Source organism: Daphnia pulicaria, chromosome 1 (genome assembly GCF_021234035.1).
Source record: "Daphnia pulicaria isolate SC F1-1A chromosome 1, SC_F0-13Bv2, whole genome shotgun sequence".
NCBI classification, from domain to species: domain Eukaryota; kingdom Metazoa; phylum Arthropoda; class Branchiopoda; order Diplostraca; family Daphniidae; genus Daphnia; species Daphnia pulicaria.
This window is the reverse complement of record NC_060913.1, coordinates 2,205,603-2,276,718: the sequence shown is the minus strand read 5'-3', so window position 1 is coordinate 2,276,718 and position 71,116 is coordinate 2,205,603. Positions and strand designations below refer to the sequence as shown.

At 38.6% G+C, this 71,116-nt stretch overlaps 3 protein-coding genes and 2 long non-coding RNA genes across 6 annotated transcripts; 3 read left to right on the top strand and 2 right to left on the bottom strand.

The window, feature by feature from the left end:
- Positions 1–15,805: 15,805 nt before the first annotated feature.
- Positions 15,806–18,008, bottom strand: LOC124321233 (tetratricopeptide repeat protein 5-like). The gene is made up of 10 exons (XM_046784146.1): positions 17,828–18,008; positions 17,608–17,752; positions 17,395–17,544; positions 17,226–17,293; positions 16,948–17,149; positions 16,767–16,870; positions 16,508–16,693; positions 16,295–16,443; positions 16,087–16,231; positions 15,806–16,015 (listed from the first exon to the last, which is right to left on the bottom strand). Exons 1-10 carry the CDS (start codon positions 17,852–17,854, stop codon positions 15,902–15,904), a joined length of 1,290 nt encoding a protein of 429 aa, XP_046640102.1. The 5' UTR covers positions 17,855–18,008; the 3' UTR covers positions 15,806–15,901.
- A 95-nt stretch (positions 18,009–18,103) lies between these two features.
- LOC124321231 (circadian locomoter output cycles protein kaput-like) lies at positions 18,104–23,607 on the top strand. The gene is made up of 19 exons (XM_046784143.1): positions 18,104–18,189; positions 18,271–18,501; positions 18,565–18,609; positions 18,696–18,844; positions 18,917–19,011; positions 19,076–19,165; positions 19,228–19,348; positions 19,408–19,530; positions 19,599–19,686; positions 19,761–19,892; positions 19,962–20,068; positions 20,777–20,924; positions 20,983–21,196; positions 21,258–21,334; positions 21,408–21,706; positions 21,797–21,932; positions 21,992–22,292; positions 22,361–22,522; positions 22,603–23,607. The coding sequence occupies exons 2-19, from the start codon at positions 18,428–18,430 to the stop codon at positions 22,912–22,914; spliced, it is 2,673 nt and encodes an 890-aa protein (XP_046640099.1). The 5' UTR covers positions 18,104–18,189; positions 18,271–18,427; the 3' UTR covers positions 22,915–23,607.
- A 564-nt stretch (positions 23,608–24,171) lies between these two features.
- On the top strand, positions 24,172–44,222 carry LOC124321230 (ribosomal protein S6 kinase alpha-5-like). Of its 2 annotated transcripts, none has more exons than XM_046784142.1 (18): positions 24,172–25,171; positions 32,503–32,571; positions 33,503–33,721; positions 37,239–37,354; positions 38,719–38,829; positions 38,916–38,999; positions 39,068–39,171; positions 39,338–39,488; positions 39,598–39,759; positions 39,834–39,953; positions 40,040–40,261; positions 40,758–40,928; positions 41,007–41,228; positions 41,307–41,457; positions 41,584–41,801; positions 41,883–41,985; positions 42,057–42,283; positions 42,371–44,222. In XM_046784142.1, the coding sequence occupies exons 1-18, from the start codon at positions 25,126–25,128 to the stop codon at positions 42,773–42,775; spliced, it is 2,901 nt and encodes a 966-aa protein (XP_046640098.1). In that variant the 5' UTR covers positions 24,172–25,125; the 3' UTR covers positions 42,776–44,222. The 2 variants fall into 2 exon arrangements, with proteins under 2 accessions (XP_046640098.1, XP_046640097.1); XM_046784141.1 differs by lacking the exon at positions 24,172–25,171 and adding an exon at positions 27,947–29,098.
- Positions 44,223–46,364: 2,142 nt separating this feature from the next.
- Positions 46,365–46,719, top strand: LOC124321238. The gene is made up of 2 exons (XR_006914220.1): positions 46,365–46,496; positions 46,547–46,719. It is a non-coding gene; the product is annotated as an uncharacterized LOC124321238 (long non-coding RNA).
- A 12,272-nt stretch (positions 46,720–58,991) lies between these two features.
- LOC124321239 lies at positions 58,992–59,509 on the bottom strand. Its single transcript, XR_006914221.1, has 3 exons — positions 59,337–59,509; positions 59,213–59,280; positions 58,992–59,147 (listed from the first exon to the last, which is right to left on the bottom strand). It is a non-coding gene; the product is annotated as an uncharacterized LOC124321239 (long non-coding RNA).
- Between the last annotated feature and the right edge of the window lie 11,607 nt (positions 59,510–71,116).

The window sequence follows — 71,116 nt, the reverse complement described above, 5'->3', positions numbered from 1 at the left end:
TGGGTGTCTATTTTGGCTAAAATATCCCAAAGGATATCAAATAAGTAGCAACAAAATGTGGATCAAATTTGTTTCAGATAATTCTGTTCAAAAGGCTGGATTTTTCGCTATTTTCATTAACGGTAATATTTTTTCCCTGCCATTTTTTTTAAACCAATATTTTTATATTGATTAACTTGTGCTTGTAAAACAACAGTTTTCTGTTGAAGTTTATCTTTTACTCTTCAACTGTCTTTCCTCCATGAGTAAATACTGCATTGTTATTAAATTAAAGTCATCTACCTCACCAACAATTGTTTTTCAAATTCGTGCAACACCAACTGTGTGTGTGACCTTGTGTAATGAGCGCTTTCATAGTAAACAATGACTTGATATGGCTGACAAAGTCTAATGAAAGGGAAAGGTAAAAAATAGTGGGGTGTTAGCGTCTAACGTGTATCTAGTAGAACAGAGCATCCTCAGATCTTTTTTTTTTTGCTCTCTCGTAGTGAACAGGGCTTAACATCGTTCCCGTAAATCGACAAGACCCAGTTCGAGTTCCGACATTGATTCCCCTTAAAGTACAGGTATCTCTGGCTCTAACTCCGATTGAATCAATTTTTCTGAAATTCAGAAGCCCAAACATAAGAAATTTGAACTCAAAGACGAAAAATCGGCAATCCATTTCAAGTGGATCATCAAAGGCCTTAGTGAAAAGTACTTCAAAGCAGCAAGAGAAGCTTTCAAACCTTCTCTTAAACACGACAAGAAATACGACGGTTCAGACCTTTAAACTAATCCAAAACTAAACGAAATTTTGTATTCCACCCTTAAAAAAGCTAGAAATTCTGCAGCTTCTGTCGTTAAATTGATCCTCAAGAGAAAATGTATAGGAAGAAGACCGATCTCGTCTTTGATTTAGCCAACCTTTCCTGTTTATGGCTTGTCGGGCCAAGAACAAAAAAATCTAGATCAGACCTACTGCTCTAAAATCTGCATTTATGCTCTGGTCCCACGCTATTTAACATCTTATCACAGGTCCACCCAGATCACACCGGGCTACTTAGACGTGCAGAGGAGATGCTCCCTATAGGAAGCGATGACCTGTTTGGTGAAAAATTTATAGGGAGCTTTCATCACAAGTGAAGGTGTCCAGTAAATTCAGCACCTCAGTCTCCACCACACCAGTATCTACATCGACTCTTATCAAGTCTATTACAACTAGAACACCAGAATCTTTACCCAATCAACTCACGCTATAGGCTCGTCTTGCCGCCACGATAATCGGTATGTCCAACCTTCGATATCCCCGTTGACTATTCTCCCTGATGACTGATGTAGCGGTTCGTGTTGCTGGGCGTACGCCACTTTTTGTGGAAGCTCGGACTCAACTCAACAAAGTCCCATGGGTCTTATTCACTGTCGCAAACGGCTTCATATTAGAATTTTCTTCCCACCCACTTTTTCAACAAAGTGCTCCTTTCAAACGCATCAATGGATGCCAGCAAGCTCGCTCGCTCTGTGTTAAGCCAAAGTAGAAGCCGTTACAGAAAAGGGCACAATAGTAGAAGCGAGTAGAAGATGGTTATATCAGCATATATTTCTTAATTCCCGAAAAGGGTGTTCAAGTGGTGACGAATTATAAACTTAAAACCGATTAATCCGTTTCTTCTTTGTCGAAACTTCAAAATGGAAGGTATCAACACCATTCGCCACACGGTAAGACAGGGTGATTTTTTAGCCAAGGGGGACCTCACAGATGCATACTTTATCATCCCAATTTACAAGGACCATAGAAAATATTTACGTTTTCGATGGAACCAAAAAACATTTCAGTATACTTGTCTACCCTTCTGCTTCAACGCTTTTCCATGGGTCTTTACGAAGCTCTTGAGAGTAGCAGTCACCTTCCTTCGCCGCTCCGGCATTAGGCTAGTGATATGCCTTGACGATTAACTGATCGAAGGATAATCTACAGAAGAATGTTTAACTTCAGTAGTTCTAGTCATAAAAACCCTTCAGTCCCTCGGTTTTCTAATTAATTTTCAAAAATCTGAGACGACTCATCATAGAATATATTGGCCTAATCACCAACTCACTTTCGATGTTCTTTCATCTCACGAAGAAGAAAGTTGAAGACATCAAACGGCTGAGTCGGGAGGCTCTTAAGAAGACGAAATGAGAATTGGTAATCATTGGTAAAATAAATGGTACTACAAAATAATTGGGCCACCTACTAATAAGTGAAATATGCTCCCCACTTGAGAGCACTTCAGACTTTGTACACTCACTTCCATAATTGACGATAAAGGCGAAGGCTCAAAAAAACGCACATGTGTTGGCCACAGTGTTGTAAAGCCTTTGTTGTTTGTAATCGAAAGGAAGGGGTTGCATTTTTCTCAATGTAAGAAAAGAAAATTTTGGTTAAAGCCAAAAGAGGTGCGTTGCTTGAGAATACAAATTGAGTGTGAAGTGTAGTGTAATTTGAGTATGGAGTGAGTGTACAAAAACCATTTTAATAGATCGCGTCATCACTATCAACCAAGAGGCCAGACAAGATATGCTGTGGTGGCTATCCAAAAAAGACATTCCTTTCGGTAAACCCATACTCACCCGCCGACGAAATCTACATTTGGCCTCAAATGCTTCATGGACAGGCTGGGGCGCAGTCTATCTAGATGTTCAAACCGGTGGCCCATGAACTAAGAAGGAACTTCACATAAACGGATTAGAATTACTAGCAGCACTTGAATCCCTTAAATGTTTCACAGCTGTAATCAGCAGAGACTGATTACTGTCAAATACAGTTTGATAACATGACGCAGTTGTTAGTTATATTAACAAGCTATGAGGTCTTTAATATAACATTATGTGTAAAATCGCCCCACAGATCGCAAACTGGTATGAAAAGAAAAATATTTATCTTAATGCTATTTTTGTTCCTGGAAAACTTAATGGCCGACAAAGAATCCAGACGCCCAATATCTACAGGACTGGAAACGTTCTTCACGGATTTTCAGGATTATTTTCTAAATCTGGAAGATCCGCAAAGATCTATTCGCCAGCGATTGGAACAACGACCTTAGTTTGTTAGCTGGTTTTCCCAACCCGGTGCTTGGAAAGTGGACGCATTTAACCTCAACTGGAAAGAGCTTGACGGATACTGTTTCCCGTCGTTCAACCTCATCCGGTTTTTCCTGTCAAAACTGTTGGTGGAAGAAGCATAGGTGACCCTCATCACTCCATACTGGCCCAGCAGGCCCTGGTTCCCAAAGGCGATGGATCTCACGATTTACGTTCCCCACCTACTTCACCCAGAGCCGGATATTTTCACCTCACCACACGGAGAGGCACCCACCGGTTCGGAGTGATTCGATCAGATTAATAGAATGGAGACTATCAAGTGAAACGTCAAAACGCAAGGCCTTTCAGGCGAAGCTATCAACCTCGTCATACCAGCAATTCTGCTATCGCATCTTACGTGCTGAGCTTTCTCGTAGATGTGCACAAGAAAGGGAAAAGTTATAGAACCATCAATGTGGCTCGTTCTATGCTTTCCTCCACTCTAAATTTAAAGCCGGTTGGTAGTCCGGGAGCCGAGGAGGTTTCCCTTACATATCGTTTCTACTATTTTTTAAGTAGCTATTCTTACTCAGTTTAATACGCTGAGTACGAAATATCCAGTCTGCTAGCAGTGGCTATCATGAGAAATGCTATAGAAGATTCACATCAGTTTGAACAGAGGAAATTAAAGTTGCATCAGCAAAGTTATCCGAGCTACAATCAAGTACCACAATCACAAGTCCAGTTCCAGTCCAACAAGATATGCAACCAACACCACTCGACTCATGTAATGTAAAATTACAACAATTTATTGGATTTCTATGTAAACTTAACATGTTTTTGTACTTAATATAGATAACGTAATTGCTGACTTTCGTAATTTGCGTTCTGGAAGTCCACCAGGATCAAAAACTGTTTTTGATCACAACTGTTAATTTTTTCAAACAAAAATAAGAAAGTTGAAAAAAAAACAAAGTTAGGGTATCCATGGTGAAATGTCAAACGATCGGGATGAAAGAAAATATTGAAGCAAATGCCAAATTTCTGAATGACACAGTTTTTTTAGGAAAAATTTCTTCCGTCGGGGACATCATCGCAAAAGAAGTGAAGTACCACCGTCCCTGCCTAATCGCATATCGTGATAGAGCTAATATTGAAAAACAAAAGAATATAAATGCCAGAAAGCTTTGGAATGTACAACTGCGTTCATGGAAACAAAACTATTCGTTTTCAGCAATGTTCTTCGTTTACAAGACATCTTACTACTTATGTAAATAAAATTAAATGTAAATGTAATAAAACATACTAATGTAAAATAATGCATGTTTAAAATCTCACTTTCCTTAAAAACTATATTGTAACTTATTCGTTTCTTTCACCACAGGAGTGGCTGCAATAACTAACTCTGCGTCCGCCAGAGCCAAATGGTACAAGAGTCACCATACCCGCATTGTTTCTAATCTCTAGAACTAATTGAGGCTTAACCGGAAACAGGATGCATCTAGAAAGACTCACTCCCACAGGATTAAAAAGGACACTAAGCTGTTGCACAAAATCATTGACTTACCCAGTCCTTCAGGAACCCTTTTACCGGTAACGTCAACCACTTAGTTAATATTAGTTCTGGGAAGGTTGCGTCACATGCAACACGTTCCTGCTAACAACAAGGGAAAAGGGGGAATCCATGCGAAAGACTTTCATTCAATGGTGCATAAGCGATCCTTCTGTGTTTCTGCACCCTATACCCAGACAGAAGTTATTAACTTTTTCATCTGAAAGGGTAAAAATTAACAAAAATGACCTGATAACAAAATTCTGCAAACACGGATGGAACGCGACTTGATGGGTAGACTATTGGCAATTGCCTTGGAAAAAAATTTATATAAATACCGTCCTTTCATACCCATTAACCCCAATCCCGCTGTGTTTTAGGCATGTTGATGGCACAATTAATTCTAGAGCTGGAAGTTTGTTCATTCCACAGAATTTGAGGTTTCTCTACGGTGGATTTGCGCAAATGTTGAAAGCCCGGATCTTGAATCTTCAAAATATCAGCCTTTGCTATCAGCCTTAAGAAATAGCATGCACATCTCCGATGTTGGGGAAGAGTTGGATCATGATTGTTGGAGCAATTACGTTCCGTAATTTGAGCGTTAATTATTTCACCCATTACGAAATAAGCCATTTCATATTCTTCTTTTTCTTCTTCTGCTTCTTCTTGATAATCCTCGCAATTAGGCACAGAAGACGCCTCATTACTCTCGCGAAATGCCTTAAGGAAATTGGAACATCATCCATCATCACGACATCATATTAAAGTATGAAGATCTTCTATTCAAGTTGTAAGTACATCATATGTATATCGTCCTTTGATGCGGGGAAAACCAAAACAAGCACTTTTTCGCTTTAGAAAAAAGAAAAAAATCAAACCAATGTATGGTTTCCCCCAGATAAGATCTTCGTCTACATATCCTACAGCATCAATCGTAGTTGCTGCATCTGTACATTTTCCTATAGCATGATATAACTGTTGTCTTCGTTTCTTATATTCTTTCTCTAATTTGTTGGTAAAACAAGTTCTTCAATGTAAAATTAAGATAGGTGCCAGACTAGACACTAGTTTCTTAAATCCATCCACACATCGACGATTATAAAATCCTGTAAATATAAGAAATATATAAAAAATTAGAAATAATGAAAAGAAGATCAACCATAATAGCTGATGAAGGAAAATATGTTGCTTACCAAGACCCAGTTGTCAAGATCTTCTTGAGTTATTATTTGATGTCTTTTTGTTGAAATAAAGCTGGATCGAGAAGATGATGATTTATTGTCAGCTTTTAATTTCTTTGTTGCATCGTTCCACAATTTCTCATGTCCTGGTTCATTGTTGGGATAATGACAAGGGGTCCAGCAGTGCAGAATTGGAACTCTTTTTTGAACTTTCCCCGGCAGAAAAGGGAAAAGGGGAAGATCTTTGTTGTTTCTGGAAAATTATTGTAAGAGGGGTAAAAAAAGAAAGGAAACGAAAAAGGAAAATTATTAGGGGGAGGAAAACAAAAGGAAGGGAGGGAATGTTACCTTTATGGCCATAAGCAAATTTGTGCTAAGAAATGCCACGATATAAGCGCCCTTAATCAAAACAAAACAGTCTGTCGGAACCGTCTGTATCTCTGCGTAACAGTTTTGCGTGAAGGTACAACAACTGCAAGATGGTGCACGAAAATCCTTTTGAAACTTTGTGTTAAGTCGGTGCTAGCTTACCATCACATGTGCTTCATATTTTGAAACAAGTGGTTTACACATCTTTTCGTGGAATATCGCAAATTGATTCTACAAAAATCAGACGCATTGAGTCATACGTTCAAAATACTATGGCTTCACATAGCAACTTAGTTGATATGACGGATGAAGAAAAGAAAAAAAAACGTTCGGTTTAGTGCACTGGAGAAATCCCCAAAAATTTGTGTTCTTAGTCGGGGAAGAGGACAAGATTTCTGCAGCAGCTAATATAGCTGCCACGTACGTCAAGGAATTTGACAAAACCATTCATGTCTCATACCCAATGGGTGGAAAAAGAAGAATGCGAGCCAACCAGTTTCTTCATCAACTAGTGGCAGCATTGATCAGACAATAGCGGGAAGCAGTACCACAAATGACAGCTCAGGTTCAATACAAACCCCAAAGAAAAATCTCACGCAATATCTTAGTTCGTGGTTGGCTAATACGCGGTTGGCAACTAATAATTACACTACCGAAGACTATGAAGTTGACGAACGACGTAACCAAGTGAAATGTAAGCGCAATGCCCATCAGTCAAAATGCAAATATATATTCGCTTAGAAAACTGGAAGGCAAATTCTTTCCAAAATCATGTTAAAATTGTGCATGAAGTTCAAGGTATTTACGCACAATAGATTTATTCAACGCATATAGTAATTTAATTATTATCCTGGATTTCTTATAGCTGCTCAAGGTGAGCCTAATTCTTCTGCATCCGAGGCTGAACCGCAGTAATATTCGTTTTTGTCGATTTATTTGTAAAAATTGATTTAATCAGCAAGTAAGTTTGACAATACATTTATCCTGTACAGAATCTTACCTACCAGAATTAACCAAGTTTCTGGAACGCTGATTTTCCATCAGCTCTTTAACCTTTCAGTAGCCCACCAAGTACATTTTATTTAACTAAAAACATCTTTCCCACAAAAGTAACAAAATGTATGTATTTGCAGTCTTCCACCAAACCTAATGGGTACCGGTTTAAGGATCCTTCTGTAGTCGAGTTTAGGTGGAAGTAAATATTACGACTTCTTTCATGCAAATGCCAACGGTGCCATGCCGTCATTTCGTACAGTGAACCGGCGCATCGTAGAATTATATCCTGCTGTTCGCGAGGGAGAAATTAATTTAAAAAATCTTGTCTACTATCTAGAGAAAAACAGTATTGAAAAAATCGTTTCTTTGTCTGAAGACCAGACCAGCATAGTCAGTAAAGTTGAATACTAAAATCAATCTAATTCATTTGTGGGTTACAGCTACCTATTGAAAGAAAATGGGCTGCCTGATTCTGAACTTGGTGTTGTAAAAACTCTCGGTGATATTGTTAGAGTGAAGGGGGCAAATACAAACGGGCGCAAACTGTTATGGTGGTAATGGCACAACCTATTGCAGCTAATGCCCCAGCATTTAGAATCTTGATGTATTCGAGTGACGGTTCGTTTACGGCGGAAGATGTGAAACACCGACTAGAAACAGTATGCAATCATCTTAAAAGAAATGGTATTGAAGTGCTTATTTATGCTTCCGACTGAGATGAAAGGGAACTTAAATTCGAGCGGCTATTATCTCATCTTGTATGGACTTCTCCGCCAATTGGTATTTCTGACAAATATTTGTTGCCATGTTGCGGCTTAGTATACTAATTCTACCATTTGTTTCTGCGTGAAAAGGAATATCGCTCTTCTTTGACCTTAGATTGGAAGAAGGCTGGGCTTTTATTTTCTTTGCATACTATCCCCTTGGGTGTCCTTTTTTCATTCAAGATACCCAACATTTAGGAGCAAAACAAAGAACTGGATTTTTGAAGACGGCTAGTTTAGGCAAATTCTACCCATTAGGAAACTACTTCGCGACTAGAGTTCACTTAGACGAATTGCGAAATAAAGTTGGAAAAGACAAACATGGTTTGCGCGATTGCGATGTAGACCTTACAGACAAAATGAACTATCCATCGGTTGAAAGGCTGTGCAAACAAAATCTCATAGATCTATTGGAGCAGCACGTACCTGGTATGAAAGAATGTTAGATTATTTTTTGGAAATTTTAGTGCTTAAATTACACATTTGTTATTTCTGTCGTAGGATCAGACGCAACACGCTTCTTCCTTAAGCTAATGCTATATTCCACCTCGAGTTTTTTGGATCCAAAGTTATCCCCACTAAGCCGCGTTTATCGGATTTGGTTCCTCGCTTTAGGTCTTCGGTGTTAGAGGTCTTGGATTGTTGCACATCCTTCTTACACACTCGATCATAATTTTGTGTCGTCGAATGTTTATCTCTGTGTGTAAATTAACGCACACAGCCTAGTTATGATTCTCATTAGACTGAAGAGAGAAAACAAAGCTCATCTGCTTTTACTGTGGCTTTTTGGAAGAAGTCAACCTGCTGAAAATTTCTTTCGACTCCTTCCATCGCTTAATCCAATGGAGAGCACGCAAGTAAATTTTACATCAGTGGAATGCAGCGAGTGGAGGTTCCGGAAGGTGGATGCTGCTCTTTTTTTATCTAGTCGTGGTAAAGAATTAGGCCTATCATTTCCAGAAGGCAGACGGCTTTGGACGGTGGATGCAAAGGAATCACCTTCTTTGGAGATGTCGTCAATTGACGAAATATTGACTGAAATATTGAAAGCCAAATCTGATGTTGAGTCAGCCTTCCTCGCATTTGGTATATAAAATTTCATTTATTTCAAGAGGGATATTGCTATATTTAAAACACGTTGATTATTTAGGGTTGATCAAACCTGGAGAAACTTCAGAAAAAATCTCGAAAATTTTCATGTTTGACCCACAGTTGGGAGAGAGCCTACAAGAGAAACTGCTGTCAGAACCCATAAGCAGCCAGCCAGGATCGAGAACTAGCACTGATTTTATATTGAAAGAGACCAATGACGATGAACTGTTAAACAATCCGCTAGAAGAGGGATTAATGGATGATGCACAACTGCCACAGATGTTTGATCAGTCAGAAATCGAAGCGTTCGTTACTACTTTGTGGACCGTCGGCGAAGCAGATCTGAAAGACTTTTCTCACTTGCGAAACTGCAATTTAGAAAACTCTAGATACGTCGAGGTCTTTGACAAAATTGGAAACAGAAAAGTAGTCAAAAAAAGAACAGTTGTTTGGTTGTAACAGGACAGATTACGCAAATTCAGCTCCGATCGTGTTTTGCGATTTCGTCAAACATCTGAGTATTTGAATAGTAAAAAGATTCAAGGTTGAGAAGCGAACCATTCGTCTGACTAACTGGTGCCTATTTGAAACAGAAAATGGAGACGGCAGACTCCTTGTGCAGGTGATGATGTTTTCACTTCTGAATGGTTCAAAGGAAACAAGAAACAGCATCTAAATATGGGAGTGGGAGGTGTGCGGGAATGAAAAAGAAGAAGAAGCTATTGGTGTCCTCTGCGTTTGGTATGAAATCGAGCGCAACGGCGAAACCTTAACTGGAGAGCTCACCCGGTCGAAGATGGCAACACACGGTTTTTTTTCCCTGTTCCAAATATATTGTCACAATTCCTTCTCCCATTCTAAAAAAAGAAAATGGCGTTTCTGCTCTGATGTTGACAGTGGAGACAATTAAAGAATTATCTCCATATTTTTCTCCTTTTGTAGTGCCGCTAGCCCCGGTACGAAGATCAAAACCACGTCAACAACGTAAATCCTGTGTTTTGTAACGTGTATGATCTATATTCCAATAAAGAATTGCTGCAAATCAAACAATCCTTCTCCATTGACTTTTAATTATTACACTAAAAACAAAAACAAAAATAGAAACACGTAGCGTAGGGGAGACTGGAGTATGCCGGGACACCGGGTCAAGAGGGACAGTAGGGGGAAAAATAGTAGATTTGAATAAAATTAAAATTTTTTTTAGTATGTTATTCAGATACCTACAATCTACTTTGGCATGAAATTTGGTTGAGTTTTGTCAATAACTGTATGAGTTACAGTCCCCTCCATAAGTATGGGATCACCCCGCGCCATTCCATAAGGTGGCGTGTATTTTTCTAGTTGGTTTTTCGGGTGGAAAAAGTGAAAAAATGACATAAATTCACAGATCTTGGAATTTATGTCATTTTACCTCTTTTGTTTCGTCTGAATTTTTTTCAGATTTTTTCGTACTTGCGATAGGCCTCTAAAAGTGGCTCCAAAAGTATCGGATCACTCCGACGCCAACCGTGTTATCTTATGGCCCAAACTTGTTTTTCACACTGATTTTTATATATTTAATTTTCAAGAAGGAATTTTTATTTTCAAACCGTGTATACACTACCCTTTCATAAACTAACTGTGAGTTTTTCATGATGATGCGAATCATTTTCGAATTTTACCACATTTATTCATTTCCCGAGTTTCTGAAATCAGAGACTGCAGAAGACTTCATTTACGGTTTACAACCTCTATCAGCTGGCGTAGGCAGGAAAATTAGTGTCGTTTCTATACACCACTGGCGCTCTGCTACCTTTTTTACTTAAGGGGCGTATAAAAACGACACTAATTTTCCTGCCTACGCCAGCTGATTTTTTTTTTCAAATAGCTTAATTAAATGTTAATTATTTTTTTTTAACTTCCAAAATTTTACATAATGTGTAGAATTGATTATACTTTACAAATTCATGGTTTAAAATTAAGCATAAATTGCCAAAATATTTTTTAAAAATAAAAAAAAGTGACGGAAGCATTCGGATTTTTATGAAAGATACTGTACATCACCTTAACCGATCGGTCAACTCGTTAACATTATATTTCTTAACGTTTTTCATCGACTTTTACCCCAGGAAAACGAAAAGATTATTTTAAAAAACCCGTGCATTGTTATAGGACAACTTTCTTTTAAAAATTCTCCCTGCGCGTGATTTTATTTTTGTCCGATATGGTTTGAAAAAGCACAGCATATAGATAATAAAGATGCCTAAAAAATGTGAAGAGAGCAATAAAAAAATACCCCAGGGAACTGGTTCTATGAATTAAAATCACGAAAAATTTACGATTTTTTGTGTTTTTTAATGCGCGTGATCTAAATATTTGAAACTTTCAGAATATTTTTTAAAGACGAAATCGCACCCCAATCTCAAAGAGCAACCCAATAAAAAAAGCTGAAAACGGAACAGACTAATATACCCGCAATTTCCATGTAGCCCCTATGGACACATTTACAGCGACCGATTCTACGCCAACTAATTGCGTGGATTTCCCAATTTCTCTACCACCGAGTCGTACCCACTCAGCCACCGGTCCTCCCTTTTCAGAGGCCAGCGCTACGCCACCACCTGGTGGTTAGGAGTAGCATTAGTTTGGTTCCTCCGTGGAATCGCACTCGGGACCTTTTGTGCTCTCCTCATAAAGCGATCCCTTAATATTTGTCAAAATTTGTCGAAATTTGTAATGCCTCTAGTAGCGACAGTGCAATTTTGTAGTTCAAAGTACAAATTTTGAAGTGGAAAACTTTGAGGTATAGGGAATGGTTCTCTGAGTTGGTTTTATTGTAAATCATTCTTTACATTCGTATAGAGTGAAGAATTGTGCATCTTTTGGCACAAAGAAAAATATTTTAGCTTGATTATTAGTATTTTTTGTATATGTTTGAAAACACCGTATTTAACACGGAGCATATGAGGGAAAACGGGGTGTACCTAATAAAGTGAACGATACCGTAGCGCCATGGGGGTTAATCCTACGACAACTTCATGTGTATAAAAAATGTAGATCATTATTAGATCTACTCAGGAAAAAAAAGAAAAAAAATCCAGCCAAAACCTTTCGAGAGTTATTGCACTTTTTTTAAGATATGTATTGCCATAAGAATGCACTGAAAAAAGAGGGGGTTTACCTTATAGCTTGGTGGGTACTGTAATCAGTTATCGTCTCCAGTGATTCGACATTTTCTTTCTTCGCGCAAGTTTTCCCGGCGGCACACCGCAGCGTCATTATGGAGGAGATGAGTTCGGCGGCCACCAGCCGATGGAATAACATGAACGTGAACAACGACTCGTCGTTAATAACGGCGGATGTTTATATCGAGAGCGTCATATCCGCTCATCATCTAATCCGCTACCCGCGTGTAGCTTCTTACTTTACGGCCGCCTGCCATACTCTTCGACTTCATCGGTATCGGAGGTAAAAAAATAAATTCATTTTCTTTATTCACCTTCCATTAAATTTTTTTTTTTAACCAGAAAGGCCGGGTCTAAGGGTAATTTTATGTAAGATGCGAATTTTATTTTGTAATTTTTTTTTTCCTTCTCGATCGTGACGGGAATGACTAGTCTAAAAAAATTTGAATTCGATATTTAAACTCGAGCTCAAGGCGTTCATCCATAATTTGTCTATTTTTTTCGGATTGATCATTTCTCGCGCAATAGTTCGAAATGGGCGGCACCCCAGTTTGGTGTGTTACTGTCTCGTCGAGAGAAGTCAATTTACCTTTACAATCCCCCGACATGCGTTAAACGGAAATACAAATTTAGAAAAAGATATAAAAAAAAAACTTTTTTGGGAGTGATTTTTTATACATTCATCGAATTGGCCATGATTGATGATTTTCTCACCCGTGGGGCAACCAATCAAAGATCCGTTTCCATCCGTTTCCATCCGCTGCGGATGTGGAAGTGGCTTTCCTCGACATCGAATAAAAGAAATTGAAATTTTCGACTTCCTCATTTTGTCCAGGAGCCCCGAAAATAATAACCCGTCAATTTTAAAAATTATTTTGAATTTCCTTTAGGGTAATTCGCTGACAGTGGCGGCGTTGGTGCGTAGCCGTAAATTGCGGTCGCACGCCACGACGGCGTTCGTCCTGAATCTGGCGGGCTCCGACCTCCTCTTCTGCGCCACTGCGCCTTCAATCTGCCGCTGACAGCCTCGCGCTACATCTACGAGTCGTGGATCCTGGGCTACACGCTCTGCCGTCTCGTTCCATTCTTGTTCAACGGAAATGTGGCATCCTCTCTCTCCAGCATTGTTCTCATCACCATCAATCGGTATGCACCTAATTGTCCTGTCTGTCCAGCAGCAGCCGGCTGTTGGTCTCTATAATATCCCAGAGGATTTAATTTTTATTAAAGGCCGGCCATTCATTTGTTCCCATAGGTATATTCTGATAGCTTCGCCGTCTTGGTACGACAAGATCTACCTGCGCCCGCTGATCGTCTTGATGATCCTTGGCTCGTGGCTCTTCAGCTTCCTGATGATGATGCCTCCGCTGCTGGGCATCTAGGGCGACCTGGGCCTCAATCCCGCCACTTTCTCCTGCACCATCCTGCCCGGCGAGAACGGCAAGTCGCCGAAAAAGTTCTTCGCTTTCGGATTCCTCATCACCTGTGTGACCGTCATCGTCTCCTACACTTGCATCTTCATCAAAGTAAAACAGTCCAGATGCAACGTCATGGCCCACAGGTAATTGGTTTTTGCCAGGGTTTTTTTAATTTCGGCGGGATTTTAAAAATTGGTTAAATTGAATTTAGCCCCGGAACGAGAATTGGCAACAACAGATTGGAAGAGCATCGCATCAGGCCAATGTTCCGGTGATGAAATCGGTGAAAAAGCCGGGCAAGAAGAGCACGTCGGAGAAGCACCTGAAACGGGATTACCTGCGACTAAGCCCGCATGATGCTCATCATCCTTTGCTGCTGCCTTTTCTGCTTCATGCCACTCATGTGGTCAACGTGGCCGACGACGAGGTTCGTGTGAACAAATAATCAAGGGATTTTATTTCATTTCAGTTCTTCCATATAGAAAAAGACAAAATTGCCCGTCATTCACGTGATGTCCTTTCGTGTTTTCCAACGTTGTTCCAAACGGCAGAACCGGTCGGCCTACACCGAATTCGAACCCAGTGTACATATGCGTTGTTCTCCCTTTAATTTTTTAGATGTAGAACATAATGGGAATTTTTGTTTTTTAAATATTTTTGCCGATTTTTGCACGATTTTTGGACTCGACTTTTTTTTAACAATTTTTTTTTGCTCGCACTAAAAACGTGCCATAGTGGGAGGAAGAAAGAAAGAGAAAGGCGTATTTCTTTTTTGAAAAAATATTAAAAAATAATTACGGCTTGTGCCGGTAACGCTCACCGAACAGAGGGCGAGCGAGGAATTTTTAACAATACGAGGATTCCGAAACCCCTGCTTTGTTGAACTGGAAAGCGTCGTTATACTTATACATTTAAGGGCAAAATAACGAGACTTATTGCAATTCCCATGTTTTCACGGATAAATTATAATTTATCCAAATTCATCCGTCAAAAAATCTATAGAAAATATTCCGCCGCGCTAGACCGGCCTTCATTAAGTCAAAGTTTCATAGCTCAATCGTGTGCACTATTTGGACTGTGTATAGTTGTATACTTTAGTCGTTCGTACCTCGTACCCAGAGGGGTACATATTGACGTTAGATTTATTGCATATATTTTTCCTATACTTTTTGCAGGAAATTGCCAACTGTGTCGTTGAGTATTAAACTTTCTCAATGCGTCTTTTTCTGAGTCATAGAAATATACATTTCTGCTTCAGTTTCTTTTAAAACAGTTATGCATTTATTCATGCCCTTCCCGTATCCTGAAATGGTCTAATCAGACTTTTTTCTATCCTATGCAAAAAAAAGAGACATAAAAGATGAAATATGTTGTTCATGTTCTAAAAAAAATTTTGTGAATCAACTCGAATTTTATCAACTAGGAAAAGACTAGAAAATGCTCAAATGTTTTTAATTAGTTGTAATAATTAAAATCCAGAGGAACACTGTGTACTTCCTCATCAATTAAGGGACGCAATATACTCCACCCGTGTTTCCTCGTAACAGTGATAGAATAGAAATCGTCGAATAATAACTTGTACGGGTCTTCTTAAAATGTATCCATTTTTCATTGGAAACTAAAAATAAGAAAACTTAAACGAATGTTCGGTTGCTAAAAGAGATTGTGGGTGGTAACCGCGGTGGTAACAGGCACGTTTACGTCGTTAGCAATTAATTTGAAACAACATTTTAAAAATAATGCATTACGGAAATTTTAAACAGCAAAAATTCTAAAAAAGAGATATTTTGAAAAATTCAGTTCTTTGCGAAATGAAACAAAACGTTATTTTATCTGTCATTTCATGCATAGGCCGAAATTCATTGGTTATTTTCCTTCCTAAACCAATTGGTTTTAGTGACTTATGCATTTTACCGAATGGTGCCTGCCATTTGATTGAAACGACGTTTCTCGTCGAACATCATTACAAATCAATAACTACTGAGAATCCCTCCCTATTTACTTTCCTTTATAATCATCCGTAGTCGTGGATTGCTGAAAGGCTTAATTATATCAATCTCATAATATAATGGAATATTCATATATCCCGACCGGTTTCTCATTGGTGTTCAGAAGGATATCTTGTGAATTACGGAGCTTAATTTTATGGATTTCAGTAGGAAAAAAAAGTACTACAATGAACACTCTCACAGTGATCTCACTGGAAAATTAGAAAATTACTGTGAAATTCCTGGAGTGATTTTATGTATGCAGAATCTGTTGTGACAAGAAATCTTGGAATTGAGAGTACAGATTACAAAACAAACAGCGAGAAAACATGAAATTATGCTGATGAAAATTTTATAAACATTGATGCCATTTGAGTAGGTTGCAAATTGTGTCCATTCACCAAAATCGTTTGAGGCGAGTCAACTCGTACGCAAGGAAAGTCGATAACCTAAGACAACAAGAATGTGTCAAAACACGAATCCATAGGTAAAGAAAAGCATGTTATATATTGCAACTTACTTCGCCCTTAAAGGAAATGTGTATAGTATGCATTTGAGGGTCTGGAATTAGGAGAGAGTCTCCGATTGTCAAGCCATAATCTTGTGATAATCTATAAATCGTCGCAATAGCAGCAAAATCTTGCTTATCGGATATACAACACGCCCTAGGAAATTACAATAAAAATTATTCTACTAATAATTATAACTAAAAATATAAGTAATTTTACAAAGGACTTCCTCCGTCATAGGACACCGATGCGATAACTTTAGCCACAATATATTTCCCTTTATTAGCGCCATCCACCAAGTCCTGAAGGCAAGCGCGTTTAAAAGTAGAATTTGTTCTATAGAGACCAAAATCTTTGGAACTGATACTCTGTTTTTAAGCAATCAATAATAAGCATTACATAAAAATTAATTTAAATCGCGTAATGAAAAACCTTCAATAAGCTATTCAATTTTCTTGGCTTTAATTTTCCTTTTAAAGTCACCATTTCCTTCACATTTAACAGAAATTGCAACGTGAGTTCATATTTCGACTTGGAGAGTTCCCAGTCAGGTTCAAATTTCTGAGAGCGTTCTAGATTTTCCAAAGCTTCTTGATATTTTTCATCATGAAATAAGGCCTTTAAATAAATAGAAAACTCAACAGATAAAGTACAGTACTTAAAGAACTTTTTTTAAATTTAAAATTCCCACCATAGCTTTATTAAAACAAAGATCAGCAGTATTGAAGTTTCTTTGTTTAACTTCATATTTTTCTGCTTGACCATAGGCAGCTAGTGCTTTGTGGATGTACCCATCTATATTTAATTTTAATTTAAGATGATTAAAATGTAATTAGATAATTAAGATTAATATTATTTAGCTTTCAACATACCACTGTGGGTGCTGTAAAAAGCTACAGAAAAAAATGCATTTCCTAGAATGAGCCAGCTTTTCCCATCAGTTGGATCTAACTGTACAGCTTCTTTAGCCAAACTAAGTCCTTCAAACAACAGTTTTTTTCTCTCTTCTGAATCGGTAACTTTCAGTTGTCGTAAAACTATCGATAAATTCCGTAACGAAACTTTATTGCGGAGCTTTAAAAGATTTTCAGAAAAAGAATTTAATTAACATTGTAGAAGGTAGGCTATATCTGATAACATGTTAGCTTACCTTTTCTAGAGCACATGAAAAACAGTTTTTAGCTGATAATGTGTCACCACCTTTCCAGAAGCATTCACCTTTAATTTGAAACATAATTATGTAATTACACAATTATATCTAATCCAAAATGTAGTATCATCTGAGGAAGTTATTCATAAATATAGTTAAAACAACCCACCCAACTCATTCCAAGCCTCAACATAGGATGGATTAAGTTTCACTGCTGAACTCAAATAGTTTTGAGCTTCTAAATCATAATGGGGCATAACATTGTGAGCCCTTCCTAACAAATACTGGAAGACTGATGGGTGAGTGCTGGATGGCACATCTAGAATTTGTTAGTAAATCTACTATTAAATATGTAAATTTAATTTGTACAGCAATATTTCACCATTAACAAGACAAGTAGATTTTATTTTTTCAACCATTGCCAGCATTTCCTTTTTTACAAGATCCCATTTTTGATCTTGGGAGGATTCCGATGATGATGAATCGTAATAATGATCCCTCAAATAATAAAGCTTTTCAACTTCCTCCTGTATGTTAAAAGATAACTAATTTATTACACAAAAACAGAAAATATACGAACCGATTGCAGACAAGGGACCTACATGCAACGAAGTAATAATCTCAGGCATCTCTGGAATTTCACTAATACTGCTATGTTTCTTTAGATCTCCGAACTTTCATTGTTTTACAATGCCTCTTTCACAAATATTGCTTGTTTAGTGTTTACTAGATAGAATTACTCTTTCATATTGTGTATGGCCTGGTAACTAAAGCTAGTTTCGCAGACTACTCGCGTCGGTCGTCGGTGTGGTGGACGGTGGTGTGGTCTTTAGTGATGGCTGGCACCGCTAGGTGTAATGCTCTACTCTACTGGACTACTGCACTACAAACGCTACTGGTATACGGGCTAGTTACGCTACGTTATTTATCTGGCCTTGCCTTTTCATTTGTCCTTGAGCGATAGGTAAAGCCAATTTACGGAACTTCGTCTACCTAATAACCAACTCCACAAGTAATCACTGATGGAGTTAATTTGTTTTGTTAGTCAAATTTGATTTTAGAAAAACATCGATGGCATTTCAATGTCAATTGTCCGACACTTTCACAGAGGATTTACGTTCTTCTAATGTTCCTCGTAGGGCAGACTTCAGACCTTAGTTCATGATCTGTTTGTTTGTTCTCAACATCATAAGATAGTCAACATGAGTGTAAAATCCCAGTCTTGTGGGTTAACGAGTTCTAAACTCAAAAAAGCAACCGCCTCAAAAATTTCTGAGTAATATAATTTCACATTTGTGCCTATTGTATTTCTTACATGTGTTATTTTTAATGTTTGTAGTGATGGACTAGAAGAGGAGGTGGATGAGAAAGGAGTCATAAAAAGGTAAATGTTGTAATTTGCTCAAGCTATTCATCGAGTTGTGAAAAAACCTGTTACATTAAATTAATTCAATTTTTAACAATTGATAGGAAATCAAGGAATTTAAGTGAGAAGAAACGAAGAGACCAGTTCAACATACTTATCAATGAGCTATGTTCTATGGTTTGCACTGGGAAAAGGAAAATGGATAAATCAACTATTTTAAAATCTGCAATATCATTTATTCGGAATCATAATCGTAAGTACAACTTTTATTGTTAGTAAATTTTGAAATACATGTAGAAATTTTATTAATGGTTGGTTTACATAGAAGTTACAATGCAGTCACATTGCCAAGAATCTGTTCAAGAAGATTGGAAACCATCTTTCTTGTCCAATGAAGAATTTACACATTTAATGCTAGAAGTACATCCATAAATTAATAACTCCTTCATTTCTATCTATATTGTAAAAGTTTTCATATAATTAGGCACTTGATGAATTTATAATTGTGTTTTCATCAACTGGGAAGATTTTGTATGTGTCTGAAAACATCACTTGCCTCTTGGGGCACACACCTGTAAGTTATTAAATGCATAAATTTCTGAGGGTTTCACAATTTTTATGCGTATATCCTTGCAGAGCGATTTGATAGGCTCTTCCCTTTCGGATCTGGTTTGGGAAGAAGAAAGAATTGTGGTAGAATCTTTGCTAGGTTCATGGGGTGCTGATCATGAGAGCAGTCAAGTAACGGGGAATAAGGGTAATTTCTATATTGTTTGGATACACAAATTTACGTTTAATTTAATTCTTCATTTTCAGAAAATCACATAAGCTTGAGTTGCCACCTTCGCCGCGGGAATTTAAGCGACGCTAATTTCGAGAGTTCCAACTATGAGCTCGTATTCTTTTCTGGTTACTACCGCGTTCAAGGAAACCCTGACAGTTTGTTAAACAAATATTTTGTTCCTAATCCTAAAATTGGTATTACATTTGTTCTGTATTGTTTATAGTATCTTCGGTGTCCCGTGTGTCGTCTTCATGGGGAGATGATAGCAAGGAGAGCACGAATTTCGGCGATGCATTGTCTCAGTACAATGGGTATGTTTCTTTATTTTCTTGAGGTCGTAATTTCTCTTGCAATTCTTGACATTTATTAATATTATTATTTTTAGCTTGGTTTTTGTAGCGAGTGCTCGTTTGCAAACTCCTCAGCTTTCGGTGGAAATGTCGATTGTAGACGTTTCCAAGAGTGAATTTACGTCCAGACACAGCCTAGAATGGAAATTTCTATTCCTCGATCATCGGTAACGTGAAGAAGAAAATGCAACTGTTATGAATGAACGCGCAATTATTTATTGCTTTTATTTTAACAGAGGGCCTCCAATCATAGGTTATCTTCCTTTTGAAGTGCTCGGGACATCGGGTTACGATTATTATCACGTCGACGATCTCGAGAAAGTTTCTACTTGTCATGAAGCTTGTACGTATGACTTTAAACACGATTTGAGTTTTCAGTCTCGACTGCCTGTGAGCGCAATTTAGAAAGCTGGCATCTTTATAAGGGAAACGGCTATGTTATATTATATCAAATTACTTTTATAAGATGTATTTTTGTCTGCATAGAAACGAAATCGAAACTGGAAATTTCATTAGGTCAGACGTGTGGCTTGAAAATGTATTTTGACATAATTTTTAAACATTTTGAGAATGTTTGGGTTTAGGACCGGAAAAAAAGAGAAAGAATATGTTATTTTTATACTGGTTAAAACCTGTTTTGTTTCTGTTTGCCTTACCTGAATCGCATAATTTGGTCTATTCGCGTTATGGAGTGCCAACAGCTGTTGTTTGTGTCAAATAGCCTTTTAAAATTAGTTGAATGGTTTGGGAACTAAAAAATTGTAATGAAGGACGATCAGGAGGGGGGAAAGGTTCGCCTATGACAAACTTTGAATTAATTGATCGAATCTGTTGATAAAATGTTTTTACTTGCAGAGTAAGGAAATTTTGTTAAAACTTAAAAAATTAATACGTTAACTAGAAAATTACTGGGAAAATAGACTAAGCTGAAACCTTTGTGTGTGACCTTGCTTTTTGTGTGTGCAAAAATCTTCATCGTCATTCCATTGAATTTTTCTAGCCAAATTTTTTCTCGTTCAGTGGATTTTAATCTTCTTTTATATTTTTTTAGTGATGCAAAAGGGTGAAGTTACTTCGTGCTGTTACCGTTTTTTGACGAAAGGCCAACAGTGGATTTGGTTGCAAACAAAATACTATATCACATACCATCAATGGTATTCAAAACCAGAATTTATAGTATGCTCACACAGAGTTATAAGGTATTTTTCTATTTGTATTTTTCAAGCATTTTATTCATTAAACATCTTTTTTCATTAGTTACAATGAAGTTACTGGTCATCCGCTAAAAATAGAAAGTGGGGAATCATGTGATCAAGTTCCTGGAACACCGAACACGCCCACATCTAAACAGCTGAAATCTGAATACAAATCAGGTTTAAGCCACGGGAAAAATGCGAAAACTGATGATAGAAATGTCCTTCAAGATGATAGTAACAGAAATCAAAAAAGAAATGTGATTGCGAATCAATCGGTATTCATTTTTTATTTATTTAAGAAAGCAACCCATTTAAATTAATGATTTTTGAAAGCAGAATCGGGATCGTATGAAAAATAACAAGCAGAACTACCACCATAATGTGCGACAACATCAGCCGAACTCCTCTACGAGGTGAAATTCTAGCGTGATTTATACAGATAATTTTAGAAGCTCTTGTGTTTAACGTTAGTTTTGTACTATACAGTGATACTCAACCACCTGAGAGCCCAAGTGGAGAATCAGTCATGCTGAGGCCACCACCCTTGCCTACTACTGAATCCATGCCACAACATTCACGTCATCCATCAGGATCTTCTCGTGTCGGAACTGCTTTATCAGATACTGGATCCATTTCTAGTTCGGGTTCGTTTCAATCTGCAGCTTCCATGCAGTCTGACCAGTCTATGCATTCAATACATAGTCATAACTCCATGCAATCTGTCCATGGCCAACAAACTCAGCAAGCAACACCGACTTTTCGTTCAAGTAACCAATCTTGTTCAGGTAATGAGAAAGAATGGGAAATACTATTTTATCTTGACGAAATTCGTCTAAGTTCTCCAATCTTTACTTAATCACTGTTAATCTTAATAGTGCATAGCTGTGTCAATACGAATCATCAGCACCAAAATAAGCAACCACAACCTCAATTTGGTAACCAGCATAGCTTTACTTCTGCAAATAATATGCAAATGAGGAATACAGGTCAACTTGTTTATACTCAATCAAGGTAGATCAAAATTGTTTCTTGTAGATGATTTAGAAGATTTTACGGTTCATGTTTTGTAGAGGTGGAGAGGTACACTCAAATCTCTCTCCGTCGACTCCTGTTTCTACATCTTCAATATCAAACACCGGCCATAGATTTCTGCAACCGCGCGTTAATAGTGGATCTTCTGTGCGGCGTACGTTTCCCTCCGGAACCAGCCCTACACCTGTCCCTACTTCCAATTCTGCGTCGAGCAGTGGTGCGTCTTTTACTTACCAATCAGTTTCAATTGGAATGGAAGGCTCGGGAGTTGCTTTACCTGTTCAGAGAATCATAGAAGGTTTGCCTGTAGTAACTTTACCTGGAATCGTCGCTCATGAGGTAAGATGGTTAAAAAATTTTGGGTGGTAAACTTATAAACGATTCGCCTAACTATGATTTATTACAAGCCAATCATTATGACGGCTGGTCAAAGAGAATTCCATGAGCGTTTGAGAATTAAGCATCTGGAAATCCAGAAATCAATCCTGGCTCAACAAGAAGAATTACGGCGTGTTGAAACAGAACTTTTGCTAGCACAGTATGGAGCTTGGGGACCTACAGTTCTTAAGGTAGAAAAAAAAATATTTATTATCTTATCTTGTTTGTTTTTTATTATTTTTGTATACTGATTTCTTATTAATTTTTTTAGATGACGGTTCCTTATGCGGAAACTGACGGAACGGCTTCTGCTACCCAGCCAACTGTTCTGAGTACCGGTGGATTAGTTACTTGTCTTACTACAGAAAATTCCATATCTTTAGGCCAACCGTCTTCGTCTCAGGTTGGTAATTCGAGTGCAGGATCCATGACATTTTCTCCTGGAACTCCTATTCTTGTTCAAAGTCCTCCTGAACTGCATACCCGTAGTCCAGAAAGAGATTTTCTCTCACATGAAATTCAAATATTACTTGCTCAGAGCTTGCTACAAGACAATCCCACGTCTATTGAATACCTTCCATAATATTTAGTCTCGTCAGCATCAGGGCCAATCAAAAGATTTCATTATTAGTGGTTTCGGGCGTCGGGTTTGAATTCATATAGCGTTGAGCAATCAGTACCTATTGACAATCATATATTTTAGTTCGTTTTCAAAGCGAGGGAAAACATTGTGGAAGTTATACGTCCGACAAACAGAGCGATACTTAGAATTGAATTTTTGATTTACAGTGCCATATTGCTGTACTGTGTTGAATTTTTTATATTGCTTGTGTGTGGATTAACCTACCAAATTGGTTTCTTTTTCATTTGAAATGAAATGTTAGGCATAAATTCTTCGTCTGTCTAGGTGTACTAAATGTTTTTTGAATAGTAGCGAAGGCAAAGTCTTCACCATCTACACCTTAAACGTGTGTATTGCAGCACGTGGGAACATCACTGTGTCCATATTTACAAATGTGAAATTTAAGTTACAAAGATTTTTTAAGACAGATTCACACAGGAGCTTTATCAAGAGGAATCACTTCATTGATTTATGGTAGCCTACATTTATCTGTACATATTATATTGACAATGAAAGAATATATATTGATTGTTCTTAATTTTTTAAAAAACCGTAATATACTCTGTTAACAGATCGTTTATTTGCGTGAAATAACTGTTATTTTCGTACATGTGATTTATTTAGGTGTTTCAATAAACAAAAACATGCTTGACATATCGACCTTTTATTGGTTTAATAATCTGTGTTAAAAATTCATTTGGAGATTGTGGAACATTGGTTGTTCCGTTTAGTATTGTACAGTCGAGTCAACATGTGCGGTCCCCGTTTAAAAATATGCACAGCGAAATTGTTTCGTATCGTGCACTTTTCGGCTTCGCAGATTCTTTTCTTTCGTTATTACCCGGGCAAACGTGAACTTTCTCCTGCACATTGTCTTATCGCACATGTTGTTTGGCTCGATATTGCTGATAATGGAGTTTTTCTAGTAAGCTACCGCACGGTAGTCAAACCTAAGAATAATAATAACACTAATAACGAGCTTTGTTAATTTTGATTGATTCTCTTAATAACTGTGAATTATTTTTAAAAATTTAAGTAAATAATCAAGGAGTATAGCATAAGTGCATAACAAATAAATAATGAAATACACAGGAATGTAAAATAGATGATGGGTATGTGGGTATAGTTCCAACGTTTGCTTCTAGGGTCGCTAGCATATCCCCACACGGTTTCGTAAAAATTCATGACCTCTGCCTCCTCTAGTTCTCTGTGACACCCCTTCCCAACAACCGTGAGTGGAGAGAACTAGAGATAAGGGAGCACTTTGGCCATGTAATATGTAGCCGAGAAAAGGCCGTGTGTGTGTGTGTGTAAAAATGAAAATAAACGAAGACAAGATAGCTTAATATAGTGGAATTTCAACGCACACAGTGACTCAAAACGCCATAGTCTTCCCTTGGACGTGAACCAATCAAGCATATAGCTGATATGTGTTTGATGGAATTTTGCTGGTTCTCAAGTCAGCTTAAAAAAACAATTCCAACTTGTGCTCGTGTGACTTAACGGTGTCGGTAGTACTTGTTTCGAGGTCGACTGCGAGCAAAGTCGATTGATCTACTGCTTCATATTTTTGACCTGAATTATTCTTGTCCTTTTGTTTGTTTTCACACGTCACAAGTGTAGCTGAGTGTTGACGAAGAAAAGATTTGCATTTACCTAGTTTTTCCGACTTTCTGTTCGCCAGTTACACCTTTGTGCAGGAAATAGCCGACGAACTAAACAACCACCATCAGCTGTTTTGGGGTGATACCAGGACTAGACTTGTCAATACGGGGTTGAACACGAAAAAGTCGACCACAACGGGACGTTGGAAGTGATCAATTGCGTCTCAAATAAAATGAGAAAACCAAGTTGGCAAGAATTAGTGAAACGACCATCGAATTTGATCAAACTTCCCAAGGAAACTTAAGTGAAAGAAAGGCAACACGTCTCTGTATTCAACGGAAAATGTAAAGAAATTCCTGCCATCAAAATGACGTTATAATAACGTAATCAGCCATACACACCGAAGCAATAATATCAGATCATATATCAGATTAGAGTGTTATTTCTATTAACTTTGCAAAGCTGCATCATAAATCCGATATTCAAGAACACGTGAACCTGCTCCAAAAATCTTTTCAGGAAGTGCGTCGAATTCAAAGTTTCTAAGCCACAAAAACAAAATCAAAGATGTCTAATCCAGAAAACAACTTGGTGACACATGAGCTAACCGAAGGTAAAGCAAATGTTTTCATATTTTCCGTTTTGTGTAGATTTCTATTGCCGTTTAGCAACATTTGTGTCCATTTGTGTCAGTAAAAACGACAGTCGATGTGGCGTTTTCGGTGTTCACACAGCAGTCGTATCACCATTGGTTACATACAACAAAAATATTGCATAAATAAGAGGGATTCCTACTATATTTAGCACTATAGCTTCCTTGTTTTGATTCCATGCCTATTTCTATTTTTTTTAATTTAATTTCTTTTATTATTGAATGTTTTGAATTTGAAAATAGACTTGTAGTGCTGGTTACGTAAGGAATGCATAGATTTTTTCTGTGCTGGGCCACGTAACCCGAATTTTTTCATTTTGAGCAGACCCTAAAATGAATTAACTCTTTAACAATTTGAAATAACTCTTTAACAATTTGAAATGAGTTCACAGTGCTGTGGTTATACCAAGACACCGTTTATTGTGAATGGCTTTCCAATAAATGTTTCATTTCTGGCGAGATTTTTGCACAATATCTTCAGCTTCCTCTTCGAGTTCCGTTGTGGACAAAATACCGTTCATGATGTTTATCTAATTGTAATTAAAGTTCAACGGTACGTATTGTAAACAGCACGGTAGAGTTCCTTCCAAATGTTAGATTCCGGATGCCATACTGCTGTCGTGTTACTTGGCTTTTTTTTTCATTTGATTTACATTATTCTGGAAATCAACTTGGTTTGATGAGTTAAAACACAACCGAATTAAGTAGCACAGAACCGTAGCAATAATCCCAACTCCAAAGTCATGGCTGTGCTATCAGAAAGCAAAAGAAAACGCTTCCGCACGGCGGAGCATTCTGTGGCAAGCAGTTCAGGTTTTTCTATAAGTAGTCGCGAGCTGTCAAGCAAAGAGCAACCAGTGCCGTTATTTTCCCATTGTATGTCAATTTCATGCAGTCCAAGCGAAATCTTTTTGTCTGGAAACAAAAATCTTAACTGTTAAGTTTCTCTCTTTTGTTATCCCTTCGACAAACTTTCTTCGATTCACTATTATTTATTTTTTTTATTTTATTTTCGCCTAGATGGTTTTGTTTAGGCTAAATCAAGATTAAATTTTAAATACCACCAGAAAAAAAAAAATCGAAAAAAAAATTTTCAAGACCACCAGTTGATGCCAAATTCAGACGTTTCTCTTTAACTTGAAACAATACCAAAAGTCGAGAATAAGACCTTTTTTAAAAAAATATTGATTGTTATACTTTTAAACAAGCTTTACAAGTTGATTTTCCCCTCGATTTTCCAAATCGACAGAAGGCCAGGGGGAAAACCCGAAAATTCGGTGAAACCTTTTCTTTGCGCCATTTGTTTTTTGTTGTTTTTTTTTTCGATCTACGTGAGATTGCAGAGTTACTGTACTTGTATTTCACTTCGATAATCTGGAGCAACAGGTTTGAATCCACAGGTTTTACTAGCTACCGGCATTACCCCTTTTCTAAAAAAAAAAAAATACCTACGGTTTATGTGCAGCAGGCTTATAATATAGCTTGTTAAGATGGTCCATTTCTTCCTTTATTACAAGCCCCCAGTCGAAAATATTATTTCAGTGTCTTTTCTTTGAATCTGGAAATTCTCTGGAATAATTCCTAAATAGGTCGAAAGTGATTTTTAAAAAATATTGAATGCCTCATTGAAATAAAATAATTGCATTTGTTAAAAACAGTTAAAAAAATTAAAAATTCTACATATAAAATTATTAAGACTTGCAAGAATAAAATTTTTTACGTAACAATTATACAAAATAAATTTTTTTTTAAGTAACAATTCGAACGCCATCTGTTTAGTAGCCCGCCATCTGAATAGTAGACGAATATCGATGTCACCACAAACATTATACAATGAGAGGTAGATTTCAAAAGCCATGTAATGTATAATTTTTTATCATAACATTTCTAGTATTTATTTTAGTTTCGATAAAAACCCCACAAATTCTTTATTTGTTATTAAGTTGTGGAATTCAGGATGTGTTTGAGTATATCAGTATTCATAACCTTGACATGTAATGTAATCGCCTTAACACGAACGAGGGCACTCACAACTAAACTTTATTGGCCATTTAAATCCTCCATCCTGCATTATCTCTTAAGTAAAAACTTTCCATCTATTCGTCAATTATCTACAATAAGATTCTGTACCAAAATTCAAACGAGTTGAGCAATTTTTGACACAGTTTAGTCAGTTTGTAACACTTACAACTTATTTTCTCGAATCAGTGCAGTGAAAGCAGTTCATCTGAATATCTCCGCATAAAAAAATTTAATTGTGCAAAAAATTATTCGAAAATTTCATTGGCAATCATCAGTCATCGTAAGGTGTTATTCTCGACGAAAACAAAACACACAGTTTACGGTTTCCCAACAAAATGCGAGAGAGAGAGAAAGTTAAAAAACTAAAAAACTAAAAATAAATAAGAATTACTGGCAGGGCCGAAAATCCTCTAGCGAATGGTAAAGTGGTTGTTGTGTGTGTATAGCCAGCGAAATGTACTACCTTCTCCCCTCATTCCAAGTATAATACTTTTGGGTTGTGTTGTGTGTGTAGTGTGTGTGTGTATACATGGACACACACGCCTAGCGGATGGTTGGTTCTCTTTTTCTTGATCACGTGCCAGTCCTAGTGGAAGAGAGAGAAATGTGAAAGAGAGAGGCGAAAGAAGAGAGAGAAGAGCCAAAAGAAAGGAAAGAGAGAAAATGGGAAAAGAGGTGGGAACCCCACAACACAAACCCAACCACCCTGGTGCAGAGGCACAGGCACAGAGCAGCAGCAGTTGCACCAGCATGGCAGTCAGCAGTTCAGTCCAGTCTTGCAGTGAGTAGCGACGGGTGCAGTCCTAAGCTAAAATCCCCTATAGGTCCCCCCCAACTCCCCCCCTACTTACTTTGTTTTCTTTCTCCTTTCTGGAGCACCACGTCTTTTGCTTTTCAGACATCCGGTGTGTGTTGTTGTTGTGCGTTGAACTATCTAAAAAACGGTCCATCTGCAATTGAATGCAGGGCGCTAATAAGTGAGTGGAACTTCAGCTCGAGAGAGAGAGAGAGTCGTTCACTTTTCCGCATTCCAACAGTGTGTGTGTGTGTCTGTGTGTTTTGTGTGTTTTCGGTTTGCACGCAAATATCCCGAACGTTTTCCTTTGGGTTTGTCCTGAAAAATTGTTGGGTTCAAGAACCGTTTCTTTTGGGTTGTTGCTGTTGCAATCTGGAGAATATCCTTTGCTGCCTCTTCCGCCGACGTCCCGTAAATGTCTCATCGCCGCCAACGGTGACCGCGCCATCACAAAGCGGAACAACTGGAATTATTAGTCGAGTCCCTTTGAAACGGACGAATTGAAACTTGGGCCTCAACTCCTCTCTGCTGGTTGATGGTGAAAGCAGAGGTTCTTTCCATCGACACTGCGCGTGTGATGTACTCCTCTTTTTGGCTTGGCGCTTCAAGAGCAGATGTCAGTGAGACCAACTAGGACGCTCAAGATGGGAACTGAACGAAACTGTGTTTGTCGCGATCTCACTTGACCCCGTTGGAAGGAGGTTATAGACTTCTCTTGCCCGCTATCTCCCCGTTACCATTTAATGTGAACCAAGTGCTTTAAAAGAAGACTCTCGGCGATAATAGACACGAAATTCAGCTAATTCCGTTCAAAAAGAACCAGACTCTGCAATTGTTGGTTCAGCAAGTTTGACTTTTTCATCTTGGAGTAAAAAAAATATTAGACAAATTTGGGCTGCCAAAAGTTGAGCAGTTATTTGACTGTGAAATTCATTTGACTTGTGTGAAGATGGGGGTACACACTCAAGGTGAGAGTGGGTTCTTCGACGAGGATCCAGACGAGTTGTCGGCCATGGTGCAAAACGAAACCATAGAACAGCACGAAACGGCCAACGCCAGCAACACAGTTGGTAAGTGCGTCTTGTTTGTTGTCTGCCACGAAATGACATTGATTACAAAAACAAATTTGCCCTGGCCAACTTGGAACCTGGAAAAACAAAAATCCCAGTTGGACGAAATCGTTTGCAATCAGGAAAATGAAGATGGTTAGTAGACTAGCTGCTGCTGGCTACCAAGACAGACAGCAAAAAAGAGTGGGTCTCTCACAGGAGGCAATGAACGGGGGTGGAGTTGTGCGGTACGGTAAATGACCGCTTTCTGGTATGCCTTTTTTTAATAACCAGGCGATTGTCACGAATTTTTCGGTTCGGTCGCGGCAGATTCGCGGTCGCCTTTCCCGTTGCGTCTAATGGACGGTTAACACACACTCGCGGTCGCAAAACAAAATCCCAAAACGAACAGATCACAATTAGGAGGGCTTTTATATATTTAGACATTTTTTTTTTTTTAGTATGCTGCCTACTTTTTTTTTCCTTGGGGGTCATTAATTTGGCTGGGACAAGGAATTGAAAAATTCGGAAATACGACATATTTTTCCCTCGAGTGTGTGTGTGTGTGTGTGGTAAAATTGAGTATGCTGTGCGGCCTTCTTGGCTGTATAAACACATTTTTTCGAAAAAGGGACATTCAACTCCCTAGATGCAGCTCGCTCATTTTCGCTACCACACTAACCACTAGCTTACAAGTAACAGCTGGCAATTTCCGCAGGTATATAAATGTATCTATTTTTTTTTAGACTACGTTATTTTTAAAAGACAGGTACGGGTCTGCCGTCTGCATCATGGGATGAGAAAATTGGTGGATTAGAATCCAGTTCTAGGAAATGTAGAGAACGAAATGAATAGTGTTTTCTAAAAATAATTTGATGTGAGCCTTGTGGTAAAACACTTAAATTTCTATTTTGTCTCAAGTCATTTTATTATTGAAATTTGCCTTAATTAAATCATTTTATTTTGGCGAGAACGCCTGCGACTTCGAGTTTGGTTCGCATCTTTACTTGAAATCATGCAAAAATATTTAGGGGGTTTTCCCTAAAAAATTTCCCAACATTTGATTAAAATTTACTTAACTTTTCCTTAATATCAATAACAGCAAATTGAATAATTAAGCCAATTTGATGTATTAGATTACCATGTTTTATTACCGCACACAGAAAAAAGACAAATTTGAATATTCACAAGACTTTGTGTGTTGAGTGACACGTGTCTTTTCTTTCTACACATTTCGCTGTATTATTGATCGCCTCATGAACTCGCAATCTTCCTGATAAAAAAAAGAAAATAGTCATCGTAAAACTATGACGTGGGTTGAATCTCAAGTTGTTTTACCCTCTCATTTTGGGGGGGCTGTCGGTCCCTAAAATATTCGAACGTCTAATTCTCAAGCGAACATTTTGACAAGGTTCTAAACACCTTTTTTGCTGGCCTTCCCACAGGCGGTTGTCTCTCTCCCCCCCACGAACGTGTTTTGCGTATGGTGCCTTCTTCTAGCGCATAACAGTTGTTGGCTTTTCTCTCTGCGCCCTTAGGACATGTAACGGGACCCGTCTATTGCAGCGTACCGTACGCAATCCCGCTGTTCGCTACCTCACTGCGCTAGCCGTGGAAGAGAAAACTAGATATTTGAATTTGTTTAGTTTTTTTCTTTTCTTTTCTCGTAGACTTCGGCTTCCTCTATCCACGGTACAATGTCTCTCATTCACCTCTCGTTTCCGCTCTATTGATCCACTCCGTCGACTAGCCAACCGTATATGCCAGAGCAGCAGAGCTCTTGGGCGCCACACATTGCAACATGTCGTCAAGTTTACCGGGACACTCTCGTAGATTTTTTAAAAGATTATTCCATATCGTTTGACAAGAAAAAAAAAAATGGAAATTCTGGGTCGTGCCGTTATTTTTTTGTTCTATTTCACTTTTTACAGTTTGACAAATTCATCAAGTGCCACTTTTTGAAAGACATTTTTGACATGGCGAATTTCTTTGGCTCTTGTTCGAATTAGAAAAGTCATTCTGACAATGTGATGGATGTCGTTGAAATTGATTGGCAAGACCATTGATTGATACACATTGGCATGGCCTCGCCTACCCGCTAGCTAGGCGTTCAGACGTTACCTGGCGGCATTTTTCTTTTTTTTCGTCTTAAATGGTTTTTTTATCCCGTTCCAGCAACCCTATTTTTTTTTCTTGGTTTTCCAAGCTTTTGTCTGGTCTGCTCTCATTTGTTTGGTTTATTCTTAGATGCGGACTCGGAGAATGAAACCGACCTACTTTTATTGATTGTTGTATCGATTCCTCCCAGCCTTTGTCTAAATGGCATCGTTTAAATATGGACGACTGCTTTTTTTCCTCAAAATTTTAATTAGTATCCTGTTTGGAAAATGCAATCGTTGGGCATAGCAAAAGCCTTTGACAAGTTGCCCATCAGAAATGTCAAATGAGTCACATTCCGGAAGTGTTCAAAGGCTTCGTTAAAGATTCATCATTATGTCTAGTGTGACTGGGGAAACCTTATGTCATGTATGTACACACATCCCACGTAATTAAATCGGCAGAAGTTTTATTGAGTGCCTAATACGGTACATGGTAACATTACGGTAAACGCCGTCATGTCTTGTTTTCCTATATTTAATCGCTCTTGTTTTTGCCACTTCATTGCTCCTCCTCCTTTCAAGCGTTTTCCGATTCTTAACGTTCGGATTGCTTGTTGTTGTTTTTAGAACAGCCGTCTGTGAAAGAAATAAAGAAAAAAAAAGCAATGTGCTGCTCATGCGTGTGAATCAAGTGGAGCAAGTGGTTTTGCCTCCGAGACTTGAGTTCTACTTTTGTGTGCTCGGAAGATTAATGAAAGTTTTCCAACGTCTTCGATTCGCGGTTATTCAATTCGATGTGTTTCAACCAACGGTTACCCGGTTACCGTTCTTTGTGACCTGGCTTTCAGTTAGGTAATAAAATATCGATATTTTCATCTGAATTTTTAATATCTATTCTTGTATATAGACTCTTTAAAAAAATATTTTGACATTTCAAAGTGAACTTGAAATAATAAAAAAAATAGGAAACAATTTGGGGACTATTTATGTCTCACTTACTGTGTTCACTGTGTTATTAGCCTTTAGGTGAAAATAGTCTACGTCGGATCTAGGCCAAATCAGTGTTACTTGTATTTTATTCTGTGCACGCAAACTATTGGCATTTTCGTAAATTGTTTGTCGATTAGCAAAAATGGCTGCAGCACGAAGAAATAGTAATAGACCTTTGAAATGACAGGTTAAGTCAATGTTGAAAGAAAATATCCGATAAACTATTGCTTAATGTACATAACTGCGTTATTTAATAACCGCAACGAATTCATACCAGTCTAGTTTCCCATTTTTTTTTTCAATAATTCTAATTCTTGTTTTTTATTTATATTACAGTTAACCTGACTGGACGAGGCCGGGTGGACATGTCCAACTTCGAGTTGCTGAAAGTCCTTGGAACAGGAGGTATCACGAATTCTCTCATTAGTTTTCGTATCATCGTTTTCTTTTCATGAATTTCAATCTATTCGATGATAAGACCTATTTCTCGTGGTTGCGGTTGCTCAAATTCTTTCTTTTTTTTTGTTTTAAGGAAATCCAGTTGGCTCGAACTTTTTCTCTCTCTCTATTTTAATGAACCTAATTTAAAATTAGATTTCTCTGCGCGGAGATATTTTTCTTACGTCGTGAAAGCAAACCAAGACTACCCCCAATAACCTGCACGATCGGTCTCGTATAGTTAATCAAGAGATCAATAAGTATTTATTGGGTGCGATTGGGTGTAGACTTTCAATTCTTTCAACCGCAAATTATTCAGGTGGCTTCAGAAAAACAAAACGAAAACAAAATAAAACGGTCAGTCAAAAAAATTTAGGCGTTTCCCTTGGGTTTGATTCGGGAGCGTGATCAGAAGAAGACATTTCTAAAACCTTATTTTCACTCCCTAATTTTTGCTCTCCATTTATTATTCAACCAACTCCAGCGTGTAATGAATCGTGTGGGTTACTTTGGCTGAAATCGAAATTTTGGCAAGAGTAAAAAGTAGGACATCATTCTACATAGCGCGTAACAGTTGTGCAATCAAAAGCAGGTTTCACTGTTTCAACAGGCGTTACATTGCGTGAACGTGAAAAATGTATACCTTCACTTCCCTTGTTTTGCATAATTATATCACGGGCTTATTGCAACAGCCATTTTTTCTTTTTTGCCTACACCCAAAATGCTTAATTTTATTCGTGGTAGTACTTGGCGGTTACATTTTAAAAAATGAACCGTTATTCTTTAAAAAATAAAACAACCTTTGTTTGAGATTACCGATTAGGTTTTCATATTAATCAAAAGGATTCCCAGTTTTAATATTTTAATTAATTATTATTTTTGTGTGTGTCTTGTATAGCTTATGGGAAGGTGTTCCTGGTCAGGAAACGAGGTGGCAACGACCACGGAACTCTATACGCAATGAAGGTGTTGAAGAAGGCTTCCATTGTCCAGAAGAAAAAGACGGCCGAGCACACCATGACGGAGCGTCAAGTTCTTGAAGCAGTTCGACAATCTCCGTTCCTAGTGACTCTTTATTACGCCTTCCAAACCGATGCCAAGCTCCACCTCATTCTTGGTGAGTTCCATTTTCATCCTCAACCGTCTTTTCTTTGATTTTCTTCTGTTGTAGGCCTACAATTCTTTTAGTTGTTACATTTTTTGCCATCATTCCTTTCTAGTTCTAAACTAGAAACCAACATAACGGTTTCGTAGCATTTCCCCCTCTAGCTCTAATAAGGCGATGGGTTGAAGGAAACGAGCGAGAGAGAAAGAGAGAAAAAAAAAACTTGTGGAATAGGTAATTTGGGTTTTTTTGTTTTGCGTTTTTCCTATATACGTTTGGCAGTGGCCTAGTGGAAACGGTAACAGGAATTTCGCGGCCAAGTCCACGAGGGATGATAATAACAGAGTTTTTTTGTTTTTTCTCGATCGAATAAGCGCTGTCCTACTTTTACTATTTCTTGCACGATTATGTAGTGGTCTGTTTTAGCGTTTACTGGTCGCCATTCTGTTTATTGCGAACTTTTCTAGCGTCTCATATTCGTATAAAGAAATGGTGAAAGAGTGTAAGACTTATTACAAATATGGGTTAACAAAGAGTCTTGCGCATTTATACCTCTCGCTACTATACATTGTCGCAATCTTCTTAGTAGCCTACGTTATTCAGCAGATTTTCTTGTCCTTGCTTCATTAGCAAGAGACACATAAAAGACCGTTATAATTAACACACGAAGGGAAAATGGTAATTTCAGTTTTCTTTTGGAATTCATTCCTGAATGCGATGGTATCATGTTTTTTATAAGACGCAATTCCCGTTATTACCATTTTTTTGTTTTTGTTTTTGTTTCTTTCACTCTTCTCCAGCATGGAACACGTTTGCGCACATGTGTGCAATAATTTCCGATGAAAAGCCAAGCAATTGCTTTACAAAATTATGCAACTAGTTTTGTAGGGCATACGGGGCAGTAGCTACGATATTACCATTAGTGATTTCTCATCCGAATGTCTTTTCGCCGTTGTAGATATTCTTAAGCTTTACCCTTAGGTGAGCAGCAGCAGCAGCGTATGCCGTATAGCATAAAGAATGTGTGTGTGCACGCGACCTACTTGAGCACGTTGCTGCTGCTTTCGTGTTGGCTTTCTTGCTGAAAGTGTGACCTACTTCGCTATAACGATTCGGTTGTGCGGCGGCTCTGATGCCCTATAGCCGAAGTGGGTTGCAACGGTGAGCACGTTGGCGGGTGGCTGCTCAGGAGTTGCCGCACTCGAAATGTTTGGCCGACAAAAATTTGTCAAAGCTCTCTCGCATTACCCGAGGCTCGTGAGCAATTTCTTGGAAAACTCAAAAGTACGCTATAGGTAAAAGAAGGTAGCCCGGTGATCCAATCTTCTGGTGGGGGGGGGGGGGAAATTTGATCAAATAACCTTGGACAAGATTTGCATAATAAATTCACTAGTCTCACCATTTAGGAAGAAAGGCAGCCAGTGCGAATATCGTGGCGAATAGAACACGACAAGACGCTTCGCAAGGTCAACATCCATCAACTGCGTAATACATCTTTTTTTTGTGTGTCCCCTTGTAGTTTTCAAAAACCTACCAGCAGTTTTGCATAATTAAAGAGAAATTCTTTAGAAGAGCCGATTAGAATTCAACAGTTTGTTCTTTGTATTGAACTTGAAAAGCACATCAAAGTTTGGCGCAAACTTGTAGCTGTTTAAATTATGAACATTATCACGAATCGAAAGAAGAAATTGGAGAAAAGAAAAAGGATCGACCTCAAACTTTAGACTTTCGTCTAGTCTGTATAGGGGACTTTGTCGGAATCATAGACAGTGTAGGCTATAGCTCGGAGCAAAGGGGGGCCAAACACCGTTAATCCTTCCTTTCGATTTCTTCGAGACAGGGCTCTGAATAAATGCGAAAGCGCGCGCGTGTGACTTTTTTCGCCGAAGCCAAAGGAAAAACAGAAAAACAAAATTTTTTTTTTCTGAAAAATATCCATAAATTGTCGATGTTTTTGTGCCAAATTCAATCCCATATTTTTCTCGGAATAATGTTTATTGAACGACTCGGGTTTTAATGAAAGTTGCCATCTTGATCACTTTTTTCTTTGAGTTATCTTAATAAGTTTCGCTTAAATCATCTCCGTGTCTCGGTTTTTGAAAGGAAAATTCAACGTGATGTTGTCTGGCCTGATAAGGTTTATCTCTTTTCCTCCCTGGACGTGACTTAAAAAAGAAAGAGAGAAAGAAAGAAAAACAGAAAAAGATTTTTCGGAGCTGTCTTATTTTCCTATGGGTTGCGCAAATACAAGTTGTGTTCGTGGCCCATTAAAAAAATGGGGCTTTCACTTTCTTGTGGCATATTCAGCTCTTCTCTTATGGCACATTCGCCCTCTTTCTTTGTCGCTTTCTCTTCCTTTCTCTCTTTTCTTTCCTCGTCTCCCTTTTGCAGCAGACAAACTATCGTTCAATTGGTCGTGAACTGGTTATTTCACGAGCAAATGGCTCGCCCTTACTTTATATACAAATTATTCAAATTTGGGTTAGCATTCTATTATTACACATCCAATTTTAAATTCCCCGAAAAATCTGTAATTTCTGTTTATTCTATATTTGCAAAGAACCTTGAACAATTTTGCTCATATTTCGTGCCAAAATAAATGGAATTCATCAACTAAATAGAAAGGTTATATATGACATCCAGTGGGTATTATTATTGCTACCATCAGTTATATTCGATCGTTTTGGCCATGGGCTAGTTCAGTTAAGACTATCTTTTATTTTCCGTATGAAAGAGTTCTAGGTTGAAGCGGTTGTGTTTGATTGAACGTGTTATTTCTTTGATGCGAAAAATAATGCCATTTGGGAATCGATGGTGGTGTTACAAATGTTGTTGCATCAGTGGGGGGAAAACCTCGCATAAACCAGTGGGGAAATGGCGGAGGGCGTGTCCTTTGCTACCTCTAGGAGCCCACCGCAATGATAAAGTATTAAAGTAACATGCTCCCAGGAAAGAAGAAAAAAAAATAGACGCTGATGAACAGTTGTACTTTTAGTACAATGAAAGGAGAAATTAGGCCAGATCAGCCGCGTGCTATAGGAAAGAGGCTGGAACCTTTCTAAAAAGAAAAAAGAATTCAATTCCCGGTGGGCTATTGTCACATGATTCATGAAGCATGACAATAAGAAAAGGAGCTGCATGGCAAAACGCGCAGCGAAGAAAGTCGATTTTCCTAGACAGCTCTTTTTTTGTTATTCTCTGAGCGATAAGCAAAAAGGCAAAGCTCACGAATCTCCCCGTGTTCGTTCGTGTCAGCCATCGAAATTGGGTAACTAGGTAAAGGTTGGTAAAGGTGGTCAAGGCTTTCACCAAGATTAGGCTGTGGCGTGCAAATGCATAGAGTTCGTCCGATAGCAATGTCATGTCGGTTTCATTTTTTCGGCTAGTTCTTGGATATGTGGAACACACACACCCCTTCCCTATGATGCGTTTACCGGTTGAATTACGAGAGTCTCCTTTTATTGAAATATTCGACGGAATCAATTTATTGAGATTGACTTAACCCATTTTTTTTTTTTTTTTCTTTCAGATTACGTTAGTGGAGGCGAACTTTTTACTCATCTCTACCAGCGGGAAAGATTCGCAGAAAACGAAGTGCGGATCTACATCGCCGAAATCATTATGGCGCTCGAGCATTTGCACAAGGTATTTTGTCGTTTTCCTTTTAAAAAAAAAAATACCTTAAAAGAACTTTTGGTATAGATTGTGCTAGAAATTTCGAAAGATTTAACATTTATGTTAAGAAACAAAGTAAAAATAATCGATGGGTAAAACATTCGAGAAATTGTATTTCTATTAGCTGACTGCACAAATTTAGTTCGGACACTAAATTTTCGACGAGTTTCTCTTGGGATTGAATGTCGACCTACATACAACTTTACAGTTACGCTTTCGGATGAAACAGTTTTGTCACAAACGACGTTATTAGTATCATACTACTTGAGATAATCTCTTAGAAATCTGTTATGGCTCTGTATAGCTCTACGCTCTACTTCATCAACAACGCACTTGATTCTTTCCGTGAGCGCTGTGTCGACATGTATACATCGCCAGCAAAGAAATAGGAAATGATATCGACCTTGAAAATTGATAGTCCTCTTATAAAGTGTTGCAAACAGTGGCGTAAGAAAGAAAAAAAGTTTCGGATTCAATTTGACCTTTCTTGTTGCTGCTTGCCAAAATGTCATTTGACATTATTTACCTCGTTACTGCGAACAACCCCAAGATTGCGCCACATGGATTGCTCGGATAGGCATTTGACGAAACAGGAAAGAGCATTTTGAATTGCTGCTCGCTTCGGTACTTTTAAAAATTCAAATCGTGGCGGGATCAGTTGCTGTTTTGAAATGCATAATGGTGTAGTGCGAATCCAGTTGTTGGGAAATCATTCACGAGACAATACTGCGCATATCGTGTTCGTTTCATTCGAGCGTGTGCGACTTCAATAAGACGCAGTATTCGAGAATTTCTCGAAAAGAAATGGCTCTCCTGATCACTTCAGGGAATCACTTTGGTCTATAAGTTGGGAATTTTTTTTTTTTTTTTTTTTTCAAGTGAAAGAATTTTTCCTGGTAATTATAAGCCGCTAGCCAAGTGAACGATAAAGGTTGTGGTTTTATATTTCTGAAAATGGGCATTGTTCACATTTCGTACATGGAAAATTGTGATTGAAATTTATTTCCTTTCCATCGGAAATGCGCCATGCTGTGTTGAATTGTCACAAAAAGTAACAGACGGGTATTTTTAAATCTACGAATAACAGCGCTATTTTTACAATAAAGTTAATTCCAACTGTCAATTATCATTTTCACCTTGGAATATAAAAATATTATACGATGAAATTGAGTGTATCGGTTACTCTTGGGTATTCTTCGGAATTAACTATAATTACCAAAAATGTAATAAGATCTAAAAAAAAAATGCCACAATTAAATTAAAATGTTGTACGAATCTCAATTTTACTTAATTGAATTCTTCCCCCTGCCATTGTATTTGCTGCGAACCTAAAGCTGGGGATCATTTATCGCGACATCAAACTGGAAAACATTCTTCTTGATTCACAAGGCCACATTGTGTTGACGGATTTCGGACTTAGCAAGGAATTCCTTCCACATGAAAAGGTATGTCGATATAGAAAACAAAAATCGAAATTATCACAACAAATCGGCGGTCCTACAATGTCCTTTTTCTATTTTGTTATTGACAGAATGCCAGGGCTTATTCGTTTTGCGGTACCATTGAATACATGGCCCCCGAGATTGTGCGAGGTGGAGGCGCAGGCCATGATATGGTAACATCTTTGATTTCATTTGCCACTTCAGTTTCAATTGAAATTTGAATATCTTTTAATTTATTCAGGCTGTCGACTGGTGGGGCGTTGGAGTGCTAACATACGAGCTGCTAACAGGTGCCTCTCCGTTTACAGTCGAAGGAGAGAAAAACAACCAACAGGAGATTTCCAGGTAATGATTCGTACCTGTTGCGTATACTGATTGTCAATGTATTTTATTATTAAAAGAAAACAATGTGCTAATCGAAATATTCAATATGTTTGTTGATGTCTAAATGATTCATGTAAAACTCTTACTAGGCAACGACAAATAAAAAACAAAACATTTACATTCCTAGACGGATTTTAAGCATCCATCCACCAATTCCAGAGGATTTGTCGATTGAAGTGAAAGACTTTATTGGACAGCTGCTTACCAAAGATCCAAGTCGTCGACTCGGCGGCGGAACATCAGATGCCGTAGAACTTAAAGAACATTCCTTTTTTAGAGTATGTATACATTTCTACACACTTTACCTATAATAATTTTGTTTTAGTAGTTGATGTTTTACTAATTTCTCTTTTTATTGTCTTTTTTTTTCTGGTCAAATCAATGCAGAATCTTAACTGGGAAGAAGTTGGCAAAAAAATGGTACGTGCGCCATTCATACCTCGGATCGCCGACGAACTGGATGTCAGCAACTTTGCCGAGGAATTCACTGGAATGGCTCCAACCGACTCTCCGGCAATAGTTCCTACCAATGTTGATAAAATCTTCAAGGTGCTTGCGGATAATTAACATTCACAAATTTCAGTCATTTTTCATAGTTGGGATTTTTCTTAATTCGCCTGTAGGGTTACTCATACATAGCCCCGTCAATTCTCTTCACGGACAACATTATCAGTGAAGATTTATTCGCCCTGTCAGCCGACAACAAACCCACGCTTTCAAACATAATTGGAGCCAGATTTAAGGTCCGCAGTCCAGCCTCTTTTGTCATTCAACTTGAGCCATCATTTTCAGAAGTTTAAACCTGAAAAAAAAAATTTGATCGTTTCAGAACTCGACGTTCTTCCTTCATTATCACATGGATTTACGAGAACAAGCGCTTGGCGATGGCAGCTTCTCTATCTGTCGGCGCTGCGTTCACAAAGCGAGCGGTCAAGAAATGGCGGTCAAAATCGTCTCCCGTCGTGTCGACTGCAGCCAAGAGATTAACTTACTGCGTGCCTGCCAAGGTCATCCCAACATCGTACGCCTTCACGATGTCTTCTACGACGAGGTACAGTATTACTGTTAACCAGTTTCAACCAAAACGTCCCAGGCTGAGTCAACACATTTCCGCTGCGCATTTTAAAACAGCGGATTTTCCGTTGTTTTTGTTGTTCCATCGTCCTGCGTGTTTGACTGTTTACTTTCTCCATTTTAAAATAATTTTCATCTTGTGTGAAAAATGGACATTTATTTAAAAACATTTAAAAAATCACGAACAAAGTTTGACAAATAATATCGTTAACCAAATGATTGCATTGCAAAGAGAGGCATCCAAATTGTTTTTACTTCACTTGCAGTAATACGATATTTGATACCCACCAGTTTTTCATGAACTTTGAGAAAAGTTATCATGTTATTTTTGTATTTCTTTTTTTATTTAAAAAAAAATCAAATCTATAGTATGTACGAAATGAAAAACGTGTCTTCCCATGTAGGCCACCGAGGAAGGCTCAGAAGTATAACCGCGTTTTAACTAATTTGTTCGATCTTTTATCCCGTTACAGGCGCACACATACATCGTCATGGAATTGCTGAAAGGGGGAGAGCTACTTCAGCGCATCCGGCAGCAGAAACAATTTACGGAATCGGAGGCTGCACGCATATGGCAGAAATTAGTTGCGGGGGTTCAACACGTTCACTGCAAAGGCATCGTTCATCGCGATTTAAAGCCAGAGGTAAAATAATTTACTTAAATACTTAATATCATGAGTATTATGAGGATCTACAACTTCTTTTGAATGATTTTTTTACAGAATCTGTTATTCGAGAGTGCGGATGAGAACGCCGAACTGAAAATCGTGGACTTTGGATTCGCTCGCCTGAAACCCGAGCCGCAGAAGCTCTTGAACACACCTTGCTTCACGCTGCAGTACGCTGCGCCGGAAGTGCTTAAAACGGTGTTGGTACCCAAAGATGGCCGCTACGAAAGCGGTTACGACGAAAGCTGCGATTTGTGGAGCCTGGGTGTCATTCTGGTATGAGCCCAAAAAACCTACACACGAGTATTTCATCGAACATTCATTCGTAATGCAATTATTTACTCATTTTTATAGTACACGATGCTCTGCGGTCGAGCACCGTTTCACTCCAACAGTCGAGAGGGTAACGCCGCAGCAGTTATGCAACGCATTAAAACGGGCGACTTTGATTTCGACGGGGAAGCATGGAAGCACGTCTCTTCCAAGGCGAAAAATGTTATACAAGGTGAGATATACGTAAGATTGCGAGTGACGATCAAGTAACAGCTACAAAAAAAGAAAAATTGCTGACGTAATTGCATCATGTACGTGTATTGACAAATCTGGTCATTTCTATTTTCGGCTACACAAGGTCTCCTGACAGTTGATCCCAAAAAGCGATTAACCATCAAGGAAGTGATCAACTGCAGTTGGTTAATGCCGAGAAATCGTGAGTCTCCGTTTGGCTTCCCGTCGCTAATGACTCCTGGCATTCTATCCATTCGCTCTTTCCCAAAGGCCACTGAACTGGCCGTCAAACAAACCATCGATGCCTTCCACATGGCTGCCAGGGAGGGATTTCGGTTACAGGTAAATGGGGGAAAATGAGATGCCCACACACACCTTGTTGTTTTTTTTCGGTGTAATTTCAACATTTGCATTTGGCAATAGGATGTGTGCAACGCACGACTGGCCCAACGTCGCAAAGCCAAACGGCCATCCAATGACGCAAGAAGCATTTCAACTTCCAGCAGTTTCTCATCCAGTTCTTCAGGTATATAGAAATTTCTCCCGACTAAAAGCAAGCGTCTTATTTTTACTGTTATGTTGGTTGCATTTCCATAGGCAATTCGTCAATGAGGACGGCCAGCAAAGGGGAAGGTTCGGCCTCTTGGTCTTCGGTTGGCTTCACTCCGCGCAAGATGACTTCTGAAGATGATAACGTGTTCAGCTTCCGCGAAGCTCGTGTCCAAGAGTATTTGTCCAGTTTGTCGGAGGCAGAGTCTTCGAGTCGCGACTCGTTCCACAAGGCACAAGAGAAAGAGGAATCTTTTTCCATCAAGAATAGCTGGGTAAAAATAGATTTGATCAGAATTGTTTTACATTTCTTTCGTCAACTTCAAGTTTATTGATTGTCGTTTGTTTTTTCCTCCTAATAGGGCAATCGTATCTGTGATAGTCTTTCCTCAGTTATTGAAAATCAAGTGACGGCTGCTGCTGCTGCTGCTCGTACGCAACAAGATTTGAGCCTGCCGGGACCAAGTAACAATGAGAGCATCCTCCTTTCGCCAATCTCGTTGTCGACGAGGTCTAAACGGAGGCAGCCGTATAAAATGTCGTTGCCCTCCAACCCGCCAGGCCAAGATGGCGAGGCCAATTGCGAAGATGAAGATGCCTCCTCGTCGGCGACGACGCACCGCAAGCAGGATCATCAAGAATGTTCTGGAACAGCGACAGAAGTTTTCGAACGTCCATTAACGCGAGCCCGCAAGCGCAACATGGCTCGAGTCTGCGAGATTCAACCTCATATTCAACCCACGCCCAAGCGACGGAAGAATTTCTAAACAAAAGAAGAAAAGAAAGATGTATAGACAGATGAGACGCCTAATCAGTTTTGCCTAATCCAATTTCGTTTGGAAATGACTGTCAGTTGAGAAAATGTTACAAATTTTGTTTTTTTATAAAAGAAACGCTATGTATTTTTCGGTTAGGATCGCGGCGGTCAGGTGTGCTGTAGATATATACCAATTTGCTTTTTTTAACTTTCCTTTATAACGATACAGGAACCTGTACATATAAGAATGGCAAGCGTCTATCATAGTCCGTGAGCGTGTCAACCGTCTTGTGCGCGTATATGCAAATCGTTCGTCAACATTCTGTCTCTAGTCAGTCGGATCTGAGCCTTATGTGCGTTAGCCGTGGTAATGCTGTATCTCTGACACAGAGTTTGGAAACGACAGTGTATACCTATGTATTCCATAGGGGTTTGTTCGGCTTAGTAGTGCCTTATTAAGAGAATTTTATATCACATCGACAGGGGCTGAATGTAACGTACAACACGCTGCTGCTGAGTGACTGGGAGGCTTGAGCCGTTTTCCTTGAGAGATTTCGTTTTATTTTTCAAGTTATTCCGAAGGCCGTCGGCTCACTACGAGACAAATTCTTTCATATAAATATAGGCGTCAAAACGTCCTACACTAGTCCTCATCAAGCACCTTGTTTTACATTCAAATCGGCTTTGATTCAATGTGAAATTTGTTCGACGAAATGCGTTCCTTTCATCTCTTCCCCCACTCCATCCATTTGATCTAGATGGATTTTTTTTTCAAGTTGAAAAGCCTTTGAATTTCATGGCCAAGTTCATGGCTAGCGTGAGAAACTCTTTCTCTCTATGCCTTTAATGCGTTCTACGGGTCGTTGAGCCGGAGAGTAGTTTTTACCAAAAAGATACAAAAAGAAAAGTATGGACACATCGTAAAACAGATTGAAAAATTATGCGATCCATTGACTTACGCGAAAACTCCTCACATTCTCGCAAATTCAGAGTAGCTAATTCGAAATGTCTGCGCGTCACTTGTTAGAAAATAATTGTGTGTGTGTGTTTCGTTTGAAAACCAAATAGTGCTTCTAATACCAACAAGTGACATAAGTTACTAGTTGCGTGAGCAAGGCAATTTGACATTGTTCACTCGCTGTTCATATTCGACGAGATTCGGCTTTTTATTCCGACGACAGTTTGATTTAAACACGACCGCGCTTAGAAATAAAACGCTGTTCATGACAAATAACAACATGCATTTGGTTAGCAATTTATGATGAGACATTTGAAAACGGCCGTAAGACCCGAATTTGTTTGTCATTAACATTTGTTAGATTTTCAACATTACGTGTTGCATGTATTGATTATTGAATTGATAATTTGACCGAAATTATTTTGATTTTTGTGAAGACAAGATGGCTGTAACCAAGTCTGAATTATGGGAATATTATATATATACAGTACTACAATGACCTAATGCATTTATTTTCGTCCTATGTGAGGCAGAAATCAGAACCGACGGTAGTGAATTTTTAAAGAAAATTCGTTTCAAATGTGTGATCAAGGAAAATTAAACCACTCATATTTCATACATACCTTGATAAGCGTTCTACATATAGTTCTACACCCAGATCACACAAGAAGCCTGAGACGGGCACACTTGGTCCTTGGTGGAAATAATAAACCAAGTTAACCGTGGGTGCAGTGCAACGTAAGCCGATTTTCAGAGGGTTTTAGGGCGGGGCCTGTCAGAATTGTGAAGTTGAAACTGGAAACAGAGCCATCTAGGCTCTCAAAAGTAGCTGAGCGTAGTAGCTGACACACTCACTAGAGCGCTCATTCCAGTTTCCAAATCGGCTTTCGTTTACCCTGAAACCGGGATAGGGAAGCCAACACAGCCGAGAACCGACCAGGCCTGTATTGCTCTGAGAAAAGAAAAAAAATTCATAGCTTTTGCTGCTCTAATTTTTTAAAAATTAAATTTGAAATTTCCCTAAAAATCGTTGAAATAGCCATAGCATAGCCCATGGCCCGACACCCAAAAAATAGCCAATTTGGCTATAAATAGCCAAAAGTGGCAGCTCTGCGTGGGTGCATCTCAGAGTGACGGAATCGCACTAGTCATGAAGGAGGAAAGGAGGAGACGCTGCTCCCATAAGGCCCTGTAGAAATTTTTGAGGCGATGATGATATCTGGCTCGGGCAGAATTTTCGTTCCTTTTTCTGCCACCAGAGGCGGAAGAGTAGCGAAGTCTGTGAAAATCTAGGCTTTATTTTGGTTGCCACCGTTACGGACTTTTCCTCTGCTAGACTGCGTCAACAACCCGTACCGATAGCAACCAGCGAAAGCCCAGATTTTCACAGACTTGGCTACTCTTCCGCCTCTGGTGGCAGAAAAAGGAACGAATCCTTCCCCTGAGGCAGATATCATCATCGCCTCAAAAATTTGCCCGACCAGCTCCTCCTCCATTCCTCCTTCATGCACTAGTAAAGGTTGCCATTAATAACTACTTTTTTTTCTCTCATTAATATACAGTGTTGAAAGTAAAGTGTTCCATAAATAAAAAATACCACTCATATTTTGATTATTTAGTAACTGTAAACTATGCTCGTAAATAATTAGCTCTTCAAGTAAAATTTCTCATAAGAACGTAAAGGGTGCGAAGCGCTATGACGGAATCGCACTACTAAAAAGTTTCATAAGTATCTTACTTTAGTAACTTGTATCGATAGTATATTTGAAATTCGCAGCAGTGAATCACTAGTAAAAGAGGTGTCTCAAATAATAATGTTCAGTAGAAATTTAAAAAATTCTTAAAAACTTAACTAATTTCTTTGAAACAAATGGCCATTAGTAAATTATTTCATAAGGCGGTGCATCTCACTCAGAATGACGGAATCGCACTAGTAAAGGTTGCCATTAATAACAGTTTTTTTTCTCTCATTAATATACAGTGTTGAAAGTAAAGTGTTCCATAAATAAAAAATACCACTGATATTTTGATTATGTAGTAACTCTAAACTATGCTCGTAAATAACTAGCTCTAGAAGTAGGCCTAATAGTGTTCATAAGAACATAAAGTTATATATATATATAGTATAAAGAAAGCATATCTTAAATATGTGTCTCATTAGAACTTCGTTGCAAAGATACTTTGTAGCACATGAATATTGTTTTAAGCAAAACTCCACTCAAATTTTTCAATTAAAGAACTGTATCATAAGTATTCTGTTCCACAAGTATATTCAATTTGTTTGCAATTTTGTCGCTAGATGACTCAAAGTGTATGGTACAATTAGGTACAATTTTCTGGAATTCGGCAGCGTTGCAGCTTAGCGGCAGGATTTAAATTCGTTTTCTTCAAATAGTAGTCCTTATCAAAAGAAATTATTTTGATGGATGACTATGTCTCACGAGTTACACAAAATTAGTCATGATCTCTAACAGGCCTGGGATTCAGATCAAAGATAATGTGAGAAATGAAAAGTCACTCACTCCAACACGGTGATAGACGGGGTAAAGATTTTATTGTAGAACATACATGGCTTTACGGTCCTACATGCGAAGTGCGAGACTTCTCTAGCATGAGGTGGGCAAATACAAAAACATAACTACAATGGAAAAAGAAGAAGCAATAACCCGAGAGAATGTGACATCCTGCGACGGGTGAGCCAGAAGGACTGAGCTCTAGAAGGAGTGAGCCAACACTAGACCGACTGAACAGCCTAGCATTGACTCGAGAAGGGGTGAGCCAAAACCAGACCGATTGAACAGCCTAGCATTGACTGAAGAAGAGGTGAGCCAACACCAGACCGATTGAACAGCCTAGCATTGACTCGAGAAGGGGTGAGCCAACACCAGACCGATTGAACAGCCTAGCATTGACTCGAGAAGGGGTAAGCCAACACCAGACCGATTGAACAGCCTAGCATTGACTGAAGAAGAACTGCGTTGGGTGGGGTTTTATACCGAAAAGCTAGGTCAAATGAGGTCGGGAGAGAGTCGAAGAAATAAGAGAAAATGGCTTAAATTGAGGTCAGCGAGAGAGCAATAAACGAACGAGGGAAATGAACTAGTTTGCCGAGAACTAGAACACTGACAGCCAATCCTTACAATAAAAAAAAATTTAATTCGGGTAATTGTCTGTTGAATATGTTTAAGTGTATTAATCGCTCATCAATATTTATGTTTTTATTGTACAGCGAATTTCATTCGCTTCAGACCCTAAGGGTGTAGACATATTTTATTTCGACCAAATCAGCTTATTTAAAGAACAAAAAAAGTCAAGGACACATAGACAAAGGAATGACAAGGTCTGGAAGGTTACCGCACTTCTTTCGTACCTTTCTTCTATCCTTTCAACCCTATTTCCTTCGGACTTATTTTAGCTACCACCAAGTAAAGATGTCTAGAAATAGGGGGTTTTTCGGGCCACGTGGCCGCCCTAACGATTTTCGTGGTTTTCAAGAACAGAATTTTTATGAGTATCCGTACGGACCAGTCGATAGGTTCCCAGCTTTTAGGGAAAGATCGCCGATCCGCCGGGACCCCAGGTATCAGTACGATTTTGGTGATTATGAAGAAGGGTACTTTAGCGAGGGGGAGTTGAGGCGTGAGTATTTTGAGCCTGACTTCTATCAGAAGAGCAGTTCGTTCCAAGAGAAGAGCAGTTCGTTCCAAGAGAAGAGAAGTACCGTCCAGAAGAAGAACCTCAGTTTTATCAGGAGAGAGAGGAGGATTTCTATGAGTATAGATCGGAATATGAAGGAGGCTTGGAGAACGATCAGAGAGAAAATAATCGGCCATGGAGGCCACCTCGTCGTGAAGAGGTATTGGATGAAGCTCTTCCCCAACAGCAGCCAATACAGAGTGAAACTCCTCCTCCTCAGCCAAGTCCGCGTCATCCGCCGCAGCAGCAGCAGCCACAGCAGCCACTTCCGCCATCTCCCTCCCAGGTTTCGCCGTATACAGTTTCATCCCAGATTTGCGACGAACTTACTTCACGGTTGACAAAAGGTATGTCAGGGGAGGAGTCGAAAGCAATCTCGAAACGTTTTCCTTTGAAATTTGCCGAGGAATCATTTGAGATTTGCCGAGGAATCATTTGAGATTTGGCCCAAGATAGATAATTTCATGCAGCGTCGAGCGAAGGACAAGGAGGTGCCAAGGAATGTGAATTGTGCGGAAGAAGTTTTAGTGGCGTTGCAGCATAATATTTGTGACGTGGCTCTGCCACTTATTGACTTGTATGCGCGTGTATCGGCTCTAGAAGATGGAGAGATCGCGGTTGAAGCAGCAAAAGATTCAGTCAGGTCAACACTGCGTCAATGAGCGAGAGCATGGCTGTATGTGACGAAAGAAAGAAGGAAGTCAGTGGTGAGCCTCGTGGAGCCGTCTTTTCAGTTTCTTCTGGCGGGGCCAGAAGCATTCGCAGTAGGTCCAGAGGCTCGGGAGAAACTGTTCACTGGAAAGTTTCTTGAGGCCATGTTGAAGGAGGCCACTCAGGACGCGACGTTAGCTCAGAAGGATGCGGCAGTGCAATAAGCAGGTCGTGCATTACCGTCTTATAGGCCAGCTGGTCGAAGACGAGTTGTAAGAGAGCCAGCCCCATTCCAGCAGCCTTATCACCGCCAAAGAGAACCAACAAGCAGCAATGGCGGTAGACGAGGTCGGTTCAGAGGAGCGAGAGGAGCGGGCGATAGCTGGTCACGCATCGGTCAAAGGTATGATTTAGTGTTGAATTCTTTCCCCGGCCTATTGCATCTAGTATCAATTTGGGGGCTAGGTTGTTAAAATTTGCAAGAAACTGGGAAGTATTACGGACGATAAGTGGGTTTTGAATTCGGTAGCTGCAGGGGTGACCTTAGATTTTCTTAAGCAGCCGCGACAGGATTCCATACCTTCTCCGATACTAATGCCCAAAGAAATGGAAGCAGTATGCGATCAGGGAGTGAAAGATTTGGTTTTGAAAGGGGCCATCAAGGAAATAACAGATGATTCGGAGGGTTTTATATTTTCTTTTCTTGTTATCCCTAAAAAGATGGGGGGTTTCAGGTCCATTTTAAACCTTAAGCCTTTAAACAAATTTATCAGATACGAACATTTTAAGATGGAGAATTTACAGTCGGTCCGTTTTCTGCTGAGGGAGGGGGACTAGATGGTAAAATTAGATCTCAGTGAAAAGTGCCTTGGAAGTAACGCCAGTGATTTTAGACAAAAAACGATCTAAAACGCAACGTTACCAAGTTATAAAGCGCAAAGCTAGTCAAGTACAAGAAGCATTTCTCAAGTTGCACGAACCTATTGCAAATATTGTTGATGAAGTTTTGGAAAATACGATTGATGACAAAACAAATTCTGTTTCGCCTAACGACTGTGAAGTGCTAATGTATGAATTACAACAACGATGTGAGAAATTAAAGAAAATTGGAGACTTCTAGGGAATTTTATCACTACTTACATTAGCTCCTGGATCATGGAATCAACAGCAAACCTCACACTTTTTTTACCTTTCAATCTCCCAAGTGAAAAGATCCCGTATTCTAAAAAAAGAAAAGGGTATTTTGGCGATTCCTGATAATAAAAAAGGGCGAAAATTATCTCCAGAAGAAGAAGAAATTGTGAAGGATTTTTATTTGAAGGATGAAAATTTCCGTGTTTTGCCAGGGATGAATGATTTTGTCTCCGTTCGTATATATCCCGGTGAAAAAAAGTCGAAAGTGCAAAAACAACTGCTCCTCATGAACATTGACGAATTATATTACAAGTATAAAGAATACTGTGTGATAAAACTATGTATGAAGTCATGCGGGAGATCCAAATTTTTCGCTCTTCGACCGGTGAATGTCATAGAAGTTGGAGCTTCAGGATCCCATCATATGATGGACAAGATTGTATGTGATGTTAAAAACAGTGAGTGTATGTTACGTCGTTGTAATAACTGTTCCGGAAATCAGAATCTAAGGAATCATATTAACAGTTATCTTACTCCTGTGCCATTGATAGTGAAATTTCAGCAGTTTCAGTTTCAGCAGACCGGAATATGTTGATGGGAAAGGAATTATCCGTTGAATGTTTCGTGGATAATTTGATTGAAACAATTGAGGCTTTGACAACTCATCATTTCATATCCAAACAGCAATCAAAATATTGCCGAGAACTAAAAATGAATTTGTCTAAAGACGTAATTCTTCTTCAAGGTGATGTTTCTCAAAATTATTCTATGATTACCCAAAACTCAACACAGGGATCCTTTTTTAACCCGCCACCTCAAGCAACTTTGCACACTTTTCTGGCTAACGTGGAATCAGGCGAGGAAATTGTAAAACACAGCATGTGTGTATTTTCTGATTGTACTGTTCACAATACTCTTGCCGTGTTTTCCTTCCTGAAAGTTGTAATCCCGTATTTAAGAGCTATGCATACATCCGTGAAAAAAGTGATTCACTTTACAGACGGAGCGGCGAGTCAGTATAAAAATTGCAAGAATTTCACTATAATTTATTTTTTCATAAATAAGATTTCGGGGTTGAGAGAGAGTGGCATTTTTTTGCTACGAGTCATGGCAAAGGGCCATGCGATGGCATTGGTGGGGCCATTAAGAAATTATCAAGAAGAGCTAGCCTTCAAAATGAAATAACTATTCAAACCCCTCTTGCCTTGTTTTCGTGGTGCAACTCAAACATTGAAAACATTAAATGTTTTTTTGTTTCTTCAGATGACATTTCTCAAACTGAAATCGCGCTTGGCAGTAGATTTAAATCATCAAAAACTCTGCCAGGAATGCAAAAAAATCATTGTTTTGTACCAGTTGACTTGTGTTCTGTTACCACAAAAATTGTTTCTTCGAGTGAACAGTATACCAATTACGTTATCAGGCGCCAGGAACTCAATGAATCTTTTCTTGATGTTAATTTTTTTGGAACTTAAAGTCGATAACATAATTGCCTGTGTTTACTTAGGAAAGTGGTATTTAGGAAAGATTTTGAGTCGTGATGAAGGGCAAGTAGAAATTAATGTTCATTTTTTCAAACCTCCAGGAGAAGAACTTACAATCAGAGGATTTCATTTATCAGCCAAAGATGATGTTGCGCTTGTTCCTTTGTCCAATGTTATTCAAATTGTCAAATCGTTTAAAAAAAAAACTCGTCGTGCTAGAAATTTTAATGTTGATGAAGAAGAATTGAAACTCATAGAGCGAAAATATGTGTCAATGATGCAAAATGATGATTGAATTTTTGTAAATAATAATCATGTATAATGCAATGTCTTTTAATTTCAAATACAGATAAAAATGATCATTCATTATGCTTATCTCAATCAGTTTATTCAACAGTTTTTATAGTTTATTGATTCTTAAAAGTACTTTGAATTAAAGCGCAAAAAAATTCGACTGGCTTCCCCATTAGTCCCCCAGAGTGAGCGTCGTCAAATACCACCAAGGGCCTAAAAGGGGGAAAGTGATAGAAGGGGTGAGGAAAAATGGCCGAGAAAAGACGAAAGAATCCTAAAAATGGCTAATCTTTAAATGAACACAGCATGAACAATATAAAAAAACCTCGGCGATTCTTTCAAGTAATATAGTTGACGATATTAACTTCCATACCGCATAATCGGATCTCTTCAATTCCAGGGGGGTTTCTAGCAATCTGAATTACACTTAAGGGCCCATTTTACACTTAATTCTAAAAAAAAACTTAATTGTAATTAAATTTTTAGTTTTAAAAAGTGAACTTTGTTTCTTAGACTACAATTTCACTTTAAACTAATTTTTAAGAATATATAAAGATAATTGAGGAAATTATACCGAAAAACAGAAAACGCGCAAAACGCGGAAAATAAAAACATTAAAAATTAAATATTCCATAACTTTTGTTGTATTTCATTTAAAAAAATCCTTTACACATATAAAACTTAACATATAGACCTATAACTAGTAAAATTTTGAACAAAATCGGCGACTTGGTCACCACACGCTTTGGTCGATTTCGCATGGATTGACCCAACAGTTATTTTTGTTTGCCCAGTTTGGAGAGGTCAGCCCTGGTACTCGCTATTGTTAGAGCTTTGCTGCGACGTTCCGCGACTTTTTCAACCCAGACGGGCTCTGCTGACCTCTCCGATGGGGGAGTCAAATCCGCTACGAAAAGAGTGGTCAACTTCTCTTGGCAGGATCGAAAAAGAATAGCCTCTCATCATACGAATCAGCCTGGCGTATTTGGTTGCGTTGGTGCATGGAAGGTGGTAAAGATCCCTTTTCAGCAGATTTAGCTGTTATTCTGGATTTTTTTTCGAGTCTGAAAGTCGCAGGCAAGGCCTATAACACAATTAATGTGCATCGTTCAATGTTATCCCAGACTATGGACTTGATTGAAGGATTGCCAATTGGGGAGATTCCATTGGTGGCCAGACTCCTCAAAACGTGTTACAACGATACCCTCCCCCCCCCCACAGCCTAGGTACCCAGCTATGTGGGCGCCGGAGAAGGTTTTATCATGTATAGCATCATTGGGAAAAAACAGTTCGTTGTCTTTATCACAATTAGCAGGAAAAGCTGTTACGGTTATCGCGCTGGCCTCATTATAAAGAGTAGCCGAAATAGAGGCAATTGGGTTGAAATCAGTTAAATTTTCGAACGAGGCTGTTCATTTTTCATTAAAAACGCTTCGTAAAATTCAGCGTGCGGGCCTGTTGGGCTCTTTTTCTATTAAAAAATTTTCTAATTTGCTGTTGTGTCCAGTGGAAACCATTAAAACCTTTATGGAAGCCACAGTGGCTTTTAGCTCAGGCTCAGAAGACCAAAGATTGTGGGTGAGTGTTAGGCCACCACATGGTCCAGTAACTGCAAACACAATAGCGAGATGGATAAAGAATATTTTGAAGGGGTCGGGAATCGACACGAATACCTTTTCGGTTCATTCGACGAGAAGCGCGGCAGCTTCTCAGGCAGCCAGAGATGGTTGGTCTACGGAGGCAATTTTGCGAGCAGGGAATTGGGCACGAGAATCAACTTTCAATCGATTCTACAACAGGAGTTAATTAGATTGGGCCTTGTGGATTTTAAAATTAAAATTTACAAAAGCTTTAAAATCACCCTTAGGGTCTGAAGCGAATGAAATTCGCTGTACAATTGAGAATTACCAGAGGGATCACGTAGTGATCCCGATGGGTAATTAGAATTGTACTTAGATGAATGAGAGAAGAACCTAAGGGTCTGCTCCCCCCCCTTTTTTGGATCCCTTCCAAACATTCAATTGGTTTTTCTTTTTCTTTTTAATTCTTTTGTATTCAGAGTCCAGCCGCATAGAAACGCTAAGCATTCTAACAGGCGTTACGGGCAGAAATCATAGTTTGGCTCGAGTTTCGCTAAAGACTGGGAGAGGTCCATCGCATCAAAAATTATACCTTGTTTGTTTATTTTTCACATGATATCATTCGGAATTCTTTGGCTTTATGATTGTCTGTTTTTCCTTGTTATCAGGTTTTTTTCTCAATCTCTGGCTCATGTGTAAGAAATATCTGTTGTGTTCAGTTGGTTTTGTTTTCCCACCCAACCACCCTAGAGAAATTTGTTTGGAAAATAAGTTTGAAGGAAATAGGGTGGAAAGGATAGAAGAAAGGTACGAAAGAAGTGCGGTAAGCTTCCAGACCTTGTCATTCCTTTATCTATGTGTCCTTGTCTTTTTTTGTTCTTTAAATAAGCTGATTTGGTAGAAATAAAATATATCTACACCCTTAGGGTCTTCTCTCATTCATCTAAGTACAATTAAAATTACCCATCGGGATCACTACGTGATCCCTCTTGTAATTCTCAATTCTTTTTCAGGGCTCTATGCTTCTGCTTAAAACTCACTCCTTTGCCTTTTATCCGAGAAAATGTGGTTTCAAATGTTGTTAGAAGGTATTTGTGACAAAAATATCAGGTAAAATTCCACCATATAACATTCTTCTCGAAAACGAACAAAATTGTCTCATTTGTCTACTATAAGCTTGTTGGTTTGGGAAATTGGATGACGTCATTAAAAAAAAAAAAAAAATTTAGATTCATCTTGTCTGCACCTTTTTTTTTTTAAGTTGGTTACCACCCCAAATTCTCTCTTGCGATCTTCTTCGACTATCTACTATAAATATCGCTGTAAAATCTTTTCTTTCATCACTTCGCTACCACATATTTTATCCTGTTCATCATGGCCGGACGTGGTCGACTTCTTCTTGGACCTGACTTCATCCACGACGAAGTGGAACTCACTACGCCACCAGTAGTTGGCCGAGTAATTGAATGGCCTCTTCCTAGGACCGAATACCGGAGTTATCCGTCTGATGACTTACAAACTTCACCGTCTCCATCGAACGATCCGGAGCCGGAACCTGGGACATCGACTTCGAACACTTCTCCTGACGACCAGAAAACACGGGGCGTTAAGCGGCCGTCTACAGCACGCTTTTCTAAATTTAAATACAACCGTGTTGTATGTTCGCCTCTCCCCTATTCATCAGACGACGACGGTAAACCTTCCCCGGTCCCCATTTCAAAAAATAGGACTCGACAGGTCATAGCAGTGGTCCCCTCCGTAAGACCGCGGGCTCCACGACCCGTTTCCACCACCGTCCAGACGCCGGAGCAACAGCCTGCCGCCCCTGCCGGCCCAGCAGCTCCCCAGACTAACACTCGTCCGACGCCCGAGAACAATCCGGCCCTTGCGCTGGACCAACTGAATTTAATCAAACAATTCATAATCGACCAGGAGGAACTGAAACAGCGGTATTTTTCCGCTCTCCGCAGCCTCAACCGTCGATATGGAGACGATCGTTGATTACAAACTTAAAAAAAAAAAGGGAGAAAAACATAACAATAATCACCAGTAGCATTGACCATTTGCCTTTATGCAGATTTTTGCCACTCTTGCCTGTTTAGTGATTTTTACCATTCTTGCCTGTTTTAGTGACCTTATATGTAGCAATGTTGTGCTTTTAATCTTACATGTAGTGATGCTGTGCTTTGCCAATGTTTAAAGATCACGCCCCTTCCCAGTTTGGAACATTTCCAAGCGGGGGAGGAGTGTAATGTTAATTCACAGCATATGGTAAAGCCATTGACAAGTTCTCACACTTGTTGATGCGTTTACCATACGCATCTCCTTAATTACTTTAGCAGGCATGGCTACCATCAGACAAGCCATCGCCCGTCATCCCGTATATAAATCGGACATTCGATCTATTTGACCGCTCGCTTGTACGGTCACTAGCTTGTGCTTGTAATCGTGTTACAGTTGTCTTGGTTGTTTCTCAATACACCTTTAACCGCACCTCTCGTGTTTTGACTCCTGTGACACATCATCACAGTATACACTAGTTTCTCCCGTTATTGGCAGTGAGGAACGGGTTTCTTTTGTCCAGCTTGTACTATCTCGGCAAGAGGAAAAAGACGGGCTAAGTCCAACGAGCAGTGCGAGCGTTTCCTGGTCGAAAAACTTTGCGATCCGTCTCAGTGGATTGAGAAATATCGGGCAGTTAAGGCGCTCTATACGTTTAATCCGAAACTGCAGGAAATGCGGAGGAGATTTGAGTGGTGCGAGTCCGTCAGCATCGGGGGATTAGGCCAAAGTCGCCGTCGCCTGGTTGCTGCTGCCGTCGCTGCTGACGTAATCGGCATCAGCTTCATCGCCCAGGTTGTCAAATTGATAATTGGGTTTAGTGATCCACCATTCAGTGGTTTGTTAAGTGGAAGGAATGGAAGTTTTACCTAGCATTTGGCTGGCCAGCGTCGACCTGGCCACTTTTGATGGGCTGTGGTCGTCAGTCGTTCAATGTCGGCCGTGGGTTTAGATGCCGTCACTAAGCTGTTGGGCATCTTGAAACTACACACCGTCGTCGAGATGGTTTCGGGCTTCACCGATTTGCCCCATCGTCTCAATACGTTGCTGTTGGACGGCGTTCCTCCCCGCTTGACCGGGTGGCTGGGCTGCTGGGCCGCTTCGTTGCTCATCACTGCCGCCGAGGTCGGGCGGTAGATCCAAACAGTGGTCGATGAGATACTGGCCGGACTCGACGTGCTGGAAACGCTGTCATGAACGAGAATCTCGGCTGCGTTTCCCTGGAATGACGAAAGACTATTCCGGTTTTCATCGTGAATCTTGGGCGCTTCCGTCTCCATATAAGGCATATAATCTACTATTTACACACTATGGGCTGTTTTGATGCTATCAAACGATTGATGATGGCAAACTATAATATGGAGAGAACGCGTGACTGCCAGCACAGCCACCACCCTCACGATGTATAAATAACATCTACACTCACAACCATGCACATAGAGAATGTGTTCATAGTGAATAGAGTTCTCTCTGACTGACTATTAATTCAGACCAATCATAACAGCGCGATGTAGGTAAGGGATCTATTCTCAATTGTTGTTTGCTCGCGTTCATACCTCATCTGCTACAGGAGGAAATCATCAAGGAATAAAGAGGGTATTGGTACTACTGGTGGTGGCGGTTGGGTGTCCTGTTTGGATGTTGATTGGATTTATTAGGACCGTCCGTATAGTAAACATAGGCCGCAAACTTAATTAGGTCACCACTCGTATTGAAATGTTTTTTTCGTATTTATTTATTTATTTTTTGTTTGCTGAATTATCGATCGAAGAATTCGTCGAACTGTTTATTGGACGTAGGGGGGAGATACATTGGTATCGGCCTCTCTCAAAAATAGTCGTGAAAAAGACGACAATTGTCGTGATTTTACACGACAGATGAGTCCGTAAATGTCACACGACGTTTTTTTGTCGTGAAAATACGTGACTTTTTCATCGGTTTACAAGCAAAAACACGGGTAATTTTCCGTATACATTTTACGTCGATTCTTATCAACTAATCTCCTTCAAGGGGAAAGGAAACAGTTTTTTGCTGGGGTATGAAAACCACCCATCAACCCCACCCACCATCAACCTCAATCAACCCCACCCACTTCAATATTTTAGTTTCATAAATATTTTAAGATAGTCATTTTCTACTCATTAAATATTTCCACCTTAACTGGGATCGATCCCATAAATTAGAGCACTGAATCAAGATTGAAGAGAAGGAACTGATTATACCATAGTTCCGGATCAACTCCACTGATAGTGTGTCACTCTAGCCATGGATTCTTCTCGTGGGATTGTCAGCTAACCCAATCCAGTTGAGAAGTAACAAGGATGCCTAGATTGGAAAGGGAAAATCAGAGATATTGTGACACAGAATCTAGATGGTAGAAAAGGAGCTGTTTACCCATACCATACTTTGACAAGTACTGATGGTGCATAACTACTCTGGCGAGATGGATCGTAGGACAATCAACAAACACAATCCAGTTGAGCACGACTAAAAATGTTTCCTTGATTTGAGGCGGAAAATTTAGAGAATTATAGCAGAGTATCTAGTTTAGTGAGAACGAAATTTTTAAAGCAGTTCTCTGATTCAACGATGGACGCACATAGCGTTTACGCCATGACGCCATGACCACGCTATTGGTGACGCTCGTCTGCTAAACGAGTGTGCATTTTGAATAATTCAAAATGGAATGCAAAAAGATAATGGAACACATTTAATACATTATTTTTATGATAAATAATAAAAAATTAATGTATTTGATAATTTAAGGATATAAGTTATTTGATAATTTTCATGTTGAAAATAAAACGCTGATTGGCGATTAACACATGAAGCCATCTTCATGACGCTATCGAACCACGACATTTTCACCGATAGATGGAAATCTTAGACAACTAGACTTAAATATTCTACTATAATATTAATTTATGTTCAGTGCTTTAACGAATTAAATTATTTATAAAAATGTAATAAACGAGCTTCGTGTAAAGCCTTACCGTTGACTTACTTAATTTTACATGTTGCCGCAAGGTATTAAAGTGCTTGATGCTATATTTGGATGCTGAATTTTTCAAAAATATTTGTCATACAATTTCAATTTTGACTTTATCGAAATTTGAACACCGGCCCTTCCGAATTGCAGCCCGGGTTGCTAACCACTAGACCACCCGTTGATATGCATGGAGAAGGGAAAACATGGGCGTATATGGTATGGCCCATGTAAACCCCCCTTCACTCATCCCTTTCCCATGAATGCGTGCAGCCTCCCCCGCTTGACCACCCTTCTGACCGGCTTGAGCAGCACCTCGCGTCAGCCCCATACAACAAGAAACTTAAAAGTAATATGCGTTTATTGCTTTAAAAAACATGAAATTGTTTATGAAAATGTTTAAAATAAATCCGTAAGAGTTATTTCATAAAATATGTTCATTTCCTACTTCACCTGAGCACTAGCATTGGCATAGGTAGAGGGGGGAGACGCGTTCAAGGCTGAGCCGCTGAAGAGAAGAGACGCGTTCAAGGCTGAGCCGCTGAAGGGGGGATCGAGCTACGGAACAAATAAATGGCGAAGAAAACACGGAAATTTGTTCATATTATCAGTACCTTATGGAACTTGGAAATAAAAGGTAGAAATAGGCCCACTATGACGGAGAAATAGGACCGCTTTAAAAAAAGTTTTAAAGTGGGCCTATTTCGTAGGGTCCTATTTCGTCAGGTTCTATTTGCCGGGCCTATTTTGTCGGAGCCTATTTCGACCGGTCCTATATCTCCGGCTTCCCAACTGAGCTACTTGGTTACTGTTTTCACAACTCAAAACAAAATTCTTCCATTATGGAAAATACGAAAATTGGAACTTAGAAATTTTTCTGAAAATGAATGATACGCGAATGTATAGCTAAGCCGCTTGTATAACCAGCAAGAAGCATAGACATCAAATGCTTTATAGCCCATATATTTCTATTCAAATTATGTGTTGACTATGCAGCATTACATTTCATTATTCCCTAATTCTTGAATATAGACTTTACCGTTCATTGCAAAGGGCAACGAATGCAACGGATAGCGGCCATGTTTCTCCCACTGATGGTGTTGAAGAACAGGAATTTCTGTTGCAGGTAGTTGAAGACTACAGAAAAAAAATTGATGTTACTAAAAAGTCTGGCTTACCTGTCTGTTAACGTTTTTTGCCTACCTATTCAAATGTAACAAGGAAATATAGAGTTTTGGCTCGGCGCGCATATATAATTTGTTCTGATCTTGATGAAATTCGGTGTGCAGGTCTATAACAAGATTAGAAACTTATGTGCAAGCGTCGTGAAAAAAATAGCTAGTGGAAAAAAAGTTATTCGAAAAAAAGGCGAAAAAATGCCAATTTTTGGAGAAAATCGACAGGCGCGCATATCAAATTTTATTTTTTTTAGCTCAAACTTGGTGAATAGTCTCATTATATCATAAGAACATATAATCCGAGCGTCCCCCCAAAATTTAAAAAAAAAAGTCAAAAATGAAACAGCCTAGGGTCATAGTCTTGAATAAAGAAAATAACAGTTAATATTCATAATTGTTATCCTAATTATGTTATTTTCTACTACTTGGAGATCCAGAACATCCATCAAATTCCTTTGTCGCATTGCAGGTGTTATTGAGACAATACAAGGCCCTAAAATATATGGTAAGGTGAATTTTGACATTTATTGAAGTATACTTATTACCTACAGGGTCAAACGGGTTTCATTTTTCTATTAATAGTGTAGCTTGTGGATATTGCACGCATTTCTTCATTTTTAACTGTCAGTAGAAATGGCATGCTATTGACATAACGTAACATGATCACTTCCAATAGAGCTAGATGAAGCTCACTAATGCGATCAGAATGACGCGAGTCCTATAAAATTATTGGTCATGAGAAACGAAGGTGTCTGGCAGCCATTTTTTTGTACTCTCCGCCGCGCTCCTTGCGGAAGCAAGCAGAAGGTTTTAAATATTAGCCTTCATTTTAGACCCATATAAGTCATATCGGCCTTCATATTTAGTCTAACCAAGCTGGCTTCTGCAAGGGGCGCGGAGGAGAGTACAATAAAAATGGCTGCCAGGGATTTCAAATGTTTTCGTTTCTAAGGGTGGGTAATATTTACGTAAATATTTCATACTTTTCCATCGTTTGAATCTTAATTACCAGTATTGAAGTGAGTACTCAACTCATCTGGGAGTGATTGTAAGTCTTTCTTAGCCTGGCCCTTCTTTGCCTTTTTCCTTTTTTTATTATTTATGAATCTACACTTACGGGCCCTTTTTTGCAATTGAAGCTTGTTGGCTTCCTTTGAACCTCCAGACTCTTGTTCGTCTCTTCTTCCTCATCATCTTCCTCATCTTCCTTATCTATCCTTATCTTCCTCAGAAGATAAGGAGAGTGACTTATTCACCTAGCGAATCAAAGTCACCTAGATCATCATTTGAATCTCTTTCTTGTTGTGAATCCACGTCTTCCTCCCCTGCATTATAATGGGCTTCTCTATAAGCTCTGAGTTATTTAAGACGGTCAAAGTCTTGAATTAAAAAAAAAAACAATTAATATTCATAATTTTTACCCTAAATGTGTTATTTTATACTAATTGCAGATCCTGAACGCCCATCACATTCCTTTGTCGCATTGGAGTCATGCGTAATGTGGTATTTCTATTTTTTTCGTTTCTCAGGGAGGGTAATATTTACGTAAATATTGATGTATTAAGGGATAGACTATGGCCAGCGTCAGCTGTTTTGGGGCAAGGTCTCATGTCTGCAAAACAGATCTTCTTTTGCAAATTTTATTGACAATGATCTTGAATATACCGTAAATAATCGCTGATAAAGAATGTAGATTTACATAAATTGTGAATGTGCTACACACTTGTGACAAGTTTTGCAATCCAAGTTCGATCTAAAATGTGAATCATTGGTAACTATTACCTGAAGCAGCTGGATAAGCTATTCATCCTAGTCATGAGTAAGTTAGAGAAATAATTATCAAGCATTAACATACATTGCCAATCAACTTTATTTTTCTGTGTATAAAGGTGTTTTGTGACTTATTGACTGAAGCAGTAATTAATAAAATAATTAATAAAATGTAATTTTATTGAGAATAGAGTGGTTCGAGGTTCCCATCTTGGATACTTATTAGTACCAAGTTGATGCAACCACATCCCAAAAACATTGACATTCCATAAGAAAAGGGTACAAAAGGAAGGACAGTCAAGGAAGGGAAGAATAACAGTGGGGAAGAAAGGGGTCGGTCCCTCTTTTTTTAACTCTCCCTTTGACTTTTCATTCGTACACTTTTCTTATGGACAATGTCAATGCTTATTGGGTTGTGGTTGCACCAACCAACATAAAATCATGCAACGCGGTGGACCCTTTCACCGACTATGACCCAGAAACCAGTTGAAGGGTCCAACGAGTTGCCTTTTTTTCCTATTCATTTTCCCATGTAATCGAGCTCCCATCGGCCAAAAGGGGAAATTTTTAAGTTTACAAAAATGTCGACCGGCTTGGATGACAGCGAATTTGCTGAATTCAATTCTTCTAAATTTTAGAGCTCTTTCAAAGTAAAAATGGCGACCGGCTCACAAGATAACGAAGGTTTTGTTGATGAGGTGACAGTAGAAACTGAGTCTACTGAAACCCGTCGAAAAAGAAAAGGCCCCAATATATAAATTGTCACAAACTCAGGGCATAATTTCTCTGTATTTTGGTTAAGTAGTACTATTATTATAGGTAATCTTTTTTATTTTTACTTTGGTCTCGTAGGAAAATAGTTCAAAGGGTTGGAGAAGGGCAAAAACAATCTTCCTACTTTAAAACTCAACGAAATAAAATTCTGTTTACATTTTTCTACGAGTGCTTATGTCATTTGATTTTTCAATAATATTGATGAATCAATTGGCTGATGAAAAAAAATGCTCACATGCTTGTACTACAGGCATTTAAAAATGAAGTGGTCTATTCTAGCCACTTGAGAGATTACGGTTTGATTAGAAAGACTTTCTTGGAATCCAAATTAGGGAAATTTTTTGGGATGTCGTAGACAGCATGCATAGAGATCCTACATCATCCCAGCTTAAAACAATTCTGTCTGATCCAGACAGATGTTTTCAAACAGCTCTCCATTTTGCCTCATAAAGCGAATTCAAAAATTTCTCCTGCATCTAACTTAACTGTATGTATACAGCATATGTATTACTTTTTGTATCTTTTTTGTGGTTCATCGTAATTATTATAGTTATTAGGAAAATGATTCCAACCCTGCGACCCGAAAAGCAACTGTTCGGGCACCAATAATCAGAAACACCAACATTCCAAAGAAGACAACATACATTGCACGTTCCAACAGCGCAGTGCAGGTAATTCTATTTTATTGGGACATTAAGATTTATGCCAGAATTCATATTTCGTTTGAATTCAGAATCCTCCAAGTGCCTCTACATGCCATCGATACTCGCAAACTCGAGTGTGGTTAATATGACAAAGACGACCACAAACGGTGCAGGTTCCAACAGCAATTCCTGTACATTTTTTTTCATAGGACATTGAAATTTTTGCCGGAAATCATATTTATTTTTATTTTTAGAATCCTCCAACTGCCGGTAACCTATCGACGCTCCCTGTACCAAATTCGATTGTGTCTAACATGGAAAAGGTTACAAGTGCCAACAGTGCAATAAACGTTATTTGGTTTTCAAAGAACAATAAGATTTTCAGGATTCAAATTTCATTTATTTTTAGAATATCGCAAGGAGTAATTCTTCGAAAGACCAACTGCCTGTAGGCGCTAGAAAACAGCGTGAATGTGGAAATCATACCGTGGCCAACAAATTGAATGGAAAAGTAAGTTTAATGTTTATCATTTAGATTGTCCCTGAGAAAATAAAATAATCCTGTTAATCTTAATTATATTACTTTTCAGCTCCTGACTCTTGTTCCTACAAGTGTAACAGACAAAGCGAGATCATCGTTCAACACAAAGGTAGGGTAACTGTATAGCCTATGGGAAATAATTTTAATATGAAAACCTTTTTTAATGTTTAAATTAAATATACAACAAGTTTTGAACCTACAGAAGAACAAATTTGAAGCAATCAATAAAAATAATTGTCTACTAATTTAAGTAAATCACAAGCCAACAGACGAGAAAATTCTGCGAGTTTTATTTGATTGGATCTCTTAGTAAGTATTTTTCCAGCGAATTTAATCGCAAACGCCGCTCCTCACATGACTTAGGGTGCTGGAAGGCAACTGATAACAACCTGAATGCTGTTGCTGTCAACTGTTTGTTTTCATTCCATTATCTGTAACCTTTTTCTTATTATTTCTTTTATTCTAGGGCCTACATCTATCAGTCTCGTTACTTTCCTTCTCAAGTTGAAAGATAAGGCTGAGAAAATACCAATGATGGCCAATCTCCTTTCTAAAAAATGAGCCCTGAGAAGGTTAAGCCATGAAAGTATATGTATACTTGAGAAGGTATGTGCCAGCTATTTTCGATACAGCAAGTCACATGTATAAATCGGGATGTAATATCATAATGTAATGTAATACATGTAATAATCGGGATCACATGTATAAAAGGATCATTCATTTCTCGTCTTCCTGCTGTTGTAGTCTAATTGCAAAATTATTTGTATATCTTTGTAGAAGCTGCCCTGCAGAAACTGGAAGAATTCAGGATTAAACTACAACTAACGTGTGGATCAAACGTGTTGAGATTGAACAGACCTTACTACGTAAAGGCGGCTGTGAATGCATCGCAATCTACTCAATTTATGGCTTCTTTACTTTCAAAGTTCGTTTTGGTGTTCAAGGGGGAAGAAGGGGTTGACGTTGAAGGGGTCAGAAGAGACTTTTTCTCCCATTTGTTCCACCGAATCGAAAATTTGCAGATTGATAATCGTTCTTACATGGATGGCGAGGCTGGTCCTTCTTTAAGTGAAACGGAGTACGCTGCTGGTTATTTTTTCGTGCATTGCCATGTTGCAAGAATCTATTTATCACCCAGCCGTCATCGAACTCCTGAAAACGGGTGGGCCTCGATTTGTCGAGGGACTAAACGTGTTTGACAACCTGGGAGACTTCTTAATGAATTGCAATTCACTGCGTTTTCTATTCAAGAGAAATCCAGTAACGGCGGATGAAATGATTGCGTTGCTTAGAAGAGATGAGAATGCTGATCCATATTTGGAAATGACAGAAAAGATGAACTTCCTTTTCATTTGCAAATTTTTCAAAGAAGTTTTCAGTAAGTTCAAACTTTTTTGTTGCCTTGTGGTCTCTTTATTAATTTTAAATTCCTGATTTCTCTCTATAGAAGGTCTCATTACTATCAACAAGGACGGCAACAATCAACCTATGCTCCTTGAAGATGTTCTTCAATTCCTAACTGGAAATGAATCTATAATCTATCACGACGGTTCGCAAGTTAAGGTCCCTCCGTTTACAATTACTTACGCATCGTTTATTTCATTTGATAATGCTGATAATGGCAATAAAAGCATTGGTCGCATTGGTCCATGTGAAATGTGGATGTGGTCAGTCTAATCTGCACTAATCCTAGAATCCAGCAGTACTTGGGAGTACACCTTAGCCTGGTGGGTTGATGTGTCGGAAAATTATTTATCTATGCTGGGCTTTTCAATGGTCCTTCCTTTATTAAAGCATTTCATGTTTTGTTACCTTCTCCGTGACCATTTGCCAAAGATCTGAGCTGGACCTGGAGCAGTAGGAAAACATAAATTTAAACGCAGATTTCACTGCGTCCAGTGTGAGAAAACAGTGGTAGAAACTTAGACGTTTACAACAAGTGAAGGGTTGAATATGTGGTTTACAGCCTGCCAAACCAGGCCAATGGTTACTTCTCGAAAGCTTTACATTAACAATAATTGTAAATGATACAGAAATACTGAAAATCAATCAAGCAGCTGTTTAGCTTAAGGGATTGTGGTAACTGGTAGTGTTTTATTTTTTGCAGTTTGAAGAAGGTGTTAAATACTATTTCTGGAACGATTCTCTGTTTGCAACCCTGATTTGTCATGCCCATCATATAAGCAAGGTAATGGATTTTTACAGCTTTTGGCTTTTGTTTAAAAACTAATTTATCTTCCTACATCATAGTTTCAACTTTCTAAAGAGTGTAACCAAAAACTTTTCTTTCTTTTCTAGAAGGTGAGGTTGAATAACCTAGATACACAAAAGTCATCAAGGTACACATTCCTGCTAGCTAGCTATTTATTTGACATTACTGTAGGTCTAAAATGAAACCTTGATCAATTTGAAGTGTCACTGGATATGACAATTAGTGTAACCATCAGTAGGACGGCTTTGAAGCCCTATGGGTTAAGGCGTCGAAGAGTTGAGGATCAACGGCTCTGGATGAGACCAACGGGGATGGCAGTATTGTATATACGTGGAAACACGTAACATGGAACCTGAACCGAAAGAACGAGTCCTTGGGTCAGATCTTCCATTTTTTTCTTCTTTTTAATTTTAATTCAAGCAAAGAACTTTGATCTGTTTTATTAATCCTTTTTCTTTGTTTATATGTAAATGCGTGGCCACTTTTAAGAGCTTTAACTTTATTAGTAGCAATTTATCCAAGTTAATGGGACGAATCCATTTCTGCGCAAAAATGTTTTTTGTTTTTACCCAAAATTGAATTTGTATGATTAGTAAACAAAAATGGGTTTTAAACTAATTACGAGCACATCTCCCTTCTTTTCTGTAGCCCAGTTTCCCCATGAATCATACTAATAAGCCAGTGGTTGGATATTGTTGTAGACCTGCTATTTTTAGCTATATATAGAAGAATTTTCTCGTCCCGAAAGTGGCAGGTAACATTTTACGATGACAGGTTTTTCCAAACGACAGCTTTTTCTATGATAACCGAAAGTATTTACCTAAATCAAATTAAGCCTCATCATAAAGATTTCAGTGGCATATTTAAATTGGTTTTCTGACAATCCCAGAAAAATCAGTCCAATCAGTAATCACGAAAAAAAGAATTTTGCGTTGGACCAATCGAGTTCCCATCAATTCATTCAGTGATGTTGTTTTTAACTGCTTTAGTAAATGGAAACGATCAACTACTTCTCACAAACTCTTTTGCAATTATTTAAAGGTACGAATTTGGCAATGCTGGATGTCTTTCAAAATTTAAATTTAATAAAAAGTTTCGGCCTTCCCCATCGTCAGCCTAAACTATGGTGAATTTTAAACTCCAATTGGCAATGCTGTATGTTTTGTCTGCAATAAACCACAGTAAAATTTTTAAAATCGTTAGTAAAGAGTTCCCGTCTCTCGATAGATACGGTTAAAAAAAAGTTTTATTTTATTGCTTAAGTTAAAAAAATGAACAAAAGAAACGGTTAAGAGGCCATCTATTGGTTGGACTCATGAATTGTTATCCAACACAAATAAATGTCTATTGTAGATTTTTGGTCTTTGAAGAGGTTTTCAAGTACTATATCTTTTAGCTTCGTCATTAATAGCATTGTCGGGGATTTTTAGTAGATAGTCGCACATTTCATTCTTTCCTCCAATTCCATTTTAACGTTATTTTAAGAGGCATTGGAGCATGAATTTCTCACTTATAACTTCTTTATTCCGAAGTAGCTGTCTTTCTTGAACATAGCAGTCGAATTCTACTGCAGGAGTCGATTGGCTTCTTGCCTAAATTTGAAAGATATAAATAGAATAATTCAAATTTTTACAATTTTAATGTCTGTACATACCCGTAATGTGCTTTGGTCGCATTTGTTAATGGTTCTCCAAAAACTGTATGATAAAGTTCATATATCCCCCTGTCTTCTACATATGGTGCTGAAGCAACGATTGGATGACCCCTTGAACCGAATAAGATGGTTATTATTCATCCAGAGATTTTCCAGCTCCTTCAGAACGGATGGCTTCCAAAAATGATCTCAGATCTCAAGCATATGCTCCATCCACAAATTGAATCCTAAAATGTAAATTATTGATTGTGAAGTGAAACAGATTCAAAATATTATGAATACCTAGTCATTTGCCTTTCATATATACATTCATATTTCCTCTTAATTCGTCACAGTCAAAATGTGGTGGTTGTTGAAATATCTCTATGGAAATAGTCAAACATATTAGCTTTTTTCAATTCAATGACTGTTTTGTAATCCTGCCATTGGTGGTAATCTTTGGGTAGATTTATTTCCCTGCCGCCATTTACTTGGCTGAAAAGATTTTTAAAATACTTTTCTAGAAGCATTTCTAAAAATTCTTTCTTTTCAGAACTAAGCTCCCGGTTAGATAGCAAAGATAATTAAAGATCTTCCGAATATCTCCAATTAGACAAAAAATGTATGGATCTGTGACCTGAGATTCTAAATTCTACGAATTCCAAATCCAAAACTTTGCAATTTGATCAATGATCGTCGTCGATCTGGCCGTTGTTTTCGCACACTTTTTGTTTCTGTTGATTCCCTGGAAGGACGAGTTCTTAACTCAATCTTGGGCGTGATGCTAATGTTTCGTTTCCGCTTTTCGGTGAGCCCTAAAAAAACAATAGAATCCAAATCAATATTGTATTTTAATATCAACTTTCCAGAAAAACAAAGACCTAAAACGGTCTTTGTTTTCAACTTCTTTGTTTCTTTGTTGCTTCAACTGCCATTTAAACCGTGATTAATAAACACTCCTTTACCTTTTATAAGAACTTGTAGATGAGTAGAGATGTAGGTGAGATGAAGTGGGAAGCGGTGGGAAGAACAAGTGTGGCCTGCAATCAGTTGTATTATTTCTTTTTTTTTCATCTGGAAAAGAAAGGAAATATGTTTGATCTTTAAATTTGTAGTCAAACTGTTTTGACTGTTTTGAATTTTGCAAGCCTGTTTTCATTTCTGTTCCTGCAGTTTTCAACTGTTCTAAATATATAGAGTTCACTGCTATTTCTCCTTGGATGGCAATTCCAAAGTTCCTAGAGAAGATACAATGAAATCAGTAGACAAACTGTCAAAATCTTGAAGAAAGACAAAATGTAATTTGAAAAAGTTCATTCTATTGACGAGACTTGTCCATCATAATAAAATTAGGGGCAGGTTTAGGGGGTCAATCGAATAATATATTATCCATAAAAAATTGAGAAAAGGTTGGAAAATGGATTAGGGATTTAGGGGTACGGGTCGATTAGACTGTAGAGAATTTTAACTGTAGATAATTTTGACTTCGTTCAAGCAAAAAGGAATGCACAAGCAGTTGGGATGTAGAATTTTGTCTATATCGTGGCCAAATAGGAGACGCGGAGAGATGTTTTGAGTTGAGTCTCAGTCTAAAGATAAAAAACAAAACAAGCTGATTAGTAATTTTACAAGAAAAACTGAAATCTTTAGTTTTACCTTGGGCAGCGCTGTGACGAGCAATAAATTCACGGAGGCGTGCAACACCATCCGCATCATAAGGTATGCCATGCTGGCAAATCACTCGAGCACAAAGGCAAGACAAAGGGGGCACGGCTCCGATCATTGTTTTGAAATATTGGCGGACCTGCTTGATCTGGCCATTGTTTTTGCACTCCTCTAAACCATCCTTTACTACACTGATGACCGTTCGACCATTCTCTGATACTGCGTCCAAGTGATCACCACCATCCAACAACATTTTTAAAAGAGAAACAATTCCGTCCGAAAAATATCGGCCCGATGCTGCCAGATTGTAGAGCGCCGTTCTCGTCGGTAGCGGTCACATCAGCGCCAAGTATCAAGATTAGTCTAACAGGCGTTAAACTCACTCTAAAATTGTCGATCGCCACGGGAAGAAAAGTGTTTGTTCTTTCTCGAAACAAGGTTGCGATGTAATTAGAGTAATACTCTTCTAGTTGCTCCTTTTCTCGGTTGCTCAATCGACTCTAAACGCGATCCAAAACTAACAGGAAACGATACATGAGTTCCGATAAAACGAAAGTTGAACCCGATGCACTGAACTTGACTGATGACAGCATTGTTGGATCTTCGAAGAAATTGGCAATTGTGTCGATAAACTTAGTTGGCACGAGGAGATCGGCATATGAACACAGTTCTTCTCGTTCAGGGCTGTAGAAATTGGACATGCTGTTCAGTGTGTCCATGAGGACATTGAAGGTAGATCGACGAACAATTTCGGATCACATCCATTCATTTCTTCAAATTTGAGAAAACAACTGTTTAGGAATAAGATCTCACCGCCGTATTCACTATAACTGGGTTGGCCGTGATTTCATTTGCTGCAAATTCTTCTAAAGGCAAGAAGAGCCTGAACTTTAACTGTTTCCACGAAAGAAACGTAGTCTTCATCTTCCAGTAGTAGCCGTTGCATCAGTATTAGTTCTTCTACTAAAATATTCTCAATAGCATGTTCAAATACCACAACAGAGGCTACTGATGGAACTGAAACGTCAGGTGTCCTAGGCAGATGAGGTTTACAAGCAGGTTGGGGATATCGAAGGTCATGGCTTCTCTGTAGCTCCTCAGTCCAAGTAAGGAAGAAGGGTCCTTAAATATCAGAACGGCACTGATCAATTCTAGGGCAATGATTTTTTCCAGTCTGTTGAAGTAAGTGGACCTTGTGAAGACTTTCACAACAAGTTCCAAGCTTGCTTCTTAAGTCATGGTTGTGGTTGAATACCATAACTTCCATTAGTTCGACTAATAAATGATTTTCATCAGCAAGTAAGTTGATGATTTTTTCCACCTTAACCTTCCATAATTCCCCAGCAAAATCAATGTAATTGTTATCACAATTGTTCGATAAGAACTTAAGCACTTTTTCAATCAAGGTATCACTTTTGCTGTTTAGGGCCATCCCCAGTAGTGATCTCCCATTTTCATTTCGATCATTGAAACAATCCAATAAATGGAACTCATAAAAGTGTTTTTAACAAACTGAAACTTGGAAATCGATTTCGTGTTCACTGCTTCAAACAAAAGATGTTTGCAGTCTGTTTCTGTTGAGGCCATTTCTGCCAATTAAAGCTTCACTCACTGTGTAAAAAACGTATTTTCACTTCATTGCAACTCTTTTAAATTGTAATCGATCAAGAGCAGTACCTTTATTACACTTGTTAAACTATTTCGACACTTGACAACATTTTGAACTCGACATTCTCAGACTCGACACCAGTTATAATAATACTAAACAGTCGCTCTGCCGCCATCGCTATTGGCGCTTGTTGTTGCTTTTAGGCGGAACATCTGGGGTTTTCAAAGGTGGGACAATAAAAAGCAATTTTTTTCTATATCAACATTCAAATTTGAATGAAACATTTATTTATATAAGTTTCTGCAAAAAATTGTGTGATGGCTTGATGGAATACTTTGATTCTATTCCACCGAATAGAACTCAAATGTACAAATCAACGATTCAATTAATTTTTTTCCCTTAAAGAAACAGAGCAGACATCCGTCTCCAAATTAAAAATTAATGCGTTATTTGGGATTATCAACAGAGTAAGTTTAAGGAGAACCGGCGATAGAGTTGTCGCTGCTCTTGAACTTAACGTCGTTGTAATAGATGATGCTGTGGAGGATATTGTTGTCGGCGTTGCGAGCTGCCCGTGGTTGCTGCTCATGATGAACTGTGAGCACTGGTAGTGGAGCACGTTGATATGGGATGTCCGGCGTGGTCCAGCAGTTGTCGTCTTCGATTGGATTAGAAACTAGACAATCAACATAAATAAATTGAGAAAGCAGTGTTTCAGCTTAAGTTATTTGAGATCTATGAATGGGAAGAGTGAGACTTTTTCGAAAAATGAAGTGGCCTCGCTGCTGATCGTTGCTCGCAGGAATTAAGGCAAGTTGTACTCCTTTTCATTGAATTCATCAGACTGACAAACCTTCTAGCCACCGGGACGGAATAAGGACTAAAGACCATCTCAGACAAATGGGACACGAACGTAAGTAATTGACACGGAATCACCATAGCACAGCACGGTACGAAAGACTATCCAGGGACGACAGGATTAATTGCACCAGTGGCAACTGGCAAGTAGCGACACAATTTAAAAATCTCCTACCACGTTCAATGCCGCCAGACAAAAGTCTCATGTCCCTTGACAACGCCAACAACAATCACAACTTATGCTTAAACAAAAGTAAGAGAAAGAGGACTGGTGAGCAAAATTGTCAATCACCTAGTCATTTGAGTTGAGTGTAAGTACTAAGTAAGACAAACTCGAGGTCACCCTACGCCCAGATAATGATGTCAATGAAGGGAAAACCATCTTCGATAATTATTGTCACTTTTTTCTTCTATTATATCTTCTATTACAACACAAAAGATGAGGGAAAAGAATCTATTAAAAAATCTGAAAATAACATCTCTCGCCAAGTATTTCAACCTTGAACGATCACGTCGACAAGATTCGCACTCGTGCGTGCGGAGCACAAAAGTCTGTCATCTTAACTAAACTCGTTCGACGCGTCTTCGACTTTAGTAAATCCAGAGATAAAAAAATAAACAAA

What these genes read in the sequence shown, in the direction of transcription:
- LOC124321233 (XM_046784146.1), bottom strand. Translation starts at nt 17,854, where the DNA reads ATGCCTGAGATTATTACTTCGTTGCAT. An exon ending in ATCTACTTGTCTTGTTAATG is followed by an intron (nt 17,545 to 17,607) that starts GTGAAATATTGC and finishes AACAAATTCTAG; the next exon opens with ATGTGCCATCCAGCACTCAC. An exon ending in TTTGTTTTAATAAAGCTATG is followed by an intron (nt 16,694 to 16,766) that starts GTGGGAATTTTA and finishes ATTTATTTAAAG; the next exon opens with GCCTTATTTCATGATGAAAA.
- LOC124321231 (XM_046784143.1), top strand. Translation starts at nt 18,428, where the DNA reads ATGAGTGTAAAATCCCAGTCTTGTGGGTTAACGAGTTCTAAACTCAAA. An exon ending in GCCTCTTGGGGCACACACCT is followed by an intron (nt 19,166 to 19,227) that starts GTAAGTTATTAA and finishes ATATCCTTGCAG; the next exon opens with AGCGATTTGATAGGCTCTTC. An exon ending in GCATTGTCTCAGTACAATGG is followed by an intron (nt 19,687 to 19,760) that starts GTATGTTTCTTT and finishes TATTATTTTTAG; the next exon opens with CTTGGTTTTTGTAGCGAGTG.
- LOC124321230 (XM_046784141.1), top strand. Translation starts at nt 28,978, where the DNA reads ATGGGGGTACACACTCAAGGTGAGAGTGGGTTCTTCGACGAGGATCCA. An exon ending in ACGATGTCTTCTACGACGAG is followed by an intron (nt 40,262 to 40,757) that starts GTACAGTATTAC and finishes ATCCCGTTACAG; the next exon opens with GCGCACACATACATCGTCAT. An exon ending in GGGAGGGATTTCGGTTACAG is followed by an intron (nt 41,802 to 41,882) that starts GTAAATGGGGGA and finishes ATTTGGCAATAG; the next exon opens with GATGTGTGCAACGCACGACT.